Here is a 72,089-nt window from a genome sequence, read left to right on the forward strand (position 1 = left end):
GGTTAGCCATATGTTATTTAGCTTATGGCAGATTAAGTATGGTGTGCCTGCTCCATAATGATTGGTCACAGATTAGTTCAGCTGCTTAATTGTGTCATATTTGTCCAGCTCTGGCTAGTGGGGCATCAGATTGCCCCCTGTGGTTTTGCTTGGCTGTACCTTTATATGATACCATATAATAGTTTAGGTTTATTCTTATTCCATGTGCTAGTTTAGCAGAAATCTTATTGATACAATTGTATATGTTTATTTTGATGCCTAATAGTTTAATATAAAAGTGAATGTTGTTTCAGTTTGATGTCTCTTTCATATTAGCTTAGCATGAACATACGTACATTTTGTGCCTCTATAGTTGTTAGCTTGACTTGATCCTGGTTTTGTCCTTTGTGTCATGGTAACCTCACTTAGAATATGGCCATTTCCTTCCTTATTTTGCCAGAATATGTAGTTAAGGTCGCCTAGTAAATCTCTGTTTGGTTATTCAAAATCCTCTGTGCCTTCATATTGCATCCTGTTTTGAGCTGTCAGCTTGTTCTCAACCTTTGACTCTTTGTTTGTAAAACAAAATAAGTAGGTGAGCACTTATTCTTCATTTGGTTCTGTACTAAAGAATATAGCAGGTTATGACTGGAGTTTTCACTTTCCTGTCACAGTTGGAATTATATGAATCTTGCAAAAAAGTAAATGCTCTAGTTTGTATTAATGTGTGTTTGGGGCTGTTTTTTTTCCTATTCTTATAGGAAGTTTAAGTTTTTGTTTTATATGTGATCACAAGTATAGATTAAAGAAGCAAAGCATGCCTTTCCTTTGTGTTTACTCTCGATAATAATTTAGCAGTTCCGTAAATAAGTATATGTTTCTGGTTAAAAACGAGATTTAGATGTTGGAGAATAATGGAAATTAAGCTTCCTAAGTTGATTAAGTGAACAGTTGGTCTAAAATTACTCCTCTGTTGCTTTTAAATCAGTGAGTACATTTCACTTTCACTTCTAATTATGCTTTGGCCTTACGTTTTAGATAAAATATGGACAAATCTCTAGCTAACCGAATCAGCTGTTTCATGAGTTATGTTCAGTCACCTCTCTTTGGTCAGTGGTTACATGTTTCAAATAAACTCTCTTTGAGTATTTTGGTGTAAAATGTGTTGAAAGAATGACTTTGTTTTATTAGCTTGTTCTAAGGTTTAGTCTTTGAAGCTATGTGTTTGGTTTGAATATGTTAGGTGCCACTACATTATTAACCCGTTCTACGGTTTAGTCTGTGAAGACATGTGTTTGGTTTGAATATGTTAGGTGAAAGTACAATTTTTTCAGTTAATAAAGAGTCTTAACACCTGTCCTAACATGCCCATGTATTTTCTCCCTTTTATTAAGTGTTAGCATTTCGAGTCAAATTAAGTAAATACAGGTCGTGGAACATTTGAATCTTCACCGAAATCCTTAAAGTGGGTTTATTATGTCTAAAATATATTAAGTTCTGAGTAGCTACAGTTGTGTTATTTTGATCAAATATGTTTGTTAAATCTTGTCGAGTGTGATCCAGCGCATACTTGCCTTGTTTTGATTCAATGCAGCGTGATAGCATATCTTGTTATGATGGTTTAGTGTGTCACCAAAATCTTACAGTGGCATTCTATCCCGTCATTAGCATATTTCTATTTTGCTTAAAATGAGTTAGAAGATTTCTGAAATCAGTATCTACAGCATGAATGGATCTGTTTTGGTGATTCTGTGTCTATATAAATCTTACATGTTTGTGCCCTACAATGTGATATGTTGGATTTTGTATATTTAGGCATATTACTAGTATACTTTTATTGAAGCATGTTGATGGAGAGGTTAGATTGGTCATTATGGATCAAGCTTGAACCCTCCCCGGTGTTAGCCATGCCTGGATTCGTGAAATCCATTGGAACTTGTGCGACATCGGGAAAATGGGGGCAAAAGCTTTTCAATAGTAATCTTCTACCCACCCTCATGAATGTGTATACATGAAGTGTACTTAAATACATATGGTATACACATAGTCTATTGACATGTTTTGAATTTATATTCTACATGTTTAACCTTATTCATTGATTAGATACTAATTCTTTTCCTTTCGTTTTTATGCATGACCATCGCATACGAGTCCGAGTGACTCGTCTTCTTCCGCATTCGGTGTTGGGCTAAAAACCCGACGCAATCTCCTCTCGGGTCAATCTACGTCCGCAGCAGATAGAAAAAAATATTCTGGGCTAAGCCCATATAGCAGCAGGCCACATCAATACAATGAAATTACTGGGCTGAAGCCCAACAACAATCTGATCACAGCAGCCATGAAATGGGCTGAGCCCATTTAACTTATTTACTCCTCTATTTTTATACATTTAATTTGTATCGCATGACTAACACTTGTTAATTTAGATGAACCGTAGTGAAATTAGTGGGGTTTAGTCTTAGTAACGGGTAGTAAACCAATAATTAATTCCATAAGTTTTATTCTCTTCTTTTCATGTTAGAACTATTTATAATGTCTAATATCTATTTTATTTGAAACAATTGATTTGCAAAATGGCATGACTATATATTTCAAGTAAAGGGAGTCATATTTTTATCATAAACGTTTCAAAACGTCACTAATACGCAAGTAAAAGTATATTTTATAAGTAACTCTTCAAGTTTTGAATCAATCATGCATATTTTTTAGCTAAGCATAATTAATAAGAAATAATAAAAAAAAAAAGAGAAAGAAAACTCACTTCCTTTTGAATCCTATTTATAAGCCTAGATTTTCTACATTGCTACATTCATATAATATAATTTATTCAAAGTTCAAAATTTCTAAATCTTTTCTCAAAAGCTATTATTTATGGGCAAATTATCATATTTTATACAAATCTTATATTAAACAGCATTTTATTTTAAAGTTTAGCCACATTTATAAGTCTTCTTCAAATGACATTTTTTTTCTTAACAATGCTTAAGTTTTATTTCATACAAATTATCACATTTCCTATAAATCTTATTAAATATTATCTTTTATTTAAGGCTTCATCAATATTTTCAAGTCCCATTTAAATTTTTAGAATCTTCTTTTACACACGTTATTATGTTTTTCTACGAGTATTATTTTAAACAACACTATTATACTTTCGTCTAAAACCTTAACAACATTCATAAATCGTATTTTTTTTAAAAATGGCATTCAAAGTCTCTGTTATACAGATTATTATATTTTCTGTAAATCTTATTTTAACTAACATTATTTTCTTTTAAAACTTTAGCAATATCTAAAAAATCATTTTCTAAATTTTAAGCATTTTATTTACTCTCAATTAATTAACCTAAGTTTGGTCGGATAACCGTAAGTTAACGGATTCTAAAGGATGCCTAACCCCTTCTCTTTAGGATAATATAGAGCTCTTACCTAGAATCACACTGGTTAAGCAGACTATTAACGGAGGTTTAGTTTTAACTTTGCCTTAGTTAACATCTAGGTGTCCTAATTCACCGTCAAATTAATTAGGTGGCGACTCCTTAAAACGAAATAAATAGGAATCACCAATACGTCTTACCCTTAATTTCACTTCCGGGTTAAAATGGGGTGTGACAGTCTTTGCATATTCCTCTAACACCATTAGCTTAATCATCTATAGCAACATATTCATTCAAGGCATTAATATACATTCATATATACGTACCATAGCAAGCAAATCCACAAATATTTTTCATAAACCTAAAATAGATTAAAGTTATCCACATATCCTATACCTCACTTACAAATTCAATTGATTACCAAAATTCGATAAACAATTATAAGTTGGAATCTTGAGTGATAAGCAACAAATTAAATTATGATTCATTCGTGTGTATATATGTGTTAAATTCATTGTAAATAACAAATATTAATCAGTTTAGTATCTTCTCTTGTCCGAATTCGCTACGTCGGAATTGCAATCTCCAACATAGGGATATTCTTTATCTTTTTCAAAATCCGACATAGGGATATTCATAGAGAACTTTTTATCAACTACTTTTATGGTGCTTGATTAATTATATTCGGAAAATTAACAAAATAATTCGGTATTATTGCAGAGTGGGACATTCAACGTTGGATTTTTTTGCTAAATAAAGAAGATACCTGTGTTTGTTATTTTGGAATGTTGAAGTGGAGAATCTCATAAATCCCTTTCTTTTCTTTTAACAGTAACACGTATAGGATAATTCAGTGGAAGTCTATAAGTTAAAGTTCAAAGAAAAAAGAAAAAAATGATTGAAGTCCAAAAGAACATTTGTTTTCTCGTGGTATATAGTTGGTTCCAACCAAATTGAGCTTGAGAAAAGTCATGCTTTGGAACATCCAACCAGTTTTCATGCTTTAGCCCTTCTTTTTTTTTTCAATAAAAATAAGGAAGTGGATCGTACATATATGTTTCTTATTTATTGCTTTGGGTACGGATTTCGAAAATCCAGTAACTTTTGTTCATTATACCCTATATATGTATTAAAAAAATCTTAAAAATTGATAAATATTGAGATCTGAATGTATATTGTTCAGGTCTATTAGAATGCAAAAATAGCTAGACTTGATTGCGGAAAGTATTGAAAATGTTATGAGAAAACAATACGAATATAACCTGCATATTTAATTGAACTTTGAGCTAGAAGTTTTTTTACTTTCATTTAGGCGATAACGGCCGGTGCTCCTGAGATCGTAGGGAAAAAAAAAAATATATCTAGCTTCACGCTATGTTTGTATGAGCTCTTAGGAAAGAGATACTAATTCCATAGAAAGAAAGTTTAAGAATAGTCATTAAGAGGCAGTGTGATAGGGCATCATCTATAAGGGTCGGTGCCGGACTCCTTCGTGAATCAGTCCCTTTTTCCTTGTCTTAAAGAGTTCGGGTCGGAATGATTTGCGAGTTCTTCGATTATTTTACCGATCACACCCTTAAATATGCATGCATGTGTCTCACAAATATGTGTATTTCTCATTCATATGATCTAAATGAACTTTGATGAACTCTTAATCGATTGATTCTGGTATTTATCAAACCAGATAGCTAGTTGAGCATCACTTATTGACACCATTTATTCAGTTTTTGGATAACACGATCTTCCAACCCGGAACAAAACTTTCTAAGTGGGGGAATGGCAGTGTGCAATCATTAGTACGAGATGGAATTAATCTTCTTTGACTTTCTCTTTTATAAATTGCTCAAAAGTCAAAATTATAAAGTTCTTCGATCTATGTATTGATGAAATGGTAGCAAGTATTCAGTGACTAAATCGAGGTGTGTGCGAACTAAGTCGACTCCAAATTATTAAAAAGAAAAATTGCTTCAAGACATCCAACGTTTTTTCTAGGACCACGAACCAGTTCCTGTATTTGAATATGTAAACAGGATCAGCTTTGGCTGTACTTTTCGTCCAGTGTGGCTGAAGATAAAAAACAGTATTTCCTCCGGTTTATTTTACTTGTCGTCCTTATTAAAAATAAATGATTCAAAATAGTTGTCATTTTAGAAATTCAAGATAATTAATTACTACTCTTCTGTCCCAATTTATGTGGCTTCATTTTATTTTTGGTCTGTCCCAAAAAGAATGTCATCTTTCTATAGTTAGAAACAATTTAACTTTATGAAATGATTTACAGCCACACATTTATATAAGTCTTATTTTGGACCACACATTTCAAAAGTCTTTCTTTCTTTCTTAAACTCCGTGTCAAGTCAAATGGTGCCACATAAATTGGGACAGAGGTAAAATTAATTTTCCCCTTTACTCCTACGTAAGAAATATGGAGAGATATTAGTGTGGTGAAAAAAAGAATAACATTAAATTGAGATTAACGAATAAATAAGAATATTCTAAAATTATCGTTTTAGTTAATATTTTTCTAAAGGGCGTGCAAGAAAAAGCATGACAAGTAAAATGGATCGGAGGGAGTAGTTGCTTACGCTGGCCTTATGTATATATTTCTAAATTACTGCTCCTTCAGATCCAAAGAGCTGGAGCAAACTAGTTAAAAGGTCATTAAGCATGTTTTTATTAACGTAATGCAATTTAGTGTTTAGTCCGTACACCCTTAACTTTAAATAAGCTATCATCAGTAAACTGAACTATAATGGGACAGAAAAGGACTCGTAATTAACAGTCATGATGTATATATACTTAATCATCACTAGTGGATTATTTTGGTAAAATCTTATTCGTACCGGATATTTATAATAAATCAATACAATTTATCATAATTAAATAATTTAATGAAGTAAAAATATCTCTTAGTCATGAGTAATTAAGTAAAAGAACTTTATATTCAAACACATGACTTGCAGGGGTGGAGCCACATTGGCTCTAGGGGGTTCATCCGCACCCCCTCGGCGAAAAATTACAGTGTATTTTCAAAGTTAAAATTATTTTGTTATGTATATATAGTAGATGTTGAACCCCTGACTTCTTCGTGTATTTACCTTTTAGAATTTTTGAACCCCCGGATGAAAATTCTGGCTCCACCACTGATGACATGCACGTATTTTCTTAGTATAAGCACCGATACGGGTAAGTTTTTACTGATTATTATGGCGTGTGTTATTAATGATATATTGCTGATTTTGATATGTACCTTAGTTATTTGGCCTTTTGAGATTTGGCTCAATATTACTTTTCAATCTTCAAACATATGCTAACTCGTGCATGCCACAGTTCAAGAAAAATAACAAGAATCTCGCTAATCAACAAATTAAACAACAACAACTAATTAGCTAATAGGCAAATTAAACAACAATAACAACATCACTGGGGTCTCATCCTTCTTCTTCTTCTTCTTTCCCATCCTCTAATCGCCATAGCTGCTGTCATCTTCTGTTCTTCTTTTTCTAATTTTTTTCCTTTCTTTTTCTAGCAATCCCTAGGGTTCAAACGATTTGGTTTTTAAATGGGTCAAAGATTTTTGCGGCTGAGTATACCATCAACAGACCCGCCAACAGCAATTGAGAGAATTCTGAACTTTTTGTGTCAAAATTGTTGTTTTCGGCGAACGAAGCTGATAAAACGGTCTCTTTTCCAGTGACAAAGATTTTCGAGTCATGTTGATATTTTGCTAATTTTGGACTGAAATTCGAATTGGTATCAATAAAAAAATTGAAGATGGTATTTTTTGTTGATGATAATGGAGGTTTGAATGACAAGGATAAGGAGGAAGATGAAGATGACAAAGATGGGATTTTTCAGTTGGGTTGATTTAAGGAGGCGGTGGTTATGGTGGTGTGTGGTGAGGATGAGGAGAAGGAAGAAGAAAGAGAAAATATAATAAAATAAAAATAAATAATAATAATAATAATAATTTTTTTTTTTGCGGTGGTGGCGGCGGTGACAGCAGCAGCGGCGTAGTGGTTGCTACAAGTAGGGTGAGGATGAGGAGAAAGAAAAAGAAAGAGAAAAGGGAGAAGAAGAAGAAAGAGAAAGAGAAAAAATAATAAAAGGAAAATAAAAAATGAAGTGTTGGTAAATTTTGACATGGTAATGACGTGGCAACGACGTTGCAACGATGTGGTAATGACATGGCGCGAGTGTAATACACCTCACATTGTGAGAGTGGTATTATTTTTTTAGGGTGGAAAATAATTGAAATGAAAGTTGTTAAGGGGGTATATAAATATAACTTAAATTTAGTTGCTAAAGTGAGTTTTCATGCTAAGTTCAGGGGTTAAATGATGTCTTTTCTCTTAAGTAAAAGAACTTCATATTCAAACACATGACATGCATGTATTTACTTAGTATAAGCATCGGTACGGGTAAGTTTTTGCTGATTATTATGGCGTGTGTTATTAATGATATATTGCTGATTTTGATATGTACCTTAGTTATTTGGCCTTTTGAGATTTGGCTCAATATTACCTTTCAATCTACGTCATTCTTTGTGGAACAAATTAATTAAAATAAAAACATGTCACGTAAAATGATAAAAACCCGAAGTAGGAGAGTTTTTTCATGCTACTAGGGAGATGTACTTCAAATGTTGTTTTTATTCATTACAACCACTAAACAAGTAATAATAAGATTAAGAGTAATTAAAAAGGAATTCTTGGAATTAATGATGCTGGGGATCAGGACCACCAGGACTATTCCTCATGAGCTTGTACTTACTTTCTTGGCTCTTATCAACTTTCTTTCTCTCAAAAAGGACTCGAAAAGGTTCAGTTAACCTTTTTTTCTGCTCTAGAATTCGAGCTTGATCTGCACATTGCATCATAATCAACAGAATAATTACACAAAGAAATATTTTTCCTTGAGACATTTTCATAGATTATAATGCTTTACACTAGTTAATAGAGTATAACGCAGTGTAGCTATTTATGGACATTATACAAAACTGGAAGTGCCCAAGCACGTGTCTTTATTTCATTAATCAATTTGCATTACGTAGTACATTTTGGTTGTATTTGAAGATAATGACTTACAGCAAATATCTGACGACATATGAACTACAGCGAGGGTCACCTAAATTCATATCTTTTGACACAAAGCCAGAGGCGGATTAGGATTTTAACTTTATAGGTCAAATTTTAGAATGAAGATTTTAAGTGGAACTATAAATTTAATATTTACACTTATATAATAAATTGCTTAATACAAATTATACATAATTTGAGCAATAATTACTAGGCTTGGCCAAACCCATAACCAGGCTTTTAGTTCCGCCCTTGCACGGAGTATAAATCTATATATAAAAATATGCTAAAATCTCAACAAATATTAGATCTGATAAGAGGCGGTGCTAGAATGTTGAATTTATGGATAATATATTCTTAAACAAGAAAGTTAATGGGTTACGTTCTTGATAAATTATTCATACATATTAAGTGAATTTTTAAACACAAATACAGAGTCTACGCTAAAGTTACTGGTTCTGTCGAATCCGTAATTGGAATGCCAGCTCTGTCCCTGATTTAAACCATGATTTTATTATTACAACGAGTTTAATGCTAAAAATCTTTAAAATCAAACTTATTAAGTAGGCGTTTGGCCATAGAAACAAAAAAAAAATCACTTTTTTTGGAATTTTGGAGTTGGAGTTGTGTTTGGCCATAATTATTGAAATTATATATTTTGTTGAAATGTAGTTGTTTTGTGAAAAAAGTGATTTGTTTTTTAAAAACAAGTTTTTCTTATTTTTGAAATCCGGAATACAACTTCAAGTTATATTTGAAATTTTCATGGTCAAACGCTTATTCCGAAAAAGAGTGATTTTTTTTTTCAAAATAAAGTAAATAATTCTTATGGCCAAACGTGCACTAAATTTAAATTCTAAATATATATAACTTGAAGTTGTATAATTAATTCAACCTAGTACCTTCGAACATGTAAAGATTCTTGGACATTAGTTCCAAATCTGTACTATAATATTTTGATAATTATGAGTGAGCTTCGAGTCAGCTATTGGCCTTCGTCACGAGTACTTGTGATGCGGAAAATCCCCCAGTGAGACATCGAAGGGTCGCCATCTTCATTTGACCTTTAACGCATGATTGCCGCCGCCAGCGCACACACCAAATACCCCCTCCTATGCCCTACGCACCCCCCCCCCCCCCCCCAAAAAAAAAAAAAAAATCATCGTGGCCAGTGTAGCTCCTATATGGGTGTGTTTGGCATGATCAAAAATGTTTTTCTTACTTATTTTGGAGTAGAAAATATCATCTTTGTTGAGCTTAATCAGCCAAAAGATACTCTTAATATATGTTGTGGTATTGTCCGTTTTGGACCAAGCTTGCACAATTTTTTCAAAAAGTCCTCACACCTTATATGTAGTTTCCAATTTCTTTTCAACAACCAATGTGAAACTTTGTTCGCACGCCAACAATTTCCCCCTCGAACTAAGTTTCATGTGACCCATCACCACGATTAACGGATCTTCCCCTCAAACTAAATTTTATGTGGCTCATTACCAGAATCTCCACGAATCAACTTCCGAGATGCACTGTGTGCTACTCATATCACTACTAAAAACTAGCTATTTACCTACGTGGGCTTACCGAGGGACAAATTCTATGTAGCTATTCCGAGGGACTTTGCCATGGTGTACCTCGGAAAAGTCAAATATCTTAATTTTTAATTATTTCTTAAAAATACCGAGGGACGTCCCTCGGTAAATTATATGAATTTTTTACAGTCAACATTTATTTGACTATATCGAGGAACTCTCTCGGTACATAATAAAAACAATTAAAATTTCTGAGAGAGACCCTCGGTAATATAAATACAAATATTTTGAATTTCTTTTTTCCTGTACCGAGGGACACCATCAGTATATTAATAGAAAGTAAATGAAATTAAATAAAATGTACCGAGGGAGTCTCTCGATAAAATAGATATAATTATTTTGAGTTTTCTGTTTTAAAGTACCGAGGGACGTCTCTCGGTATATTTAATTATGTAAAATTGAGTATTTAATAAATAAATATTTTATATTTTTTAAACAAATAATAGCGAGGTGTCAATTGATAAGTCCCTCGGTAATTGTTTAAAGGTTTATTTTTTCCTTTTTCAGTTACATCACCGTTATAGACTTACCGTAAGAAAATTTAGTAGTACCACTTATTTATTGTACTAAGTTGGCATTTGGCCATGAAAACCAAATATTTTTCACATTATTTGAAATTTTGAAGTTGGAGTTAAAGATAGAGTTTTGTTTGGTTAGGGTTTTGCAAAGAATATTTGGTTGTTTGAATGTATTGAAAGTGGAAAAAGTGAAAAACATGTTTCTAGGTGTTTTTCAAATTCTAAATGCAACTTGGAATTTTCATGGCCAAACGTTGATTTTCAAATAAAGTGAAAACGTTTTCTGGGAAAAGGTAGAAGTATATTAGTGGTATTTTTAAGTAATATTATTGTAACTTATAAATTGATAAATACACTAAGTAACAGTCAATCATTGGTATCTTTTAAGAAATATTATTGATTGATTAGTCTTACGTCAATATTTACAGTAATTGAAATTGTATTTGTGATATTCTATCATGTTACAACCACTTAATGAGTCTGAATGATTATTAAAGATCTGTAACAGTCTTAAATCATTAACATGTCAATTAAAAAATTCTATAAAGATGACAGCTCAACCCTTCCTCCCTTTAATCATCGCTACCGCTACGGCATCCCCCATCATTATAAATTATCATCATCGCCCACCATTATTAACTATCTCTACTCACAACCACTGCCATTGTCAATTACTACAATCAACGTACGTTGTCACTAGTCACTATTTACAATCACCACCACTAACCACCGTTTCTACAATAAGCATCGTTCATGACTACCTACAGTCACCACCATCAGTCACCACTATATATTGTCAATCACCGTCACCATTCACCACTGTATATCGTCAATTACCGTCATTATTTACCACCACTATTAGCTATCACTATCAATCACCACCACCAATCACTACCATCAACTTCTACTACCGACATTCATTACCACTAGCTACTACCCACAATACCACCATTAGCCGACACCATCTTCAATTAACACCCACAACACCACAACTAGTCATTGCTACCACCAACCTTCATATAATATTTTTAATTTTATTTTAATAACACATTAGATTAACTTTGTATTGTATTAAATTTCATACTAATTTTTAAAAATAAAGAATACTTTACACATTCAGATGTCGGAAAACAAACAGTCTTAAGTCTTAACTCTTGATAATGTGGTATTGAGACCTTAATACAACATCTTAGTATTCATATGTGTATTTAGATTTAGACATATAATTCTTAATGCAAATCTTAATATTCAGACGTTCATTCAGATTTTGACGTCTTAATTTTAATAAAAACAAATGAGACCTTAGTGATTCTTTTGGTGTTTGGAGAGAACTTGATTTGACATTTTCAAAATAATAATTATTATTTTTCACTCTTTTAGGATAAATTCATCTTTTATTAAAAGAATCTCAATTTTATCTTAACAAATACTCCATCCGGATAAAAAAAAGAGTCCACTTATCAAATCAAAAAAAAACATTAACCATGTTTTTCTATATTTTCCCCTATTAAGTGTTGTATGATCAAATTCAATGCTTATTTAATTAGCGGTAATTTAATCAAATTACCTATTTTTGTCTAGGAGTTAGTGTTTTCTTAAGAGGTATGCAAATGGATAAGTGGACTCTTTTTTTGATCCGGAGGGAGTATAAAATATATTTTGTTAAGTTAAATTTTTATTCAACTGGTTGTTCCATCTAAAGCGGTTCTGATTTAAATTATAAATATTTAAATTGAGTTTTTCGTAACTTTTCTACATAATTTTACAGTTATTATCTAAATTTTAAAAAAATATTTACTTATTATCTCCAAGATTATACGAGGTTTTTTTAATGCTATATACTTAGAGCAAAAAAAAAACTGAGAGAAAACTTAAAAGGGAAAAGAACAAAAGCGGGAAAATCAAAACGCCAAAAATTTCAGCAAAAAGAAAGAGGGCATCTTTTCAACTTAGGTTTTTCCACTTCTTTTTCCGCAAAAACCTTTCCACTCTTCTTCACTGATCCATTCCATTTTCACAAAAAGAACTGAAAAAAGACAAGACTACGAACAGAGGGAAGCTAAGATTGAAGTTGCAACATATTCAATTGGTATCTAGGAGCTTTTCTTTGAGATCTTCCCCCAAACCCTTTTCTATCAATCCACACCAGGTATAATTTTCCTAATAGCGAAATATACCCTGAAATTCTATCTACTTTGTTCGGAATTGAAATTTATTTGATCTTAACTGTGTTAGATAATCCTTTTCTGCCTTTTTATTTTGAATATCTAATTCTCGTGTTTTTAGGGCATTTTTCTTATTAATGTAAATACGTGAAATTTCAGATGTTTGTGTCTTAAGTTTGCATCTTTTTGTGATTTATTTTTTGTTTGGGAGATTAAGGTTTCCAATCGCATAGTTCTTTTTTTGATTTTTTTCTGGGTTTGAAATGCAAACTGTTTTGTTCTTTAGGGCATTTTTTGTTATACTGAATGTATATAATCGAAATTTCTTGTTGTCTGTGTCTAAAGTTTTCATTTTTTTGGGACTTATCTTTGTTTGAGGAAATTAATATTTCCAATTTTTTGTCTATTCACGACTATGGCACTTTTCCCCCTCATTTGGATTATGAAAAATTGGTTGCAAATTATGGAGATCCTTCTAAGTTTCTGAAATTTTAGGAATTCACTTTACAACTAAACATAGTCAACATAATATTTAAGATATGTGACTATGTTATTAATTAACCCATAAACTATAAATTTTGTTGCAAATTGTAGTTGCTTAATTTGCAAATTGTGGTTGCTTAATTTTCAGCATCTTTCCGTTAGAGTTCTTGCCGTTGGAAAATTGGTATGTATTTCAGCATTTAGATGCTAGCAAATACAAATAATGACTTAAACAACATTAACTTTGTTTATTTCATTTGCAGGAAGTTTCTCTTGGTAGACCACCCACCCGTCATAAGGTATGGAAGAAGACCCATACGAAAATCGAAGACGGAAAAGAAGTTTGGGTCTCGCCATGGGCAGAGGATACCTATGTATGCTCTAAACTTACTTGGAATATATTTGGCTAGTAATATTATTTTATGGTTCCTGGTAAGAGTTAAGACTCTACTTCTATATTTTGCTATATCAAATTGAAAACAGATGCAAAACTGTGTATTTCAAGACGCTCACTTCTTATACTTACCTAACAGCATGCTTATACCACGAAATACTCATTGACTTACTTTTTTCGCCTGAGATGTATACGGGCCTTTTCTACTGACTTTGCAAATATATGTGGCAAGATAGCAAGAGATTACAGGTTAATCTGCATTGATTCCAACATATTGTAGGTATTTTAAGATAACTTCCGCATATGATCTTAAGTCTACCTTGTCTACTTTTAGCATCATAGAGTCGCAGGCATGGATCAAACTTAGAGGGTTTGGAGATCTACATAGGTTAGAGTTGGATGTTATTCACCAACCGATTTAGGTTGCTTCATATAGTATAACATCTGCGGCATTGTATCCAATCCTCTGTTTGTTTGGCATTAATCCATTAATGCCACATCAGTGCTAAATCTGGTGGTCTTGTTGCAACTTGCATGAAGTTGTGAAGTTTGGTCATATATCAGAGGAGGGAAAGTAGTGTGTTGTGATGGAAGAGTGGGAGATGCCATGAACTTGGAAGTTATTCAGAATTTCAGGTGCCCGTCTCTGGGGAGACTTTGGTTCTGCAATTTTTTAACTTGTTTGAGAAGCAGTCTCTGTCAATATCAGAGAATTAATGGGGAACATAAATAAAACTCTCCACCAGTGCTTGTTAGAGTGAAAATAGCAAAAAGGAGACAAGGGTATCAGGGCTTTAACCGAGAAGCGAATTGCACACTTATTGAAAGGAAGCACATATTTAATAATAAACATTAAATAAATTAAAATCTTATCAAAAATAACATTATAAGCAGATGTGTCAGATTAAGAAGTAAAAAAGCTAATAAGTTACTATAAAATATACTAACAATAGAGAAGCTGACATGAATCACGGAAAGCGAAATTGTTTGCATATCTCTGTCAAAAACCGAGCCTACTGGATAAGTGTTACACTACACGACAAAGCTGGACGTGTTTTTCACCAAGGCTAACAATGTTGAAAGGAAGCACCTATTTAGATCACATGGATAAAAGTTGTCTTAAGAGATTTAAACCTATTGGAATCCAGGCAAATATTTGATAATGCTAACTGGTGAACGTTGACGCTTAGATTTGTTGTTACAATTGCATGAAATCCAGTGCTTGTCAGGAGTCTTTTTAGTCTGATTAGAGACTTGTAAGTTAGTATAGGTATAAGTATAAGATTAAGAGAATTTCTAATTTATTACAAAATCTCTAGCATTGAATGAATTGGACCAAAATGGTAGGATGATTCACGCACCCCAGCAACAATAGTTTGAAAGTGAGGCATAATTAGTGGATTAATTCTCTTATATAATGACCATTGAGTATTGACATATATATCTAGTTGCTAGAAACGTCTTCCTTTAGCCCCATAATCATAATTGTTGGTTTCTCTACCATTCTGTTAATCATGGCTAATCTATGATGGTATCCTGTGTTGACTAAACGGATATGTATTGATCTAAAAGCTATGGTATATTAAAGGATAAGAAAAAGTTTCATGCTTTTTAGTGTTATGAGAGATTTGAGTGTAGCTGTAATTAGGATACTATTCATCTTTTTCAGTGTTATGAGAGATTTGGGTGTAGCTGTAATTAGGATACTATTCAAGGGGAAAGCTCTCTTTCCCAACCAAAAAGCTTAAGCAGTAGCATATTTTTGTAAACTTAGTTATCCCAGCACCTTAGTTAACCATTAACTTGTCATTTCTACCACTATCTAATCCATATAACGATGTTAGTGATTTTCTGGAACTTTTGGTTTATACTCCCTCCGGCTCATGATAAGTGTCCACTTTGCCTTCTTATTTTGGTCCAAAATAAGTGTCCATTTGCATAATCAAGAAAGAATTAACTTTATTTTTCCAGAGTTGCACTTATTTAAGTGTTAAGTGACTATATCCCAATGTGTCAAGTTAATAGTAAAATGCAAATTTCAATTAAGGGTAGTTTAGTCAAAACAATCTATTCTTTTCGGAGTTAGTATTTTCTTAAGGGGTGTGCTAAAGGTTAGGTGGATGCTTATTTTGAATCGGAGGGAGTAATAAATAGGGTTGATGAAGGTTTCTTATTAGAAATTGTTTTTAAGGAATTCAATTGAAGAAGTAAGCTTAAGAGCAAGGATTTGTTTCTTATGTCAGAATTGTTGAATTTATTATGCAGCTGTAAAACCTGAAATATTTGTTGATTGATGCATCACGCATCGTTAGCCATATATTTCTCTTCTGATTGTTAAGGCATGTTAGAATTTTATCAAACCGGTGATTTGGCTTTTGCTTATTTAGTTCCAATAGACAAGACTATTTGTGTCTAGTAAGGCGAGGGAATAGGAAAAGAAAAAGACTATGGGAAAACTTGAAAATGGACACGTTATGACAAGCCTTGTATGAACTGTAAGCTCTTCTAAAGAATAGAAGCTGCCATAGGCTATACATCCTCTACCCTCTGAACTTGTGGTTTATTTCGTGCAGTTATTCTTTCATTTATATAACGATGTTTATAGCAAATTAGGAAATGTTGAAATATTAATTGTCGTCATTGAATGTATTGTGCAGGAGGTACTTCCTAGATTATCTCCTCGTCTTGGTGTTGAGGCAAACTAGAGCAATGTTTGATTTTTGGTAATACTTTTCTGCCATTTATCGATGATTTTGGCTATCATTTCTTACCTCCCTGATCCATAAAAGTGAACCTTGTCTATTAATGTTTGCTGAAGGACAAATGTATTTGTTAACTGTCACTTAGTCTTACCTACTTTCTCAAATTGAAATCAAATGTAAAACTGCAATGGCATACATTTTCTGATTATCACTTCTCAGTTTCTTTTTGCACTATCAAATTGAAAACAGATGCAAAACTGTGTATTTCAAGACATTCACTTCTTATACCTACCTAATAACATGCTTATACCACGAAATACTCATAGACTTACTTTTTTCACCTGAGATGTATAAGGGCCTTTTCTATTGACTCTGCAAATATGTGTGGCAAGATAGAAAGAGATTGCAGGTTAATACCTTTGAAGCTTGGACATTTCATACTTATATTAGTCTTATTCACATTGACATAAATCTGCTTTGAAAATATATGTTGACAAGTGAAAACAAGATTTATCTTACATGACACCTTGGTTTAAGATTCAAATATTCTGAAACCTTGGAGATTCTGCCCATCCGAACATCGGCTGGGCAGCTTACTAAAAAGCTACTCAAGTAAAATGAAGTTATCTTGTATTGTTTTTTTCCCTTTTCAGAATTTCTTTTATACCGTTTGTTTATATTCTAAAGTTTACTTTTCGTGTAGAATCGATATAATCTGGAGAGGATGTAGAGGTGAGGTGACCAGAAGCATGGAGACGATGAGGATCAGGAGAATAGACAGCATCGAGAGGCAGAAATGGAGTATTAGGTGTCAATTGTTATTTTTTTCAAACTTCTGTTATTTTGGATCGTTTGAAGTCTAGTGGGATGCTTTTGATATATTTTGCATAACGTCGAAGTTGGTTGGATAATTACGATGTTTGTTGGCTTAATTTTAATGCTTGAATCATTTCAGAGTATTTTTATTATTGTTTTGATGGCTATTATTGGCTTTTTTTCTGTTTCTATTGAAATCTTTTATATAGCAGGTGGTGCGGTAAAAAATAGGTATTGCTTGCCAAAATAATATCAGAAATACTGAGGGACTTACCGATAGAGTCCCTCGGTAACAAGTGTAACTACAAATCTCAGATTTTCAAGTTACCGAGGGACATCCCTCATTAATTTTCAAATATCCAAGTACTTTGAATTTACCTTACCGATGGACATTCCTCAGTAAATGAAAAATATAATTGTTAAATATTTATATTGATCGAGGGTTGTCCCTCGGTGTATTTAAATTTTTTAATTTAATTAACATTAATATATCGATGGATGTCCCTCGGTAAATATATATCAATATTATATATATTTTTTAAGTACCGAGGGGCGTCCCTTGGTATATTTAATTTTGCATGAATATGAGGGAAGGGAAGTACCGAGGGATGTGTGAGGGTCTCCATCGGTATTATTTACCAAGGGTCAAAGTACCTACAAGCCTAGTATCGATGGCGTCTCTCGATAAATCCTGGTTATCGATGGATGTCCCTCGGTAAATTCCATAGGTAAATCAGGAATTTTTAGTAGTGTATCGTCTGAATATTTATGGCAATTGAAGCCTGTCACTAACTTCGTTTAGTATGTGTCCATCTCTAAATTCATAAGGGGAAGTAAACCGAGCCCTACGCCATCATTTGTCTTCGTGATACTCATGGCACAGAACCTGGCCTCTAATACCAGTTGTTAGGCTGAATCCGCTCAAAGATACTCTTAACATGGTGTGATATTATTTGTTTTAGGCCAAATCCGTACAGTTTTTCTCAAAAAGCCTCACACCTTTAAGAGATCCTACACCTTATATGTGGCTTCCCAATTTTTAAACTATTAATGTGAGACTTTGTTCACACACCCAACAATTTCAATAATATTTGTGTATAATTTAGGAAAATATAACTCTTTTGCGGTATATATTCATTTTTTATTTGGCTATTGAAATCACATTCCGCAGTGGTTGGAATAGCTCAAAAAATCCAACTCCTTTATTTACTTCATTGCCCCCAATCCTTTCTCATACCTCTAATGAAACATAATGATTTCATGTTATTTAATTGATTAACTGGTTATCCCTCTCCGTTCGTATCTACAGGTGATGAGGGCGAATGGAGCTAGGAGGGGGTAGGGATGGGCATGTGGCGTGGTGAGAAGATAATCACAATGGAATGTCACCTATGAAACTTATTTTTCCGATTAGGAAAGTGTTGCAAAGTACCACATCGGCGGTTTAACGGATGTCTGGTCTCCTTATATGGACATGGGCAATCATTCCCTCGTGGGCTAGCTTTTGGGGTTAAGTTAGGCTCAAGATACATTTCTTGAAGGAAAAATTACTTGTTGCAGCTTCTTCTAAGAGGTAATTATTAATATTAATTAATAACTACCTTTTTTAACAATTACATTTCGTAGCTACATTTTCATTTCATAGCTACATGATACATTAAGCGGTTGTAGCTGGAGTGGTTATTGAGTGTGGGCTCTGCCTCTGCCCCCTCGCAGGTTCGAACCTAGCTGACCACATTAAATTATTTTTCTTACATATTTTTCACAGCTTCTTCTCCTTGTATCTGAGTGTATTTGAGTGCATTTGGCTCATATGTCTTGTATCTCATATGTATTTGGCTTCTTGTCTTGTATCTGAATGTATTTGGCTAGCTTCTTCTTCTTCTTCTTGTATCTGAGTGTATTTTGTTATGTGTATTTGACTCATCTATCTTATATCTCATATGTATTTGACTCATATGTCTTGTATCTCATATGTATTGGCTTGTTGTCTTGTATACAGTGGATACAACTGAACAGTGTATTTAAATACACTGAAATACATCAAATACAATGAAAAGCCTAATGTAGCTACGAATTGTGAATATGAAAAAGGTAGTGATGGATGGTTAATTGCTCCTAAAAGGTAGTTATTAATGTAAGTTGCCCTTTCTTGAATTGCATGGTATCAAAGCAGAGCCCATCCAATGATTGTTTCATGATGTCGGGCTCCCAATATTAAATTGCCCACACACCAGATGTTTAGCCTTGGGCGTGAGTTGGGGTGTTGAAGAGTACCACGTCGGTGGTTTAAGGGATGAGTGGTCTTCTTATATGAACTTGGGCAATTCTACCCTCATGAGTTAGCTATTAGGATTGAGTTAGGCAAATTTTAATTAAAACAGTTTTTGTAGAATAATTTCCTCCTTTCCAAACACACCCTATATATGTCACTGTCTTTCTCTTTACACATAAAATTATATACAAGTGACTGGATATATGAGTCTGTTCAACTTTGAAGCAGCTTCAGGGGATTCATATCAGTGGCGGAGCAAGGAACTTGGGGAAGGGTGTGCAAATTTTGTTCTCACTTGTGTTAAGGGTGTGCAAAATTAAATATATACACATAATCGCTAATATTTAACCTATGTACACCGCGTAATTTTCCGGCAAAGGGTGTGCACTTGACCACCCTTCGCCTAAGGTGGCTCCGCCCATGATTCATATTCTATCTTCTACTAGTAACTTTGAAGAATAGTCTTACTTGTATTCTTACTTGTATTCGGACGCAGAGTTAGATTGTTGGGGTTTCAGTTCAATTGAAACCATATTCACTTTCAACATAGACCATATTGTGTGTGAAAAAAACTGAAAAGTAGTGTAGATATTAAACTTCGACTCCATTTTTCAAGAAACTTAAAACCTTATTAAACTCATTCAGTTTAAAGTTTTTAGGGCAATTTGCAGGATTGCCCTTCGCTGGAGGTGGTCTTTAATTTTTACCCCTCAAAATGGTGGTCTTTAAAATTTGCCCTTCTGGCAGAATTTGCATGGGCACAGGCAGAATTTCTGCCCATGCAAATTCTGCCTCAGGCAGGTGAAATTTTGGCTTGCGATTTTTTTTTTCTTTTTTAACTGAGCTGGAGTTCGAACTCACCACCTTAGGGTGTTAGGCGAAGAGCAATACTTAAAGACCACCAATTTAAAGGGCAAAAATTAAAGACGACCCCAAATGAAGGGCAATCCGTGCAAAAAAAAAGAAGTTTTTATCCGATTGTACAACATTTTGACTAACGGGTTAGCATACGCAGGAACAGGGAGCACATATACCATTTTGTAATGAAACTGAAATTATAATATGGTGCAAATCACTGTTTGGACTGAGGCAATTAAAACTAAAAGAATTTGAAAATTATGATATACTTCCTCTTAATTTATGTAACACTCTTTTCTTTTTATTTAATCCTAAAAGACGGCGTCTTTTTATATTTAGTAACAATTTGATTTAAAACGACTCATTACCCCTAATAAGATGATTTGTAACAAGGGTTGTGGTATAATGACTTGTATTATTCCATCCTTAATCAAGAGGTCTCAGGTTCAAGACCTCTTGGGTACGGAGTCACCCTAGGTAGGGAGTGTCTTGCCCCCCAATGTGAGACTCCTCGGCAATTTGAATTCAGTCGGGCCCCAATGCGGGTACGGGACACTGAATGGGAAAAAAAAAGATGATTTGGAACCATAGAAATTTCTTAGGCGTGTTTTTAAACTACAGGTTTCAATTTTTTTTCCTCTGAAATTCCGTGTCCAATATCTTCACATAAATGGGACGGCGGGCGTATAATCTATTATCTGTGCTGCCAACTTATGCTTACAGATGAACGAGAACAGTAAATTAAAAGAGTATTACCAGTTATGCATCACATACATTTACAGTTACATAAGTTGTAAACAATTTCTAGGTAATCCTGTTAATTTACGGAAGAAAAATGAAATGAAGATGAAATCTGAAGAGATTTGTAGGGTGGAAACCCTAGAAGTGAGAGAGAAATGAATTAGGGATCTTCGTTCATAAACTGATCCGAGAATTACATTTGCAAAATGTGTACAAAATACAATTCTAGTCCTATTTATACATCTTTAAAAATGTGGCTACAAATTAAATTAAATGAACAGGCCTTGTACTGAGTTGGGCCTCTGTCTTTGATGTTGTTGGACTTCAACACCCCCCTTCAAGCTGGAGGGTGGAGAGACACCCAGCTTGGACAAAATCGCTTGATGTTACACACCGGTGAGGGACTTAGTCAATATATCAGCAAGTTGAGAGTGAGTGGAGATGTAATGCAGGGAAATGAGACCAGCAACAAGTTTTTCCCGTACAAGGTGACAGTCGAGTTCAATATGTTTAGTCCTTTCATGAGCCACTGGATTCCTGGCAATGCTGATGGCTGCCTGATTGTCACAGTGAACAGGAACAGGAGAGGTAATAGAGATGCCAAAGTCATGGAACAAACGAACTAGCCAAGCAACTTCAGCCACAGTCATTCTTAAGGCTCGATATTCAGCTTCAGCAGAGGACAAGGAGACAGTGGGTTGTTTCTTAGACTTCCATGAGATAGGACTACCACCTAGTGTAATGAAATACCCAGTGACAGACCTCCTAGAGATGGGGCAAGCAGCCCAGTCAGAATCAGAGTAGGCCGAGAGAGAAAGATCAGAGGAGGCATTAAGGAAAATGTCTCTATCAGGGTCTTTGGCCAAGTACTTAAGAACATGTAGGGCAGCCAAGTAATGGGAAGATCTGGGAGCATTAAGGAACTGGCTGAGATGTTGTACGGAGAAGGACAGATCAGGTCTAGTGTGTTGTAAGAAATTAAGTTTCCCAATCAATCTACGATATGCCGTAGGGTCAGATAAGAGGTCACCAGAAGTAGGGGTGAGTTTGGTGGACAAATGAAGAGGGGAAACAGAGGAGCAATGATATTCATCAAGTAGTTCCCTGGTGAACTTGTGTTGGTTAATAAACAGGCCCTCGGGGCATTTGGTGACTTCAAGTCCCAGAAAATAGTGAACAGTGCCCAGGTCCTTAATCTTGAACTGCTCATCCAGAAATGATTTGAGAGAGTCCATCTAAATGGTGTCATTACCAACTAATAGAATATCATCCACATAAACAACAAGAATTACAATAGAATCTCCAGATTTCTTAGTGAAGAGAGAGTAGTCATTAAGACTGGGAACATAGCCCTTTGAGGTAAGGGCAGTGGACAGCTTTGCAAACCATTGTCGTGAGGCCTGTTTTAATCCATACAAGGACTTCTTAAGTCTGCATACTAGCTGACCAGAGGCATTAGAGGAAGGGGACACAGTGAGGCCAGGAGGGATTTTCATATAAACCTCTTCAGAGAGATCACCATGCAAGAAGGCATTATTGACATCCATTTGGTAGATAGTCCAAGAGAATTTTGCAGCAAGAGCCAGAAGACACTTGATGGTGGTAAATTTAACAACAGGAGAAAAGGTCTCAGAATAGTCAATTCCAGCTTTCTGAGTATCACCCCTAATGACTAACCGAGCTTTATATCTTTCAATGCTCCCATCTGATTTGTGCTTAATCTTGTAGACCCATTTGCATGGTATGGCCTTTTTGTGTGGTGGTAAGTTCACAATATCCCAAGTGTCATTGGCTTCTAAAGCCTGAAATTCCTTAAGCATGGCAGCCTGCCAAGCAGGGTTGGACACATCCTGTTGGTAGTACATAGGTTCAACTGGACAAGACTCAGAGGGTGTATATGGTTTGTTAATAGGGACAAAGTAGCAGATATAGTCCTTGAAATGTGCAGGGGTATTTCTGATAACCCTAGAGGACTGTCTAGTGGGTTGAGAGGTAGTGGAAGATGGAATAAATGGCTGTGGAGGTGAGGGAATGTTCAGTTGGGATGTTGAATGAGAAGGAGCAGTAGGAGCAGAAGAAGAAGGTGAGGGGTTGGGAATAGAAGATGAAGGAAAATCATGGTCATAGCAAGATGTTGAAGGAGGAGGAAAATAGCCAGAAGAGGGAGAGGTGGAAGGGAAGATATGTTCAAGAAAGGATACATCTCTGGAATAGATGATGGTGTGTTTGAGTAAGTTGTAGAGTTTATAGCCCTTTTTTCCTACCCCATAACCCATCATTAGACAAGGAATAACTCTAGATTGCAGTTTGTGTCTAAGTGGTGTGGGAACAGTAGCATAAGCCAAGCAGCCAAATGATCTAAGATGGGAATAGGAAGGGGGATTGCCATGAAGTATCTCATAAGGTGTTTTGTCAGATAAAATAGGTGAAGGAAATCTATTTATTAAGTAGGTAGCATGGAGAACACATTCCCCCCAGAACTTTGTGGGGAGTTTGGATTGGAAAAGTAAGGCTCTTGCAGTTTCAAGGAGGTGCTTGTGTTTTCTTTCCACAACCCCATTTTGTTGTGGTGTGTGTGGGCAGGAAGTTTGGTGGGAAATGCCAACAGAAGAAAGGAATTCAGCATTGACAGAGGAGGAACCAAGTTCAAATGCATTGTCAGTCCTTATGGTTTTGATAGAAGTGTTGAATTGATTGGAGACCATAGCTTCTGAAATTCTTTATTATCATCAAGCCCCATTAACGATGGTAGAATTTGCTCATACACTCCATCTTCTATAAGGTATATTGTAATACTATGTACGACATATACAGTCAAACCTCTCTATAATTGTCATTCATTATAACAACATTTCACTATAACGGCCTGATTTTCTCCGAAATCAATTTTTCATGTTATATTTTACTTCTCTATAACAACATTCTACCTACACTACCAAAAACGCGCGTTTTAGCCACGGTCTTTTAGCCACGGTTTCAAAAATCGTGGCAAAAGAGACTGAAAATTATAATGTTATCTACGATGTATAAAACTGTGGCTAATTTTTTGTGGGCAAAATGGGGCGGGTAAAAAATTCACTCCCTCCCTTTTCTTTTTCATTTCCCACCATTTATTTACTTTTTTGGTTTTTATGTTTTCTATTTTAACAAACCCAAATTAACCCAACAGCCAAACTTCACCAAAATTAACGATACCCAGCTCCAAAATTCACCGTTCCCAAATCGATTGCTCCCAATATTCGGCCATCGATTCGTACTCGAAATTTCGTTGATTAACTCATCATTATTTTTGTGGGATTTAGAGTTTTGAGAAGACATTTGAGTTTGGGTGATTTAATTTCTCTGTAATGGCTGCAAGAATCGTTCTTCAACAGCAAAACAGAGGTTTTTTTCTCATTTCTTTAATCATCATCTGTTTTTCATACCCAAATTTCAAATTTGTTTTAATGGGGGTTTAGATTTGATACGTTCTTGAGGGGTTCTTTGAATACTTGTCCATGGTATTTTTGTGTTTTGAAAGTAAATCTGGGCATGATAAAAGATGGGTTCTTGTTGCCATGAATGCTTGTGTGTGAATTTATGCATTTTTTTAAATACATAAATAGTTGGTGATTGCTACTATTTGTTAATGGAATTTGATGCATAAATGACGATACCCTTTTTGTTTGAAGGCCTAATTTAAGCGACTCTATGGCTGACCAGTTTAAGAACCTCCCTTTATCTTTTTTTCTTTTATTATTTAGTATAAAATTATACATGAAATTTGAGCCGCCCCTGCCCAGAACCCACCCGTGAGATTAAACTGGGTATGTTGTTGTTGTTGTTGTTACTGTTAGTATATTGTGGTATAACAATGACAATGATACCTTAATCCCAATTAGCTTGACGTTGGCTATATGAATCCTTACTTTTCATTTCGCTCCATTTAGTTCCAACATTCAGGTCGGTTATGGTAGCTCATATTTTCCCCTGGTATTTTGGGGTATATGGGCTACTTTTTATCCTTGTGTATAATTGGAACACATTTGTTGGACTTATAAAAATACATTGCTATTATAGCCGTCGCGTTCTTTCTCTGCTGGGAGATTGCCTTGTTGGCGAAGTTTTGAGCATATTGTTTAGGTAGACTGATAACGTTTGTTCTCGATCTTGCTAGACATTTGTGTAGCAGCAATACCAGATTTGTGAATATTTCCTTCAACACGCCGGGGAAGTTCGTAAGGATAATAACTTGCAAGGTATTCAAGGCATTCAATCATTGTGCCAGTAGTTATAGAAAATGGAGATTGGGTGGCCATTGTAGACAAATTCTTTTAAAAAAAAAATTCAAAAAAGTCATTCCAGGAGGAGCGTTACACTTTGACATTAGAGAAAATGGTTTTGAAGTATAAAAAATTCTACCTTTAATTTGATTACTACAAACACATTTTTAAAGTAGTTGGTTGTTGATAGAGTTTAGGAATGATACTTGCCCTATGAACTAAGTAGTTTTAGGAGTACTGCTACTTGAATTACTAGAAGCTAAGCTGAGTTGTTTTTGATAATGATATAGGTATGTGTATATATATCTCATTGAGCTCTTTACACCCTTTGTTAGTCAATGTACTGGGACTAGCAAGATTTACCCTTCTTTTCGCTAAGTAAGCCTGGTGTTGTTTAGTAGTAATAGCTGCGCAAGGTTTCACATGTAATCTTTTGTTGCTTGTGCTACTTTGAGAAATATAATACGTGCATTATTATTATGTGTAGGCTGAAGGATCTCCATCAGAGGTGTACAAAAGTGATGGATGCGTATGCTGGATGCATGTACTACAATACAAATGAATTTGAAATGTGTAGAAAAGAATTAAAGTAATTCGAGGAGGCATGTCCTTATTGACTGGTGCTGCAAATAATGTTTCCCACATATGGAAATAGTAACATGAGCAAATTGTTTTATTATGAACACTTTGACATCAATCTTGTTAAGTATTCCCCCCCTTTTTTTTGTTTTTCTTTTAAAACTGCTACTCCTAGATTGTAACTAACTGGCTGGTGAAGTGAAATCCAATTATTCCTATATCCGCATCAAATACTATAACTCCACAAAGACACTTCGACGTCACTTTCCACAACATCCCAACTGAAACAACTGCCTAAACGCGGAGTTGGAGAAAACAAAAGCCCCTCCGCAATCTTTTCTCGCCATCCTTCCATCTCCAACATCTCATTATTTTCTCCCCAATTACAACATAAAATGTTTCATAAAGTTTGTGTCTTTTAGTTGGTCTTTGAGCTAGCATTTGATGGTTTTAAATTGTTTTTGAATTTTTATGGACTGGATTTTTACTTGTACATTTGTGCTTCAACCCTCTTATTATGGTGAGCTTCTATACTCTTCTAATTCTTCCTGTTGCTTTGATCAGTCAGTACCAGTGGACTGTGAAGTTTCCTGAGTTAGATCGACAACTACTATTGAGCACTTGACGGGAGAAGTCAAACCTTTAGATAAGAAAGAAGGGGACAGTATTCCTGGAGGTGCACGAAACCTGGACGGTATGCCCTTCAATTTTCCATATTCGGATTGCATTCAATTGATTTAAATTGAAACAGCTTCATTCCAAAATGATTGACAAGAGTTGGATTAAGAAGCAAATTAGATCAAATGAATTCTCAGATGGTGTAGTCCAATTTTTGAACTTTGCCTTTTCGAATGCATCTGTAGATGGAAAAATTGTATGTCCTTGCATTACATGTGGATTTAAAGTTATGTGCAATAGTGCTGATGTGTTTGGTCATCTCGTTCAAAAGGGGTTTCCAGAAAAGTACATATGTTGGTATATGCATGGGGAAAAGCATGTTCAATCTATCGTAGAATCAATATCCCCGGTACAAGATGAGCCGGTTAGACAATATCCGATGCATGATATGTTGAATGATGCTTTTGGTGTCTTTGATAATGACTTTCAAGATTCTGGTCCATCAAATCTACCAAATAATGACCATCCTGGGGGTGCTGAAGATAATGGTCAAGAAGAGAGGGACAAAATTAAGGAGTTGTTAGAGGATGGGAATCAAGAACTTTATGATGGTTGTGCAAAATATAGTAAATTGTCATTCATGGTTCATTTTTATCATATTAAGGTCTTATGTAGTGCAACTGATAAAACATTTTCAATGATTCTTGACCTTTTAAAGGATGCTTTTCCCCATGCGAAACTACCATCATCATTTTATGAGTAAAAAAAGATGATTAAGAGGTTAGGTTTGGGCTATGATAAGATTGATGCATGTCCGAACCATTGCATGTTATATTGGGGATCATCCGAGGATAAGAAGAGAAATAAATGCAAGAAGTGCAATACATCCAGATATAATTCAAATGAAAATGATGTTGGTGAAAATATTGTGATTGATGACCAACAGAAAAAGAAACCAAAGCCAGCGAAAGTATTGCGGTACTTTCCACTTATACATAGGCTGAGAAGGTTATACATGTGCTCAAAAACTGCAGAACTCTTGAAGTGGCATGCTACAAAGGCTAACCCAGATGAGTTATTACGACATCCTAGAGATGGCAAAGCGTGGAAACATTTTGATTCATTCTATCCAGATTTTACTTCAGAGACCCGTAATGTGCGACTTGCTTTAGCTACAGACGATTTCAATCCTTTTGGAAATCTAAGTTCCAATGTTAGCATTTGGCCTCTGATGTTGTATATTTATAACTATCCTCCATGGTGTTTTATGAAGCAAACTTCTCTTGTCATGTCTATGATAATTCCTGGTCCTAAAATGCCTGGAAATAGCATTGACGTTTACTTGCAACCTCTAGTCGCTGAGTTAAAACAGTTGTGGAGCGGTGTACCTACTTATGATTCCTCAACTAAAGAAATGTTTCAATTGCGTGTTGCATTGATGTGGACCATAAGTGATTTTCCAGGTCTTGACAACTTGTCTGGGTGGAATACACATACATCGCTTGCTTGTCCATCATGTAATTGTAACATGGAATCTCTAAGGCTAAAGTTTGGTAGGAAAAATTGCTTTATGGGACATCGTCGTTATTTGCCACATGATCACAAGTATAGGTACAATAAGCAGTCCTTTAATGGTTTTGAAGAGCATAGACCTGCCCCTATCCCACCCTCAGGTTCAACCATGTTAAGGCAAATTGAGGAGAGTCGGAAGAGACCGCGTGATTGTTCTACAAGTGAGGTTGGCCTGGATCAATGGAAGAAAAAGAGTATTTTTTGGGATTTACCTTATTGGAAGAACAATCTTATTCGTCATTGCCTTGACATGATGCACATAGAGAAGAATGTTTGTGACAATATATTGTTCACCGTACTTGGTGACAAAAAAAGATCAAAAGACAATTTGCAAGCTCGTAAGGACTTGCAAGCGATGGGAATTAAAGAAAAGCTTCATCCATATCCTAATTCTTCCAAGTTTCCTCCATCATGATTTACCATGAAGAAAGAGCAGAAAGATATCTTCCTAAAAGTTTTAAAAAATGTGGTTTTTCCAGATAACTACGCATCAAACATTTCTAGATGTGTTGATCTTAAGAAACGCAAGATCTCTAATTTAAAGAGCCATGATTCCCACATTCTGATGGAGCATCTTTTGCCAATTGCTTTTAAAAGATCTCTTCCTAAAGAAGTTACTTCAGTGTTGATTGAGTTATGTAACTACTTTAGAGAAGTATCAAGCAAGGTTCTAGATGTAAAGTATATCGAGAAGCTCCAACAAAGAATTTGGTTGACTAATTCTAATCTGGAAGTCATATTCCCTCCATCATTTTTCACTATTATGGTTCATTTGGTCATTCATCTTGGAGAGGAAGCAATTCTTGTTGGTCCTGTACAAGGTCATTATATGTATCCTGTTGAAAGGTATATTCTTTGCTGAGTAAGTTGCTATATTTTTAAATTGTTTCTAATCTTACGATTCGTTTTAATATATTGCTAGGGAACTCGGCCATTTGAAGTCTTATGTTCGTAACAATTCCGCAGCAGAAGGCTGTATAGCTGAAGGGTATATTTTGGAGGAATGTCTCACTTTTTGTTCAAGATATTTGGAGGTTGGCGACATAGAGACAAGGTTTAATCGACCAAGGCGTAATGATGATGAAAATGAGATCAGTGCTAGTAGTGAATCTACTATCTTGTCAAACTTGTTTCCTGCATCAGGCAAGCCTGTTGGGGCTATTAAGACTCTACCGATACCTCCCTTGGAAATCATACAAGCTCACCGATATGTTTTAACCAATTGTGAAATAGTTGATGCATTTCGAGAGTAGGTTACATGGTCTTTTATATTGTTCATTTTCTTTTGTAATGTATTTTTATACCTTACTTTATGAGTTACTACTACTGCAGGAAGTGTCACGCCCCGAACCTAGGCCTGGACGTAACACGGCACCCGGTGCCTGACTGCATGTGACCGAGCGAACCAACTGGCTGACTGAATCAACATGTGATATCAAAACATAACTAAATGTGGAATAACTAAACACATGCTGATATACTAAAGGTCTGACTGAAATCATAATGCGGAAATACTTAGACAATCTGAAATATATCTAACAGTAACCAACATGGCTAAACCAAAACGATTGAACAACTGCCAACAAGGCTAACATAATAAATATCTGACTGTCTGAACTGTGTCTATGAAGCCTCTAAGAGTACTGAATGATAGATCTGTCTATAAACTGAAATAACCGGATAGCTGACAATGCCCCGAAGGAATGTGGGGCTCACCAGTAGCTGATATGTGCACTCCTAATTAGCTGAGTCGTCAACCTGTGTATCGTTACCTGCATCGCGAGATGCAGGCCTCTAAGCAATAAAAAGTGACATGAGTACATTTGAATTGTACTGGTATGTAAAGCAACTGAAGCAATAAAATACTGGAACTGAAACTGAAAACTGAAACTGAACTACACAGGAAAGCAAGAAGCTGATGTACTCCCTGTTCTGGATGAAGAATCACCTGTAAAACTGTATATATATATATATATATATATATATATATATATATATAACTGTGACCTAGGGCCCAAATAATGTGCACAAAACTGTGGCCTCTGGCCCAAGCAATACGTATGCATAAACTGTGGCCTAGGGCCCAAAAGTACAGATACAGGTGTTCAACATTGATATTTTACAAAACTGAGACTGGCTATAGCTGATAGCATGATAACTGTTTCTGATTCTGGGACTCTTGCAGTTAACTGGTTATACACTGACTGAGACTCATGTGATAATAATGCATAAGTCTATAAGAATTACGTGCTGGGTTCATGATGTTTAAAGTGACAACCATGAACGAATTCTGTAACTGCAACCCTAGAAGATAACAGTTCTATATCATTTCATGAAACTAGAGCTAACTATATTCTGAGTCAAATTTCTAACAAGTATGAAGAATGAGGCGTAGGGAGAATCATGAACATTCCCTAACGTAGATAGTTAGCCTCACATACCTCAATTCCAGCCTTTGTGCGTAATACAATGTTCGTCAACCCTCTCAACTTTGATCTATATCAATACAAGTCAAAGGGATTCTATATTAGCAATAATATTCATGCTTTGGTCATCTAAGCATTTTATCAAACACTTGGTGGGCATGCAGCTCCACAACCTTCATTAATGGTGTTTTCTTCACCCAATCCCATTCTATTACTTCTAGATGATTCTACAATCTCAATTAGATGTAATTAACATCATTCTTCATCACTCATATGAATACAACAAATCCCAAGTCAACAATCCAACAACTCTAGCATAGTTCATATAATTCCCTTCATCAAACCCAATTATTATTCTCCCAAGAATACATCAACACTTTAATCATCATGAGAAAGTCATGAAACTTACCTTAGATAGTGGTTGAACAAGTCTTGAGTGGAGTTACTCCTTTAGCACCAAAACCCTACTTCACTTCCCTTGGGTTTTCTTGAATTAGATGAACTTTGGCTAGGTTTCATACATTTGGGTTCATGGATTTGGTGTTATTGATCATGGATTTCCCTTGAATTTTCTTGTGGATGAATGTTAGAGAGTATTTTAGAGGTTTTCTTGACCAAGAATGATGAAAATATGATTTTGGACGAGTTGGGTCTTATTTAAAGTAGTCCAGAAAAGTCTGGACAAAATCTCTCTGGCACAACTTGCGACGGGGCTGCGGCGTCGCATGTAGTGTTTGCGAGTCGCATCCTGAGTCGCATCTTGTGACAGAGGGTGATATTCTGTCGAACAGTCTGTCGTAAAATGGCCATAACCTTTTGTGTATAGCTCCGTTCAAGACCCATAATATACCGTTGGAAAGCTATTTCAAAGGGCTACAACTTTCATCAAGGAAGTTTTCCCAAATTCTCAATTAATAAAGGGGTTATGGTCGTTGTAAGTAAGACCTTCTATAAACTCACTTGCAAACATGCCCCGTAGAGTGGTTTTCAACTTTGCTTTGCCTAAAGACATTTCTTATGACTTAATTGGTTTTCATAACACTTCCTATAACCCTCATATTGGTTCCATTATATTATCATCTTATGAGTCAAACTTACGTCCGAAGTTACGAGGTGTTACAGGAAGTTTAGGACTGAGGTCGCTAGGATGCTTCGTGGCAGAAGAAACCAATCAAAAACTGTGGAAGAACATGTGCACAAACATTTTCACGAGTGGTTTAAGGAATATGTAAGATTGAAAATATTTCGTTCTCTTTTAAATTCAAAAGCTCATAAAGTGTATATATATAATTGTCCTAACATTTAACAATAATAGGTTGCAAGAAATGATGGTGCGGATATTACACCCGAAATTGAATGGCTTGCAAATGGACCAAATAATGTTGTGAGGAGATTCAAGGAGTATAACGTTCATGGATTTAAGTTTCGTACTATGAGGAAGGAGCAGGGATTGACAACACAAAATAGTGGTATTGTTATATCTGTTGTTACCAAGAGATTTTCAAGTGGTAGAGAATCTATTGAACAGTCAAGTGATGATATGTACTATGGCAAATTGGTTGACATCATAGAGTTAAATTATTACGGTAAGTTAAAGGTTGTGTTATTCAAATGTATTTGGGTAGACACTACACTTAACAAGGGAATTAAGATAGATCAATTTGGGATAACAAGTGTAAACTTTTCACGTTTGATACACACTGGTGCAAAAGAAACAGATGAACCTTTTATACTTGCAACTGATGCTAGAATGGTGTACTATATTGATGATCCAGTTGATGAAGATTGGTGTTTTGTTTGTCATATGAAGCCTAGAGACGTATATGATATGGGAGATGTGAATTATGTGGATTTAGAGGAGCCATCAATGAAGGACATACCTTTTCGTGAGCAACATTTGGAGAATATCGAAGACCTACAATTAGTGCGGGATGATCGCTCTGAACAAGAACAAGATGAACCAACTCATGATGATTATGAAAGTGGCGGTGATGGAGATGGTGATGATGGAGATGGTGAAGGAATTTTGGACTAGTTTAGTACCCCTGTTATGGAATTGTTATATTTGGCTTGTTTCAGTTAATTTTAGTTGTAGTTATAGTGTTGCATTCTCCCTCTTTTCAGTGACTATAAGTAACTTATAAGTTTGGTCTTCCTGCAGATTTTACTGCAGAGGCAGCAACAGCAGCAGCAACATCAACTGGCGCAGCAGCAACAGCAGCAGGCGCAACAGCAACAGCAGCAGACACAGCAGCAACAACAGCAGGCACAGCAGCAACAGCAGCGCAGAGATGGTGCAGCAATGTTTAGAGCAGTTTAATACTACTGTTATGGAGCACTTCATATTGCAACGACAAAGGGACGGATATAGGTTTGTATTCTTAATCTATCTTTTCTATCGTAAAGCAAATGTGGTATGTGTTTGATGGTTTATAACCAAAGAGAAAAAAAAAAAGAAAAAAACTTACAGAAATAACAAAGGGCCAAACATCTTCTCATAAAGTGGGACAGAGGGAGTACATTGTATGATTTTTGGAAGAGTCTGTAGGAAGGATTTTCCTGCATGCTTGCTAAGTTCATTTTCTTGCCCTCAAATCTTTCATACATTTGCTTGTTATAATTCTCTAAAAATCACCTTTTGTCCATGCCTTTTCAAGTGATAATCCAGTTAAAATTACTTCTGAAAGTGTTGTTTTTGTCTATTTGCAGCATTAGGAACTCAATTTTTGGATTGACCGAGCACCAATACAAACAGGTACTGCTTTCACTATGCAAGGTCTTTTGTTTCCATGAAGTAGCTCTAGAATCACTTGCTTGTTAGAATTCTTTTCCTTTTATTTGTTCCAGCAAAATATATGCATTGAATGTTTCGTAGATATAGTTGAGATTTCATATCGGTATGAAATTGAAATGCCTCATAAGTTATCTCGCGGTTTTGTTTGGGCTTGTTGCTTGAGATTGTATGAATGCAGGAGGAAGACTGGTCACTTTAAGTCTCAACTAATTCATAACCATTACTTGCCAGAGAGCTAATATATCAAAAATGAAGTGACGAGAAATATTTTGGCTATGCAATCAACGGGGACTGTTTTGTTTAGATTTGTTGCGATATATATTATAGTACTTGCAGTAATAAAAAACAGTAAAAAAAATGATCGTAATCCTAGAGAATCAGATCTGCAACTAACTAATTACTACAAAAATAGGAATAGCTGGCTAAGAGACTATTAACTAGGATTTATTCAAAAAACTAAAGTAGTAGAATAATGTTACTGCAGCCCAAAAGCATAATTCTAACACTTACTGACAAGCTCCAGTTTCCTTTCTTAACAGTTATATTCTTGGAGAGAAGGAACATTTAGAAACACCTTAATCTTTTAGTACCATCTATCAAGTCCTCACGCATGAGATCTGATTTCATTCTATGATTTGAATAGACTTGGTTAATGTCCGTCACTTTAATTTTTATGGAATTTTAACACACATAGGCTGCATTTTTTGTAAATGCACCATATTTTTGGTCCAAACAGAGATCAGACGATGTTGAACTAATAAATGAAAGATCAACTTTTTGTGTTAGCATATTGGAATATTGTTGACTGCTGGACTTTGAATCTTTGATTGATCAAGGCAGTAGTACTGAAATATTTGTTTTATCATCTAGTGACTTCTCACATGAAATGGATCTGGCTCTATTTGTCTTGATAACCCTTTTATTTATCAAACAATAAGATAGTTGATTTATCCATCCCAACCTGAACAACATCGGGTTATTAAAGGAGTGAAAAAAACTAACTAGCATAATTTAAGTCATAAAAGACCTTTCATCGAGAAGTTTATTCTTTTCTTCTTTCGTCACATTTGACATTTGCATCAGCATACCAGTTCCATGATTCTTTCCAGTAGTTTGGTATGATATCAAATTTATACGTATGCCAATTCAAGATTTCAAGTAAACCAGTTGTAAATATGATCTTCGACATGTGCAGATTCTGAAATCAAAGAATGTAGAATTTGTTGTAGCACTGTATTTCTCTTTCTTGGCTGTTGCATTTCTTTTCTCTTTCTTGGTTGTTGCATTTCTTTTATTCTTCCTGTAAATTATTTGATGAATATGTATTCTTGACTTGGTTATGCTTGTAGACTTGGTCATTTCTTTCTGTTCATAGAATTTAAACGTTGTAAGTACTGATTTGAGAGAGTAGTTTTGAAATGTATATTTAACTCTACCCTTGTTTTTGTTCCGCACATACATTTATAGTGATATAGGGTCCGAGTCTGATGAACTTGTGAACTTATAGTTGAATCCGCTGCTAATGTTCATGTGCCTTTTATTTTTGCCAAAAAATGCAGAAAATAGATGCAGGATTACATCTACTCTTGGATGATACAAAAGTTTACGACTGCTGCTGCCAGTGGATTGGCTAGATACTTTCTTGATTTTCTTTTATGCCTTGATATTAAAACTTTGATCATTATAGCACTGGTTTGTGTATATGGTCAGTGTACTCATGAATGCTTATTGATTATGTATTGATACCAGGAAAATGACGAAAAAATTGTAATTTTTTTTTTTTTAATATATATTTTGCCACGGTTGAACCGTGGGTAATTTTTTAAAAAAATAACTGTATATTATTGCCACGGTTTAACCGTGGGTAAATTTTTTGATTAAAAAATTGAATATATTTGCCACGTCTAAACCGTGGCTAATTTTATATGATGAATGAATTTTGGGGTCAAATTACCCATGGAGTGACCGTGGCTAAATGTACATATAACCGTGGCTAACAAAATGTTACCACGGAGGATAAAACCGTGGCTAAATTACTCGCGACGCCCCTGATGGGCACGGCGGCGACTGTGGCTAATTTTTCGTTGCTAACCCTAATTAGCCACGGTTTTGGTACCATTTAGCCACGTTATTAACCGTGGCTAAAACGTGCTTTTTTGGTAGTGCTATAACAACAGTGGCATTCATTATAGCGGTACACTCTTTGCAAAATTATCTCTCTATAACAGCCATACTCAAATGTTATGTCATAATATTTTATAAGAATGTATTATGTATACGAGATATTAAAATATTTATGGTGATCATCATTAATTTCATGCACATAGTAAATTTCAAGTATGAATATCTAAAAGAAAAAAATTATAGCCCAAATCCCATCTCATAAAACCAATCAAGCAAAGGATGCTACCACTTATATGGAGTTTGACGCAACACTTCCAATCCTTGAAACTTACAGTGATGAAGAGATTATTGCACAAGTCATTGGAGTGAAAGAACAAGAGATACGGATGCAGAAGGTGACAATGAAAGTGTTGATGAAAAGCCTCAACCTACTGATACTTGGGGGTGAGATAGAAGAGTCAATGGTTAAGCTCTTAGACAAAAGCCAACACTATATGTATATTTTTGTTTCTGCTTTCAGAAAAATCTCAATTTGGCTATTTGGATATATTTTAGTACTATTATTGCTTGATAAATAAGAAGCTCTTAGAAAACCTTCAATGGAAAGCTATTGAATTCCCTTTTGCTGAAAGTTTGGACAAAAATCTAAGTCTGTTCAAGCATTATATTATCACAAAGAGACCGAAAATTACGAAACAACCTACAATTGTAGAATTCTTACATCAAACTTTAAATATTAAAACTTTTAATTAATTTCAAATGCATGTGTTCCTTAGATTATAATCTTTTATCGGTATGGTACAACTAGTTATGAATTTATGAGTAATTTATTAGTCTTTTTAATTTTATATAAATGAAATATGAAAATCAATTAAGATTTTAAAATTAACAAGATTTTCTTTTCATTTATAACATAAAGGATACAGAAAAATAATTTTTTTTGCGTATTTTTGTTTATAACAGCTAAATGAGATTTGAACATGAAATGTCAGTATACATACATAACAACACCTCACTATAGCAGCCATGAAATTCTCGGACAAACGTTGCCATTATAGAGAGGTTTGACTGTATATTGTACATAAGGTATTATTATGTCATATACTCTATATTATATACAAACTTAAATATATTAATTCCTACTATTATGTCCACAAATATTTTATTATCATCTTTTCAATTACACTTACCAATTTGAATATACTGTATACATGGTATTATTATATTATATACTATATATAATATAAAACTTAAATATACTGATTCTCATCTTTTCAATTACACTTACCAATTGAAATATATAATATACATTGTATTATTATATTATATTGTATACTATATATAATATAAGACTTAAATATACTGATTCTTACTATTATACCTACAAATATTTTCTTACCATCTTTTCAATTAGACTTAGCAATTTGAATATACCATATACATTTTTAGTATTTGCCCTTAGAAACTAAATTAGTGTGAAAAAGTGGTAACACATGCTTAGAAATTAAAAAAAAAAATAGAAAGCTTAAGTAAAAAACTACAAATAGTGCAGATCAGAAGACTTTGAATATGTATATAAAAGCAAAGCTTGAAAATTTGTATTTCTAGGAGCTTGAGAAATGAATATGGAAGGGAAAGAACATGAAATTGAAAATTAGAGCACCTTTTGATTGATAAGGAAAGTTTTTAGGTGAGAGAATAACATTTTATTGTGTATTTAATTAGGAGAGATATTATTGTGTATTTAATTAGGAGAGATATTTTAGGGATATGAAAGATTATATATAATATAATGAAAAGTTATAAGATCAGAATAAATTGTATTAATGTAATTTTTTGAAAGTAGTTGTAACTTTTAAAAATTCCTTTTTTAAAATCTTGTATTTATGTGACTTTCCCAACTTGTCTTTCCTTATTAGTGGATTGGGTTCGCAGAAGTGCTATTATATGTTTGAGTTTTGGGCCTAAACCGCAATTCATGAAAGCCATGTGGCAATTCAACTAGACAACTGAAGGGGTGATTTATGACTTTGAAAGTGTGTGGTCTTGAATTTTTTATTTCTCTTTTTTATGAATAAAATTTCAAGTCTAACAAATTTTACCTCATGAACAGCACTTCACTTTTGACTTTTGTGGTCAATGTACTGTGAATCGAAGAGATAAGAATTCGATTGATTTGAGCATTTCTATTTTTGACTTCTCTCAAAGTCTTGATGATGAACTGGTACTATAGAGGACAATTTGATGATGAACTGGTACTATAGAGGACAATACTAACTGGCACCTAAAGGAGAGTACTCAGATCAGTGTAGTTATGCAGCTATGTTGGGTGTCCTGACCAAGATGAAGGAAGCTGATCTAATTTGGAATTGTTAGTAAAAGAAGAGAACATAAAACTTTGAGGCGTGAATAAATCATTATTCTTAGATAAATATTCCCCGTATATTTTTTTAGGAGATACAGACAAGATTCCTCAAAACCAAAAAATGTTACTGCAAAATATTTAACTAAACCCGTAAAATAATTATGAAAATTAAAAATAGTCTTTTATTTAAGGGTCTGACCGGGTCCATGCCCAAGCCCCAAGTCCAAGTAAATTAGATTTAAATGTATAATATATATTTATTTATTTTATACACAAGCACACTTGGTTCAGCTCTCTCATTTAAGTACACATAAATCATAAAAAAACTTAAACCTTTTCATTTCCATCGATATGGGAAAGTTCCCTTTACAAGTACAAACTATTCAACAGAAATTCTATAATGTTGCCTAGGCAAAGGTGATACTGAGAGTGTGACTGGTATATCAGAACAGGCTACTAACAAAAGAAAGGCTGCATAGATTGAATATTCCAGTTGATGTGAGTTAATGTTGTCTCTGTGATGACCAGCTTAATGAGCCACACTACCATCTGTATGTTGATTGCAGGTGGATAACAAATGTTAGGAATGCTTTGATCAGTTGGAGAGGAGTACAGATTTAGAAGGCAAAGGCAGTACATGTGTTGCAGCGGAATAAGAGAAGGAAGTTGTAGCAAGCCTATGGGGAGATATTATATGCTACACATGACAGCTCAGGAACCGGAAGATGTTCAGAAAAAAGTGTAAATACTGATTTAGTAGTAGCTCAGATACAAAAGGAAATTAAAGAAAGAATAGAGTGACTTAGGAACTCTAGAAAAGCCTAGGAGATGTCGATACACAAACTTTGTAATTAGCTAAGAGTTGTTCTGGCTATTTTATTTAGGTATAGTAATTGGGGCACTCTTCCTAGCAGGTGGCTGAGGTTCTGGATACTCGTATTACTTTGTTGATTTATGGTAATAATTCACAATTTATCGCCGAAATATATAAATGTAACCATTCATACTTATCGAAAAAGAAAAAATTACTAAGATGATTTTGATCCAAAAAGCGAAGTTCAAGAGGCAGCAACGGAGGCCCAATAGTACTTTTCTTGGCCCAACACAACCGAAATTAATACACAGTGAATTGGCAATAATTGAAGTCCACAAGAGATTATTCATAATTTATGATCTAAGAATTGGTCTGTGGGCCCACAAAAAGAATTGTGGGCTTCCAAAAATTGGCGGGCAAGCCCACCAAAGTAGAGCGGGCTTACTCGCCTTAATAAAGTGTGTTCGTTGCGTTGGTGTTGGCACGATCCGCCGGTCTCTATACGATCATAAGCGAATCACCTCAGCACCCCCAACAGGACGAGATAGAAAATTATTGGTATTAGTTTTAACTTAAATAGAGGGAAGTCCAAAGTGACAATTTGGTTTTATCGATGTGGGACACTTAAAAGGAAATTTCCACTTTTGTAACAAAACTGTACACAAAAACCAAACTCTGTTGTCTTCTCTTCTTCCTCTTTAAAGGATGTATAACCAACGTAATCTTCTAATAGCTTGTTTGGATGGTTGTTATCTATTGTATTTTCTTGCGTTTTAGTTTAAATACAATTAGGGTGGAGCTAGCATATTACTCGGGGTTGGGCCGAACCTAGTAAATTTGGTCTAAACACTGTATTTGTCTTGAAAAATTCATTTAATATGTATAAATTGTTAATTTAGAACTCAGTAACTTAAACGAATTAGAATTCCGAACACACAAGTTTTGAATGCTGACTCCGCCTCTGAATACAATGTTTTTTAGATTGTTAAAGCACGGGTATTTGTGGGGGCATTATTCTTCGATGTTTAATGGATTAGCAAGGTCTTTTCCCTTGAAGAAAAGAAGGGAATAGATCAGGGGAATGGCAACATACGGTTCCAATCCATTCTGTCCATTGCCTTAATTTGCTCTTTCTCTGTTCTTATCTTTTTTTTTTTTCTTTTTTTTTTTTCTTTTGTTAATTGGGTTTCTCTTGCATTCATTTTTAAAACTAGCACTCAAATTTAATTTTTTATCGTTTTACCTATTGTAGATTGAATTTCATGTTTCATATGATTGAGCACACAAAAAAGAACTTTGAAGAAAAAAAAGGACTGAAACCTTGACGTAAAGTAGCGTTTAGATTAATCTTGAAATAAAAGAAAATTGAAACTATATGACAGAAACAAAGCCTTACTCTGAAGTGGTAATTTTATTACATCATGATAATCTCCAAAAGAGAAAAAAGAAAATACAGTCATAAAAAGAAGGGAAAAAAATTACGGTCTAGTTGAATCTTGATGAATTAAAGAATTCTTTTGAAATAATCAGCAGAGCAAGTAGGCACATACAATACCAAATCTTTTTTCTTATCTATTATTTGGATGTCTTTTTGGAATACGTCGAAGAAATACTCGTCGAAACATTGAGAAGACAAGTAGACTTTTGGGACCTCAAATTTCTTCAATTCCTCCTTTTCTTTGCCTACGTACACAAAAAAAGTTGGTTTCTTGCATGCCCTTTGTAACTTGAGTCCTATCTTTGGATTAATCATGTTCATCACCAACTGTTGAACCCTTTTGTTGAAACTACACACTTCCATTGATTCAAAACCTTTGAATGAATAGCAAATATCTAGGAGGGGAGTATATATATGAAGCTTTAACGTGAAGAGAAAGGTTATGTGAATAATTTTTGATACTTTTGACTGCATATAGGTACTATATATATGTGTGTTAGTGTGTTAAATCCTAATCCTAAGCGTAATGGGATTTCTTAGCCTTCCTTTCCCTATCCCATTTCGAGTCAGTTTAGTTACCTGAGGATATCTACTAACCAAATTAAATATTTTCCCAGGTTGGCTTGATTAGGAATTTAGGTATAGCTGCGTAAATTTAATATAATTAACGACCTTTCTACATGGCAAATAATTTGTCTAAATGTATGTCAATTTATTGGATTACTTCCAAGTTTGAGCTCTTACTTGTAATTCCGCCTCCTTTAAGGGCCAAAAACTGAATAATAAGTACAAGGTAAGTAACTTTTCCAAATTTGGCTCTCTAGAAGTCCCATAAAAACCCAAATTCGAATCCTTGTCAAATTGGAAATACTCTTCAATTCCAAAAAAAGCTTAAATACGTAAACATAGTACCCAAATTCGAATCCGTCTTTTGTATGAAAAAAGTTCCTTTTCACTACTAATATATACCACGTTGAAACCGAAAAACTTCAATCAATCATTAATCCAATAAAACATGTCAAGTCCTAATCAAGTTCAACACAACAACCTGAATAATCATTCTCAAAGTCATGATTTTTTACAAGTTTCCCCGAATCAAAACCTTGAAGAACTGCCACATAATCATAGGAATACACGATATGTCCCGAATGTACCAGTTCATCCTTTATACTCTCAAACATGGATTCGTAACTTGATGCAAGAGGCATTATCAGTGTATAAATTGATACAAATATCACAGTACCTAAAAATGAGAATGCATTATATTCCTGTAATGGATATAGATCTCGGCAAGCGTCCAGATCCAGGAGCAGCTAATGAGCCAGAAACATGTGCAATCTGCATAGTATGTAACCAGTGGCGGAGCCAGGATTTTCACTAAGGGGATTCAAAAATATAAAAGAGTAAGAAACGTAGAAACCAAGGGAGTTCAACATCTACAATTTATACATAAAAAATAATTTTAATCTTGTGTATACATGGTAATTTTTCGCCGAAGGGGGTTTGGGTGAACACCCTGGCCACCACTTGGCTCCGCCTCTGTAAACAGACAGTAAATATCACAATACCATTCAGCTCGCAAAGCATGCTACTTAATTGTCATAATGTTGTCATGCCTAACATAAACTACAAGCGTCACCTTTGGAATACTGGATTGTCTATTTGTGTGCTACATGAAACGAAACTAACAATATTTTCACAACACTCACAGGATCATTAACATGTTTAAAATTTAAGAATAGTAAATAAAAAGAGAAACAACTGACCTCTTGTCAAAGGATCAAAGTCCAACTCACACGAACAGGTCTCTGTAGCAAGTAAATACATAAAGGAAAACCTCAAACAAGCCATATTACAGACCAGCAATCAGATTCACATTGCATAACTTATGGACCACCATATAGTAAACAGACAACAGACATATTGATGAAAGGCACAAAAATTGAACCAAAAAAACATGAAATATGAGAATTTATCACAGAATCAATCTAGAAAGATTAATAGACAAAGTTAAGCAGAGTACCAAGAGAAAGTTGCAGAATCAGAGGAGAAAACTGGAAGTAAGAAGTTTCCATTATCAAAGGCAACTGGAAGGTGCCATATTACAAAAGCAAAAGCTTGGGAGCTTTTGAAGCAAAAACAAAAGCTAGTAAGCTTTTGGAGTGGAAACTAAGTTAGACTATGCAAGAACCATGGAGCTAGTAAGCTTTTGGAGTGGAAACTAAGTTAGACTATGCAAGAACCATAGAGCTTTACAATTGTACTCTACGAGGTTTCATTTCTTGAAATGTCTTAATAATAACATCATTAGAAATATTATCAAATAAATCTTTTTCTAGATAAGGCACCAAACAACCGCTAAAAAAATCATCACTCATTTGACTCCGCAAGTCATTCTTGATAAACTTCATTGCCGAAAAAGCTCTTTCAACGGATGCAGTGGCAACTGGCAGAAGCAAAGCAAGTTTCACTAAGCGGAATACAAGAGGATAATTTGAATGCTTCTTTGTATGAACTAATCTTTTCGAAAGATCACAAAGTTGATTCTCAAGAGCACTCATATTGAACTCATCAAAGTCATCAGGATATAACGCAGCCATTTTCATTATCTTTCTGATGTCGAAACTTGAAAAAGAGTCAATTGGATTCAAACAAGCAATTCCACGAAGCAAATTAGTCGTCGCTTCGCCAAAACGATCTTTAAGCTCTTGAAGTTTCCAATAAATAATATTGCAAAACACTTCAACACGATAATGATGTAAGACTGTATTGTCACCAAGTCTTCGTCGTGATCTTAAAGAGTTAACATATGGATCCTTAAAGTTAGGTACCAAAATTTCATGCCTGATACAATTACACTGTTTATATAGCGTCAAAATTTTATTTTATGTGTATATATGTAATAATGAACCCCCTTATTACAATCCAAATACTTGGTTGAGCGGCGAAGGGGGTTCAGTTTCGCGCATGGGACGCGGGTTCGAACCCCGCTTGCAACATATTCTCAATATTTTTCCTTCAGGCGTTTTCAATATTTTTTAAAACAAACAAAACGACCACGTTTAATAACTGGGCAGATCTAATTGGGATTTGAATAAAATCCCTAATCTAAAAGTCAAATAATAAAAATACCCTATTGCATAGTTCCTGCTCTTTCACTCTTTCACATTTCCCACGACCTCACTATTCATTTCTGCCTCTTACATTTTTTTTTTTTTTTTGCTCTATTGATACTTGATTGTCACTGAAGTTGTTGCGCTCGTTGTTTCTCTCCAGTCTCCATTCATGGCTTCCTCAGTAAGTTCTTAGTTCCCTTCTTTTTCTATTTTTTCTCAGGAGAATAGGCATTATTCAAACACAAAATCATTTTTGCAGAATGATATACAAATGGTCTACAAAGATAATTTCTTCTATAAATTTAGCATGTTCCTAAATCCTAATAGGACAAGCAATTAATATATCAGAATAGCAGAGATATTTTTTTTTTCAGAATTCTATATATTTGCTATGAAGATTAGATAGATTGCTTCAATTTGCTGGTAACTAGTCTATAGAACTCTTTAATTCTTTTATGTTCTAACAAAATTCTTACTTTTACGATTCAGTCTCAACATTCACTGAAAAAGTATTTTACCAAAGTACCAAAATCAAGTTTAGCGTCTCCTAGTCAACTTAACCAAGAAGCAAATGTCAACTGTTCAGAAGTAGCGTTACATTCTTCTCAAGAATTTGATTTGAGTACTTTAAACTATGATCCGGGTGAAAGAACCCCAATTTTGGACTATCACCCAAATCATCGTGATGTTATTAGAAGAGCATACCTTCAGAATGGCCCTTGTCAACCTCGATTGCTTCAGCGTGAGTATCCTCAAACGAATATTTCTGGATCAATGCGTCGTTTTAATTCCGAATGGTTTGATGATGTATATCATGATTGGTTGGAGTATAGTGTTAGTAAAGACGCAGTCTATTGTTTGTATTGTTATCTATTTAAAGGCCATAGCATTCATCAAGGTGGAGGTGAAGTATTTTCAACTACTGGGTTTAAGAGTTGGCACAAAAAGAGTAGTCTTGGGGGACATATTGGTCTACAGAACAACGTACATAATCAATCAAAAAAGAAATGTCAAGATTTAATGTGACAACAACAGTCTGTTGAATTTGCACTTGGGAGACAATTTAATCAATTTAAACATGCATATTGGGTTCGCTTAAGTGCTTCAGTTGATGTAGTAAGGCTTCTTGTAACTCAAGGATTTGCATTTCGAGGTCACGATGAATCTAAATCATCACTTAGTAGGGGTAATTTTCTTCATATTCTCTCATGGTATGGGAAAAAGTGTGATAATATTTGTGACTATGTACTGGAACATGCTCCTCAAAATGATCAAATGACTTCTCCAGGGATTCAGAAAGATATTGTGACATCATGTAAAATAGAAACAATTAAAGCTATTCTTGATGAATTAAATGGTGACTACTTTGCTTTACTAGTTGATGAGACTTTTGATGTGTCACGCAAGGAGCAAATGGCTATTGTCTTACGATATATTGATAGAAAAGGATTTGTGATGGAGCGACTTATTGACATTGTTCATGTTCAAGATACTAGTGCTTTATCTTTAAAGAGGGCGATCGTTAATTTACTTGCTCAACATTCCTTGAGTCTATCACATGTACGTGGACAATGTTATGATGGGGCAAGCAATATGCAAGGTGAGATCAATGGCCTTAAAATGTTGATTAGGCAAGAAAGTAGATCGGCTCATTCCATTCATTGTTTTGCTCACCAACTTCAACTAACTCTTGTTGCGGTCTCTAAAAAATGTATTGAAGTGGGAAAACTTGTGGTATTGGTTTCAAATATTTTGAATGTATTGGGATCTTCTTTTAAGCGTATGGATGAATTTCGAGATTCTCAAAAAGAAAGAATTCAAGAGGCATTAGATATGGGTGAGCTTATAACCGGTAGGGGCTTGAATCAAGAACTTGGTCTTTCAAGAGCTTGTGATACTCGTTGGGGATCTCATTATAAATCTTTTAACAATTTTATTCTTATGTATGGCTCTATTGTTAATGTTCTTGAATCACTTGTTCACGATGCACGATTAATGGATGAAAGAGCCAAGGCAATGGGATATCTCGACGCTTGTCGAACATATGAGGTTGCGTTCATGTTGCGTTTGATGAGTGAGGTTTTAGCAATCACAAATGAGCTTAACAAATGCTTACAAAAAAAGGAGCAAGATTTGGCAAATGCCATGATACTTCTTGAAGTAGCAAAAAAAAGGTTGCAAGCTTATAGGGATGATGAATGGGATTCTCTCATTGCTAAGGTATCTTTATTTTGTATCAAGCATGAAATTTTGGTACCTAACTTTAAGGATCCATATGTTAGCTCTTTAAGATCACGACGAAGACTTGGTGACAATACAGTCTTACATCATTATCGTGTTGAAGTGTTTTGCAATATTATTGATTGGCAACTTCAAAAGCTTAAAGATCGTTTTGGCGAAGCGACGACTAATTTGCTTCGTGGAATTGCTTGTTTGAATCCAATTGACTCTTTTTCAAGTTTCGACATCAGAAAGATAATGAAAATGGTTGCGTTATATCTTGATGACTTTGATGAGTTCAATATGAGTGCTCTTGAGAATCAACTTTGTGATCTTTCGAAAAGATTAGTTCATACAAAGAAGCATTCAAATTATCCTCTTGTATTCCGCTTAGTGAAACTTGCTTTGCTTCTGCCAGTTGCCACTGCATCCGTTGAAAGAGTTTTTTCGGCAATGAAGTTTATCAAGAGAATGACTTGCGGAGTCAAATGAGTGATGATTTTTTTAGCGGTTGTTTGGTGCCTTATCTAGAAAAAGATTTATTTGATAATATTTCTAATGATGCTATTATTAAGACATTTCAAGAAATGAAACCTCGTTGAGTACAATTGTAAAGCTCTATGGTTCTTGCATAGTCTAACTTAGTTTCCACTCCAAAAGCTTACTAGCTTTTGTTTTTGCTTCAAAAGCTCCCAAGCTTTTGTTTTTGTAATATGGCACCTTCCAGTTGCCTTTGATAATGGAAACTTCTTACTTCCCGTTTTCTACTCTGATTCTGCAACTTTCTCTTGGTACTCTGCTTAACTTTGTCTATTAATCTTTCTAGATTGATTCTGTGATAAATTCTCATATTTCATGTTTTTATAGTTCAATTTTTGTGCCTTTCATCAATATGTCTATTGTCTGTTTACTATATGGTGGTCCATAAGTTATGCAATGTGAATCTGATTGCTGGTCTGTAATATGGCTTGTTTGAGGTTTTCCTTTATGTATTTATTTGCCACAGAGACCTGTTCGTGTGAGTTGGACTTTGATCCTTTGACAAGAGGTCAGTTGTTTCTCTTTTTATTTACTATTCTTAAATTTTAAACATGTTAATGATCCCGTGAGTGTTGTGAAAATATTGTTAGTTTCGTTTCATGTAGCACACAAATAGACAATCCAGTATTCCAAAGGTGACGCTTGTAGTTTATGTTAGGCATGACAACATTATGACAATTAAGTAGCATGCTTTGCGAGCTGAATGGTATTGTGATATTTACTGTCTGTTTACAGAGGCGGAGCCAAGTGGTGGCCAGGGTGTTCACCCAAACCCCCTTCGGCGAAAAATTACCATGTATACACAAGGTTAAAATTATTTTTTATGTATAAATTGTAGATGTTGAACTCCCTTGGCTTCTTCGTTTCTTACTCTTTTATATTTTTGAACCCCCTTAGTGAAAATCCTGGCTCCGCCACTGCCAGTTATATTCAAAGCTTTTGCACCTTTAACATAACTGGTGAGCTAAAGACTAAAAAAAAGAATAATTCTGGGCTTTTCTTTTTCGTTGCATATTTCTTGGGGGAAAGGACACTATGTGTCCACTCTACCAAACTAATCCCATATTTAACCACTGTTTGGGCTTAATTCTACTAGGTGTCCGTTCGGTCCAAAATAATGCCAAAAAATGGCCGGTCGGCCCAAAATAATGCCAAGGCTGGCCAGCCCAACAGCCCAGGCGCTTAAAAAAAAAGACTTTTTGTAGCGACTAAGTCGCCACAAAAAGTCGCCACTAAAGGGCTGCTACGGCATATATACATATGTTGGAATTATATATACACTTTATATACAAGAATTATACATTTTATATACATATGCTGGTATTAATCATACATTTATTATAAATAAATTATACGTTAATTATACATTTATTATACACATATTATACAATAATGATATGATATTTATTTTTAACATATACAATAGTGATACATATTATATACCACAATGATACGGTTTCTATGATACATTTTTTATACGTATGACACACTTTCTATACAAGACTGATATAGTTTATATACACATGCTGGAATTATATATATACATTCTATACAAAAATGATACATATTATATAAAAAAATGATACAATTTTCTATTCTATAATACACATTATATACATAAATGATACATATTATATACAAAAATGATACATACCTTAGTGATTCATATTTTATACAATTTCTATACATTACAGATAAGTACTGATACATATTTTTATACACAAACGATACATATTATATACAAAAATCGCTTCATGTGGACTGCATCAAGAAGTGGTTGCTGAGGAAAAAGATTTGTCCATTGTGTAGGGGTTCAGTTGTGCCCGCACCATGACCACAGAAGCGCCGAGTCAAAATTTTTAGTTTATGAGTTTTGAATCAAGTATAATATTATTTAGTTTACTGTATTCAAAATAAATTATTTGTACATACTAGATGAACTTTTTAATACAAATACAAGGTTTGAACAAACCTGTAACTATTACAGTGGCTCCGCCAATGCATGACCATGCTATAGTCTTAGTTGTTAGATTTCAATGACATACTAATTTATTAGTACTATTTCTTTCCTTTATTGATCAATTTAGTTTTTCCCATTAACTTGTTATAGGGAAGTGCTGAATCCAACTTTAAATATGAGAAACGTTCTCTTCATGTCACATGTTAAGGCCCAGTCATTGTTCTTGCTGCTAACATTCTTTGCTCCTTACGGAAAGCAGGTAAATTAAAAGAAATTGAGAAAATTACATCATAAGTCAAGCTTTTAGAGTTAAGCACATAAATAGATAACTTTTAAAGTTCTTCAAAAATAACAAATTTTATACCTCTATGATATATTTAGGAAAATATTATACCAAAAAGAATTCCCCTAAATTAGGGATTCAATAATATTTACTCATTTTTTATTATCATTTATCTCCCTTCTTTAAGGGATAAACCCATGTCTATTATATCATTTATCTCTCTTCTTCAACAGATAAATATCTATCTTTATCAATTCTCTTTCTTATACACAATCTTTAAAAAATCATAGTTATTAAAAAATAATATATCCAGCAAATTCACAACAGATTCGAAAGAGAATTATTATATAATGTATAATGCATATATAAATATTATTTGGAGCACATCAAATTATACGATGTACAAAGATTTATCACACAAGATATAATAAATGTATACGTGGTATATAAAATGTATACAAGGTTTAATAAAATGTATAACAAAATTATATGAGGTATATAAAATTTATTATACAAGGTATAATGAAAGTATATGAATTGTATACAAATTTCAAGCCCAGTTATATTCGAAGCTTTTGACAACTTTAACATACTGGTGAGCTAGTGTGTCCCTTGGGGCTTTAAGTGCAAATAAAGTATGGGCTTTAATGTTGAAAGCCACAAATGGATCGGAAAATACAAATGTGTGTGTATAGTCCAAAACTAATAGTATAATCATGATAACAAATATATGGACTAGGAAATTGAACAAAAATTATGATAAAGCAAAATATCAATTGTTTAATGCCGCTTCTTCAATATTATGCTCATCAGCAAGGAAAAGTATGCCTTGTAGCCTCGCTGACGACACTGAAGAGCCCCCTAAGCGAGGCGAGGTGCTCAACATTATTTGCGCCTTGCTCAAGGCTTAAGCGTCCCTTTGACAACAATAGCCTAATTGATATGCGGCTATTATTAACACTTGATTAAAAAGGGCCACCTTGAACTCAAGCCCATGTTCTATCTCTAATAAATGGGGATAAGCAGGCAGCAGGTCAACATGACTGCCTGTTATCCCAGGGTATTATTGTCTTTTCAGTTCATTTTGTGTTTATTTTTTGAATTTTAACAAATTATCATCAATTTTACAAGTTATTCTGATTGGTTTGATATGTGCAATTATAATAGCTGCTTTGTTATATTTGGCTGTGAAGACACTTTTGTCCTTTGTGGGCCCAAATCATCTTTTTAAGGACAGTAAGCCCAGTATTTGGACACCAATACATCACTGCTTGAGTGCATATGTATGTGAATGTGATTGCCACGTTTTGCTATATTTATAATGTGGTTTATATTTGTTAATAACCAATATATATACCATGTAATAGAAAACATATTGAAATAAAAAAAAGAATAATTCTGGGCTTTTCTTTTTCGTTGCATATTTCTTGTGCGAGGTAAGTATATAGTTTAGTAGAAACCTAACCTAACTAAACTATAAGGATAGCATATCACATCAAATGTCATTTGTTATTTTGCATGTTCATTTCTTTAAGAAAATTAAATTTAGGCTATGCATGAAAACTTGTCAAATTTATACGATTATAAATTATCTCATTAAGAATAAAATAAAAATTTTGAAGATAAATTATTTCTACATATGAACGAGTAAGCATATTTCTTTTGGGATAGAAAAAGTATTTCTTGAAATAAAAATATTTTGAGTTCATCAAAATTTTATTCATTTTAGAAATGAGTCGTCGGGCCCGTGCCTAGCACGGGCGCTTCTCCACTAGTATACAGATAGAAACTAAAAGGCCCACTAACAAACAGAGATTCACATTTCAGAAAATATTTAACATAGGGAAAATAAAAATTCCAACTTTTGGATTACATACTTATTAATCTGAGGGATGTTTGATCACAATACTGGTACTAATTAATGAGCCTGGAGAGGTCGTGGAACAACATCAATCAGCTGGATCTTTTGAACTTCTCTACCAGAAAACTTGTTATATTCTACAACTACAAACAATGGAATCAAAACTATTGATATTTTACTTAAAAAGTCAACTCAACTTTGTTTTCTAATCCAAAAGTCACTCAACTAAGGGTAGTTTACTCAGAAAAGTCATTCAAATTTGTTTTTTAATCCAAAAGTCATTCAACTATTGATATTTCACTTAGAAAGTCAACTCAAGCTATTTAAGTGTCACTAAATTTTGCTAACATGAAATTTATATTTAAAGTCAATTTTTTAAGAAATAAAAAGGTAACAATTTTAATCATTTAATTGACCACCCCACTTGACCCGACCTGCTAAAAATATGTTGACCAAGAGCCAACGGATACAACTTACATAAATTAACAAAAAAACATATTGAAAAATCAATATCATAATTCACAGAAAAAAAATATTGGAAAAAATATTGAAAAATAATATCTTCATTCACACAAAATTGGTAGAGGGTTTCTTAGCAATAAAAAAGATGCACACTTATATAAGTTGGTAATTGTCTTTTTTTCAGAAATCCATTCTTGCATTACAAGTATCAGTTTTAAAACAAAAATATCGAGGTGAATTGTAATATAGGAGATTTAAGAGCGGCAAATTAAAATAAGCATCGAATTATGCTTTTGACTGGCCAACTCTTGCAATCACAAGAAGAGTCTCCTCAAATGATTCTTTCCCCCAAAATGTGCAATTTTGGCTGGAAATTTTCACTGGTATGTAATTCTTGTGAGTTCCAAAATATGTAATTAGCCTCTATTATTCTTTCTTGCGTGCTTCTTTTCTCTGTTTTTATTATCTTCGTCCCAATTTATATGAGGGTTCGGGGAGTCAAACAGTTTTTCAAGTATTTTATAATAAAATATACATATTAAAAAACTACATAAAAAGGTCTATAAGTCTGCATAATTAATAATATTACAATATATGAAAATAGTAGGAGAAAATCGTAGTTAAAAAAAAAAAAGAGTGACTCGCCAAATAGGTTCATAATCATATAAATTGAGACGGATGGAGTATCAGTTATAAAAAAAAAATCAGGGGAATGGCAATTGTAGGAATCAAGAAGACAACTTTGCTCGGTCGCCGGCTCCGGTTCCAATCCATTCTGTCAATTGCCTTAATTTGCTCTTCTCTGTTCTTATCTTTTTTTTTTTTTTTTTTTTTTTTTTTTTAAATTAGGTTTCTCTTGCATTGAGTTTCTAAACTAGTACTCGTGTTTATTTTTTTTTATCGTTTTACCTATAGTAGATTCAATTTCATGTTTCATATGATTGAGCACAAAAAAGAACTTTGAAGAAAAAAAGGACCGAAACCTTGACGTAAAGTATCGTTTAGATTAATCTTGAAATAAATAAAAAATTGAAACTATATGATAGAAACAAACCCTTACTCTAAAGTGGTAATTTTATTACATCATGATAATCTTCAAAAGAGGAAAAAGAAAAATACAGTCATAAAAAGAAAAAAAAAATTACGGTCTAATTGAATCTTGGTGACTTAAAGAATCCTCTTAAAATAATCGGCAGAGCAAGTAGGCGCATACAATACCAAATCTTTTTTCTTGTCTATTATTTGGATGTCTTTTTGGAATACGTCGAAGAAATACTCGTTGAAACATTGTGAAGACAAGTATACTTTTGGGACCTCAAATTTCTTCAATTCCTCCTTTTCTTTGCCTACGTACACAAAAAAAGTTGGTTTCTTGCATGCCCTTTGCAACTTGAGTCCTATCTTTGGATTTATCATGTTCATCACTAATTGTTGAACCCTTTTGTTGAAACCAAACACTTCCATTGATTCAAACCTTTGAAAGAATAGCAAATATCTAGGAGGTGGCGGATCCAGGATTTTCATTCAGGGTGTTCGGAAAAAAAAAGAAGCTAAATATACACTGTAATTTGTTGCCGAGGGTGTTCAAAAGTTAATATATGCACATAAACACAGAAAATTTACCCTATATATACACTATAATTTTTTGCCGAGGGTGTTCGGGTGAACACCCTCGCCCCCAAGTGGATCCGCCCCTGGAGGGGAGTATATATATGAAACTTTAACGTGAAGAGAAAGGTTATGTGAATGTTTTTTTGATACTTTTGACTGCATATAGGTACTATATATATGTATGTGTGTTAGTGTTTTATATCCTAATCTTAAGCATAATGGGATTTTTTAACCTTCCTTTCCCTATCCTAATTCGAGTCAGTTTAGTTACCTGAGGGTATCTACTTACCAAATTAAATATTTTCCCAGGTTGGTTTGATTAGGAATTTAGGTATAGCTGCGAAAATTTAATATAATTAACGACCTTTCTATGGCAAATAATTTGTCTAAATGTATGTCAATTTATTGGATTACTTCCAAGTTCAAGCTCTTACTTGTAATTCCGACTCCTTTGAGGGCCAAAAACTGAATAATAAGTACAAGGTAAGTAACTTTTCCAAATTTGGCTCTCTGGACGTCCCATAAAAACCTAAATTCGAATCCTTGTCAAATTGGGCATATTCTTCAATTCCAAAAAAAAGCTTAAATACATAAACATAGTACCCTCAGTCCTAAATCCTATGTTCACTGTATTGTATGATTTTCGACCTGCTGTTTCTTTTTCTCTCTGTTTCCCAGTTTTTTGTGTCTAACCAAATTCCTTTTTTCACTAATACCACATTGAAACTAAGAAACTTCAATCAATCATTAATCCAATAAAACATGTCATGCCCTAATCAAGTTCCACACAACAACCTGAATAATCATTCTCAAAGTCATGATTTTTTACAAGTTTCCCCGAATCAAAACCTTGAAGAACTGCCAGATAATCATAGGAATACACGATATGTCCCGAACGTACCAGTTCTTCCTTTATACTCTCAAACATGGATTCGTAACTTGATGCAAGAGGCATTATCAGTGTATGAATTGATACAAATATCACAGTACCTAAAAATGAGAATGCATTATATTCCTGTAATGGATATAGATCTCGGCAAGCGTCTAGGTCCAGGAGCTGCTAATGAGCCAGAAACCTGTGCAATCTGCATAGTATGTAACAAAGCAAAAAACAATCATAATTTTGGTTCCTTTTTCTTACCAAATAAGCAGTTGATTATATAGAGTTTGCTTTTCTTTTTTCTTTTGTATGCTAATTACTAAGTTTATTGGTTTTGCCAGCTTGAGTATCAAAATGGAGATACTATAGGATGACTTGAATGTGAACACGAGTTTCATGTGGACTGCATCAAGAAGTGATTGCTGAGGAAAAAGATTTGTCCATTGTGTAGAGGTTCAGTTGTGCCCGCTCCATGACCACAGAAGCGGAGTCAAGATTTTTAGTTTATGAAGTTTTGAATTACTTATAATTTTATTTTGTTTACTGTGTTCTAATGAACTTTTTAATACAAATACAAGGTTTGAACAAACCCGTAACTATTAAATTGGCTCCGCCTCCGCCCCTGCATGACCATGTTATAGTCTTATTTGTTAGATTTTAATGACATACTAATTGATTATTTGTACTATTTCTTTCTTTTATTGATCAATTTAGTTTTTCCCATGAACGTTTTCTAGGGAAGTGCTGAGTCCAACTTTAAATATGAGAAACGTTCTCTTCATGTCACATATTAAGGCCCAGTCATTGTTCTTGCTGTTAACATTCTTTGCTCCTTACAGAAAGCAGGTAAATTAAAGAAATTCCCTTACTGCATTTTCAAATTTCAAGCCCAATTATATTAGAAGATTTTGACATCTTTAACATAACTCTCGAGCTAGTGTGTCCCTTAGGGCTTTAAGCGCAAATAAAGCATGGGCTTTGATGTTGAAAGGTACAAATGGATCGGAAAATACAAATGTGTGTCTGTAGTCCAAAACTAATAGTATAATCACGATAACAAATATATGGACTAGGAAATTGAAAAAAAATTATGATAAGCAAAATATCAATTGTTTAAGCATCTTCTTCAACATTATGCTCATCAGCAAGGAAAAGTATGCCTTGGAGCCTTGATGACGACATTGATGAGCCTCCTAAGCAAGGCGAAGTGCTCAACATGATTTGCGCCTTGCTTCAGGGCTTAAGCGTGCCTTTGACAACACTGGCCTAATTGATATGCGGCTATTAGTAACTCTTGATTAAAAAGGGCCACCTTGAACTCAAGCAGATATATACAGATAGAAACTAAAAGGCACACTAACAAACAGAGATTCACATTTCACAAAATATTTAACATAAGAAAAATCAAAATTCCAACTTTTGGATTACATACTTATTAATCTGAGGGGTGTTTGATCACAATACTGGTACTAATTAATGAGGCTGGAGAGGCCGTGGAACAACATCAATTAGCTGGATCTTTTGAACTTCGCTACCAGAGAACTTGTTATATTCTACAACTACAAACAACGGAATCGAAATTCTTATGTCCTCACATAGCAGAGTTACAGACAGTAGATTAATAGGCATCGAGACAAAAATCCAACCGCTGAATGGAGAAGTCACTCAACTTTATTTTCTAACCAAAAGTCACTCAACTGAGGATAGTTCTCTCAGAAAGTCAATCAAATTTATTTTCTAACTCAAAAGTCACTCAACTATTTATATTTCACTTAGAAAGTCAACTCAAGCTATTTAAGTGTCACTAAATTTTGCTAACATGGAATTTATATTTGAAGTCAAATTTATAAGAAATAAAAAGGTAACAATTTTAATCATTTAATTGACCCCCCACTTGACCCGACCTGCTAAAAATATGTTGACCAAGAGCCAACGGATACAACTTACATAAATTGACAAAAATTATATTGAAAAATCAATATCACAATTCACTAAAAAAAATATTGGAAAATATATTGAAAAATAATATCTTCATTCACACAAAATTGGTAGAGGGTTTCTTAGCAATAAAAAAGATGCACACTTATATAAGTTGGTAATTATCCTTTTTTCAGAAATCCATTCTTGCATCACATAAGTATCAGTTTTAAAACAAAACTATCGAGGTGAATTGTAAATAGGAGATTTAAGAGCGGCAAATTAAAATAAGCATCGAATTATGCTTTTGACAGGTCAACTCTTGCAACCACAAGAAGAGTCTCCTCAAATGATTCTTTCCCCCAAAATGTGCAATTTTGGCTGGAAATTTTCACTGGTATGTAATTCTTGCGAGTTCCAAAATATGTAATTAGCCTCTAGTATTCTTTGTTGTGTGCTTCTTTTCTCTGTTTTATTATCTTCGTCCCAATTTATATGATGGTTCGGGGAGTCAAACAGTTTTCGAGTATTTTATAATAAAATATACATATTAAAAAACTACATAAAAAGGTCTATAAGTCTGCATAATTAATAATATCACAATATATGAAAATAGTAGGAGAAAATCGTAGTAAAGAAAAAAAAAAGAGTGACTCCCTAAATAGGTCCATCATCGTATAAATTGGGACGGATGGAGTATCAGTTATAAAAAAATATCAGGGGAATGGCAATTGTAGGAATCAAGAAGACAACTTTGCTCGGTCGCCGGCTCCGGTTCCAATCCATTCTGTCAATTGCCTTAATTTGCTCTTCTCTGTTCTTATCTTTTTTTTTTTTAATTAGGTTTCTCTTGCATTAAGTTTTTAAACTAGTACTCGTATTTAATTTTTTATCATTTTACCTATTGTAGATTCAATTTCATGTTTCATATGATCGAGCACAAAAAAGAACTTTGAAGAAAAAAAGGACCGAAACCTTGACGTAAGGTAGCGTTTAGATTAATCTGAAATAAAAGAAAATTAAAACTATATGACAGAAACAAACCCTTACTCTAAAGTGGTAATTTTATTACATCATGATAATCTTCAAAAGAGAAAAAAGAAAAATACAATCATAAAAAGAAAAAAAAATTAACCGTCTAGTTGAATCCTGGTGAATTAAAGAATCCTCTTGAAATAATCGGCAGAGCAAGTAGGCACATACAATACCAAATCTTTTTTCTTATGTATTATTTGGATGTCTTTTTGGAATACGTCGAAGAAATACTCGTCAAAACATTGAGAAGACAAGTATACTTTTGGGACTTCAAATGTCTTCAATTCCTCCTTTTCTTTGCCTACGTACACAAAAAAAGTTGGTTTCTTGCATGCCCTTTGCAACTTGAGTCCTATCTTTGGATTAATCATGTTCATCACCAACTGTTGAACCCTTTTGCTTAAACCAAACACTTCCATTGATTCAAAACCTTTGAATGAATAGCAAATATTTAGGAGAGGAGTATATATATGAAGCTTTAACGTGAAGAGAAGTTATGTGAATGATTTTTTGATACTTTTGACTGCATATAGGTACTATATATATATATATGTATGGGTGTTAGTGTGTTAAATCCTAATCCTAAGCGTAATGGGATTTCTTAGCCTTCCTTTCCCTATCCCATTTCGAGTCAGTTTAGTTACCTGAGGATATCTACTAACTAAATTAAATATTTTCCCAGGTTGGCTTGATTAGGAATTTAGGTATAGCTGCGTAAATTTAATATAATTAACGACCTTTCTACATGGCAAATAATTTGTCTAAATGTATGTCAATTTATTGGATTACTTCCAAGTTCGAGCACTTACTTGTAATTCCGCCTCCTTTAATTTAAGGGCCAAAAACTGAATAATAAGTACAAGGTAAGTAACTTTTTCAAATTTGGCTCGGTGGAAGTCTCATAAAAACCCAAATCCCAATCCTTGTCAAATTGGGCATATTCTTCAATTCCGAAAAAAAGCTTAAATACATAAACATAGTACCCAAAAACATAGTACCCAAAATTCGAATCCGTCTTTTGTATGAAAAAAGTTCCTTTTCACTACTAATATATACCACGTTGAAACCGAGAAACTTCAATCAATCATTAATCCAATAAAACATGTCAAGTCCTAATCAAGTTCAACACAACAACCTGAATAATCATTCTCAAAGTCATGATTTTTTACAAGTTTCCCCGAATCAAAACCTTCAAGAACTGCCACATAATCATAGGAATATACGATATGTCCCGAACGTACCAGTTCATCCTTTAGACTCTCAAACATGGATTCATAACTTGATGCAAGAGGCATTACCAGTGTATGAATTAATACAAATAACACAGTACCTAAAAATGAGAATGCATTATGTATACGGTAAAAATCGGATATGCGCAAGACCGGTGACACCAGGGCCGGGGGTAAGATCAAATGAACACGAGTATGATCAGTCTTTTCTTCGGAACGGGGATTGCACCAGATGTAGCTGATGAAGAAAAGAGAAGTAAATCTGTTGGTCCGGTGTCTCTGGACCAAACTCTGCGTTGTCGTTAGCTCGATTTCTCTGTGTCCAGATTGAACGTGGTCGTTAGTCCGGTTTATCAGTTGCAGAGCAGCCACGCGTCAAGACCGTTCTGCCATTTTGTACTGACAACCGTACGGGTGTCAGACCGTACGGTCTTATCTACTCCTTTTAGGGTTTCTTTATTCCAAAAAAGGCTTTGTGTAGTAGAAAAGGCCCGTGAGGCAAAAACTAGAAATAGAGGACATTTCCCTACTTTTAGGGGTTGATTTTTTGAGATCTAGAACATTGTAATAACAAAGATATATTAAAGCATTATCTCTCTCTCTTTAGTCCGAATCAGTGGATCTTTGTGGTTTTTGCTTATTCCTCTAACACCATTAGCTTAATCATCTATAGCAACATATTCTTCCAAGGCATTAATATATATTCATATATACGTATCATAGCACGCAAATCTATAAATATTTCTCATAAACCCAAAATAGATTAAAGTTATCCACATATCCTATACCTTACTTACAAATTCAATTCTTACCTAAATTCGGGTAAACAGTTTGGCGCCCACCGTGGGGCTAGGATAATAGTGATTTTTAAATCTTAGCTTCTACCCCCCTTTACCGTTTGACTAAGGAATCATCTACTAATTTCCACCAAAAAACGGACTATGGCAAGCAGCGGATAATCTAGTCATGTCAATAATAACGAGATTGTGGCCGAAAACGAGAACAGTGGGTTACCGAATCTACCAGCAGATCCAATCGACCCAAACTCTGTTGATTCGAGGGAAACCCTCAACCGGCAGAACACCGTGAACCAGGAGAATTCCACCCTACCGGCCACTAATACTCACTACTCAATTACTTTATCCCGAGCACAAGGCCGGAAAGCCCCGGATACTCCGGATGAGATTAACTTACGTTTAATTTTTGAAATGTTGCACGAACAGGGAACCGCCATAGCCGAACAAGGGGTTACAATAGCTCAGCTACAAAGCAAAAATGATAAGGCCGCCCCGAAAGGGTCAAAAAGCATCACTGAACCAAGAAGGGATGAAACACGGAGATTCGAAAGTAATGGATCGGGAGCCGGTTCATCTACCGAAGTTCTGAAGATGCTCGAGACCTTGGCAAAACGGGTAGATTCAACAGAGAAGAGGGTGGAAACATATAACTCTCGGGTGGATCAGATCCCGGGGGCTCTGCTTATTCTAAAAGGACCGGATTCAAAAAGGTACATTCAAAGGCCTTTTTCTCTAAGTGCGGCTCTGAAATTGATCCCGAAGAGGTTCAAAATGCCGGATATCCAGAAATATGACGGTACAACGGACCCATAGGAGCACGTGACTTTTATACACCTGTGCCATAAAAGGCAATGACGTCGAAGAGGATGAAATTGAGTCCGTATTGTTGAAAAAGTCTGGGGAAACCCTATCGAAGGGAGCATTAACTTGGCGACCATCTGTCCGAGCATTCAATCACTTCTTTCAAAATGCTCGTGAATTCCTTCATAAAAGCCCATGCCGGAGTTAAAAAGGCGTAGGCCCGGAAGGCAGATATTTTTCGTATAGCCCAAAGGGACGATGAGTTATTACGTGAATTTGTCAACCGGTTCCAAAAGGAACGGATGGAGCTCCCTCCGGTCCCGAAGGAATGGGCTGGACAAGATTTTACCAAAGGGCTTAATCCTCGGAGCTCAACGGTCTCGTTCAAGCTAAAAGAAAACTTGCTGGAATACGAGGCTGTGACCTGGGCAGATGTCCATAACAGATATGAATCAAAGATTCGGGTCGAGGATGACCAACTCGAACTTCCCCCGGGGCCCGTAAATATGAGCAAAAGCTCTAAGAGATCGAGGAAAAATTACGAGCCGGAGTCAAGACCATCGAGGGAAAGGTATCAGCCACACTATCATTCGGAAAAGCCAAGCTTCAGGTAAGAAAAATCTAGGGTTGGCCCCAGTCAATTCTCCGGTCGGGGTGATAAACGGACCGAGCGCCCGTCGAACAGTCAAGGTCTATCATTTAGAAGTGATGCTGGGAGTTCGGCTAGCAACAAAGACCTACCGAGGATATCGGAGTACAACTTCAGCATCAATACCTCGGAGCTCGTCTCGGCCATTGGCCGTATCACAGAAGCAAGATGGCCGAGACCACTGAGATCAGATCCGGGCCAACGGGACTCGAACGTGATGTGTGAGTACTACAGAACTCATGGGTACAGAATTGAAGACTGTCGCTAATTAAGGGAGGAGGTGGCTCGGTTACTGAAAAATGGCCACCTTCGAGAATTCCTGAGTGAACGAGCTAAAACCACTACAAGGAAAGAGAGTCCCACAAACAGGTCGAACCGGTGGAACCTCAGCATATAATCAACATGATAATCGGAGGCACAGATGCTCCTCGAGGGCCGGTGATCAAACGGACAAAGGTGTTACACCTCGGAAAATTTTTCGTTGGTACGTAAGTGAACGAACTAGTGATAAGTATGAGTGCATGATGTCCATGAGCAAGAAACGATGTTTGATGACCCTAGGCGAGATTTCGAAGGTATCCGATATGAGATGAGAAAGTGGGCTAAGTTAAGATGAGATATAAGGTGAGCAATGCATGTGCATGGACGTGGGTGATTAAAATGAGAAGTCTAAGAAATATGAGAAGTTGCAGAATTGCAACTGCCCAGTGGTCGTAAAGTGGTAGGATGGACCGTAAACTGGTATACGGTCCGTAAACTAGCAGGTCGTAAACTGCCATGCAAGGTTCTAACTTTCTGCCAGTCGAGAAATGGTAAAATACGACCTGGAGGACGGACCGTAAAGTGATTTATGGCCCGTAAACCATGGTCGTAAATCACCATGCAAGCAGCCAAAGCTTCTGGTTCTGGAAATGGTTAAAGACGATCGCGAGGGACGGTCCATAAACTGCAATACGGGCCGTAAACCATGATGGACGACCACTGTTCACCTCAGCACAGATTTTGCAAGTCATTAAATAAAGGGACCAACACTTATTTTGTTTCATTACAACATTACACCACTTGTCTCTAGAACCTCTCTCTACATTTATTATACAAGTTTTCAAGGATATTTGAGGATCAACAACATAAAACGAGGTGAATCATGAGTAAGAACATCATCAAAGATCATCTAGGTCAAGAAATCCAAATGGAGAAAAACTAGGGTTTTGCTCAAAGTGGAGTATTATCAACCAAAGCTTGTCCCTACAACTTATAAGGTAAGATTCATGATTTTTACATGATGTTTAAGGTATTGAAGAGTTGAAATACATGGATTGTAGAAAATATGGTCAAGTAGGTCATGAATGATGAATAGTGTCATTTTGAGGAATAGTTTGAATTGAATCATGAATGTTGTTATGTTGTGATATGAATGTATTATAAATGGTACTAAGGTCATGAACTAGACACTTTAGACGAATGGACGAAGTTGGACGTTATGACCATAAATATCGGTGAATTAGAGGCAAATTAAGGAATCTAGATAATGTGGATAATGTGAATGACTAATGGCCATTGTTATGATATTAATGAAGGTATAGATGCTAGCATTGGAAGGAAACGTGCAAGTGTAAAATAGTCCGACGAAAAGGTATGTAAGGCTAACCCTTCTTTCATAAGGCATGGTTCCTTGGCCAAACTCTTGAATCCTCTATATGAGTATGTTGTATTCAAATGATTGACATCCTCTGCAGATGGTACAGATAACCCTGAAGCCTTGGTTGGGCCAGGTATGAGTAACCTTGAGCCTTAGTTGGCCAAGTATGTATGAAACACCGATCCTATGAGGTCGGGTATGCTATGTAAATGCTATGTATATGAAATGACTATGAATATAATATGAAAATGAATGTGATAAGACTATGTATAAGAATACGAATAAGGACATGTATACGAATATGAGCACAAGTATGGTACGAGTACTATTATGGAATACGGATGATGACGTAGGTGTACAAATACATATGAAAAAAATGGAAAGTCCCACGAAAGGCAGGTAAGTGCTATGACGATGATATTATTGTCCCCCGTCCCATGCTATTTCATATGTTGTTCATTATGCTTATATATCGATGTTGATCATGCTTTACATACTCAGTACATTCTTCGTACTGACGTCCTTTTGTTTGTGGACGCTGCGTCATGCCCGCAGGTGCACAGGGAGGCAGACTTGATCCATAGCTTCTTATTCAGAGATTTCATAGCAGAGCTCCATTTCTTTCGGAGCCGTAACTTTTGGGTACTTATTCTTTTGTGTATATAAGTATGGGCATAGCGGGGTCCTGTCCCGCTCATGTGATATGTTATACTCTTAGAGGCTCGTAGTCACGTGTATATGGTTAGATATGTCCGGCCTTGTCGGCCTATATTTTGTATGTCATTTTGGTGGCCTCGTCGGCCCATGTACATTGTTGTGGCACAGATGCCTATGATAATTAAAGAGGTTGTCGTCCAATGGGACTAGTATGATTGATGCTTAGAGATGTATGATTAATGATGTGGCTCACTTAGATGCAAGCATAAGTGTAAGTTAAGAGAGTGCCCGGGTGGGCTAGCACCGGGTGCTCGTCGCGGCCCCCTAGTCTGGTCGTGACAAAAGGTTACCGTTGTGCGTGAGAAGCGCAGCCGGGATTACGTACCCGAGGGTTCTATCTCCTTCAGCAACGAGGATGTAGAAGGCATCATTCAACCACACAATGATGCATTGGTAATTTCTATCCTTATTTTTAAATCACAAGTTAAATGTATTTTGATTGACCCAGCTAGCTCGGCCAATATCATCCGGTGGAAAGTGGTTGAACAGCTAAAGCTACTCGATCAGATTGTACCGATAGCTCGAGTGCTTAGTGGGTTCAATATGGCGAGTGAAACCACGAAGGGGGAGATTTCTTTGCCGGTCAACATTGACGGCACCATTCAGCAGACGGTGTTCTATGTCATCGAAGGGGATATGAAGTATAATGCTTTGCTTGGCAGATCGTGGATACATAGCATGAGGGCTGTGCCATCAACATTACATCAGCTGTTGAAATTCCCAACACCGGAGGGGATAAAAACCATCCGAGGTGAACAGCTGGCTGTAAGGGAGATGTTCGCGGTCGAGGAAGCGCCACTCTTTTCCAGAAAACTGGATCCAAAATATGATGAGTCAGTCGGTGGAAAGGACTTTAAATAGCAACTAAAGCATACGGGTTCGACAGCGGAGCAGAAGGGGTCGGACTCGGGGAACGAAGAGGATGATTTCAGTGTACCCAGATCATTCGTCTTGCCGGATGACTCGGATGCAACCAAGTCTACAGTAGAAGAGTTGGAGCAAGTCATCTTGTTTGAATATCTACCACAAAGAAAGGTATACCTGGGCACGGGGTTAACCTCAGAGCTTAGGAACGAGTTAATTAAATTTCTTCAAGCTAATGCCGATTGTTTAGCATGGTCCCATATAGATATGACAGGTGTGCCACTGGAGGTGACAACTCACAAGCTCAACCTTGACGGGAGATTTCCCCCGGTGAAGCAGAAGATGAGGCCCATGGCAGAGCCAAAACACGCCTTCGTAAAGGATGAGGTAACAAAGATTTTGAAAATAGGCTCTATCCGGGAGGTAAAATATCCGGACTGTCTAGCTAATGTAGTGGTGGTACCGAAAAAAGGTAATAAATTTTGAATGTGCGTTGATTATAAGGATCTAAACAAAGCATGCCCGAAGGATTCATTTCCGATGCCTCACATCGATAGAATGATCGATGCGACGGCCGGGCATGAGATGTTGAGTTTTCTTGATGCTTACTCCGGGTACAACTAAATCCGGATGCACTCGGAGGATCAAGAGAAAACATCCTTTATTACCCGGTACGGGACATATTGTTACAATGTCATGCCCTTCGGATTAAAAAATGCCGGTGCAACGTAGCAACGCCTAGTTAATGGGATGTTCGAAGAACAGATAGGGAAAACAATGGAAGTTTATATTGATGACATGGTAGTCAAGTCCCTGGAAACAGAGGACCATTTAAAACATTTGCAGGAAACCTTTGATGTACTCCGTAAATACAACATGAAGCTTAACCTGGAGAAATGTGCCTTCGGTGTCTGATCGGGAAAGTTCTTAGGTTTCATGGTATCCAACCGGGGAATTGAAATTAACCCGGCTAAGATCAAAGCCATCGACGATATTGAGGTGGTAAATAACGTCAAAGGAGTGCAGAGGCTCATCGGAAGGATAGCAGCGCTGACGGTTCATATCGAGATCTTCGAATAAAAGTCATCGTTTCTTCTCTTTATTAAGGAAGAAGAATGACTTCGTTTGGACACCGGAATGCCAAAGAGCCTTGCAGGAATTGAAAAGGTACTTGTTCAGCCCACCTCTGCTGCACACACCGAAGGCGGATGAGCAGTTGTTTCTCTACCTTGCCGTATCCGAGGTAGCGGTAATTGGTGTTTTGGTCCAAGAAGAATCAGGTACGCCATTCCCTATATATTATTTGAGTAGAACTTTAGGGGATGCGGAGACCCGTTATCTCCGCCTTGAAAAGTTGGCTTTGGCATTGGTAAGTGCTTCAAGAAAGCTCAAACCTTACTTTCAAGGCCATCCGATATGCGTAGTAACTACTTATCCTCTAAAGAACGTCATGCATAAACCGAAATTGTCCGGTGGACTGACTAAATGGGCCGTAGAGATTAGCGGATATGATATCGAATATAAACCCCAGACGGCAATTAAGTCCCAAGTCTTGGCCGATTTTGTGACAGAATTTACCCCGGCTATGATCCCCGAGGTTGAGAAAGAACTCCTTCTAACCTCAGGAAAGGCTTCGTGTATTTGGTCTTTGCACACGGACGGGGCCTCGAACCTCTAAGGTTCCAGGCTAGGCATCGTCCTTACAGCCCCCGCCGGGGATGCCATTAGACAGTCGATTAGAACTATTAAATTGACTAACAATGAAGCCGAGTATGAGGCTATGATAGCAGGTTTAGAGTTAGCTCGGAGTATGGGGGCCGAAATAATCGAAGAAAAATGCGACTCTCTCTTGGTCGTTAACCAAGTAAATAGCGTCTTCGAGGTTAAGGATGAACAAATGCAAAGGTATTTGGAGAAAATCCAGGTGATACTACACCGGTTTAAAAAATGGACCGTGCAGCATGTACCCAGGGAGCAGAACAGCGAAGCCGACGCATTGGCCAATTTGGGCTCTCCAGTCGAAGGGGAAGAAAATAACCCTAGCACTATAGTGCAGTTGATGAATTCGGCGGTAGAAAACAGACATGCTGAAATAAATACGATGGGCCTAAATTGGGATTGGCGCAACAAATACATCAACTACTTGTAAGATGGAAAGCTCCCGAGTGACCCAAAAGAATCACGGTCACTAAGGACAAAAGCAACACGGTTCTGCTTAATAGACGGACCAATTGTATCAACGGTCTTTCTTTAGGCCCCTGGCCAAGTGTTTGGGTCCCGAAGAAACCGATTATGTGATAAGAGAGGTCCACGATGGGACCTGCGATAATCACTCCGGTGCAGAAGCCTTAGTTCGAAAAATTATCAGAGCCGGTTATTACTGGAACCGGATGGAGGAGGATTCGAAGAATATTGTCCGGAAATGTGATGGATGTCAAAGACATGCCCCGATGATTCATTAGCCCGGGGAGTTGCTACACTCAGTGATATCACTTTGGCCCTTCATGAAGTGGGCAATGCACATTGTTGGTCCTCTGTCATGGGCACCAGGTAAGACTCGTTTTATTTTGTTTATGACTGACTATTTCTCCAAATGGGTTGAAGCGCAGGCCTTCGAAAAGATTAGAGAAAATGAGGTTATTGACTTCATATGAGACCACATTATTTGTCGTTTCGGCATTCCGGCCGAGATAACTTGTGATAACGGTCCTCAGTTCATTGGCAGCAAGGTCAATGATTTCCTCGAAGGGTTGAAGATCACGAAAATTGTATCAACTTCGTATCACCCAAGTGCAAACGGACAGGTAGAATCCACAAATAAAACAATAATTCAAAATCTAAGGAAAAGACTTGAAACATCGAAGCATCACTGGAGGGAAGTGCTACCGGAGGTATTGTGGGCTTACAGAACCACATCAAAATCAAGCACGGGAGAAACGTCTTTCTCGTTGGTCTACGGGGCCGAAGCCCTTATCTCCATAGAAGTTGGTCAACCGAGTCTCCGATTCAGATACACCACCGGTGAATCAAGCGAGGAGGCCGTGGCCATAAAACTCAACCTCACGAATGAACTTCGCGAAAACGCGTTGGTCCGTATTGTAGCCCAAAAACAGAGAATGGAAAGGCACTACAACCGGAGGGCCAATTTTCAACATTTCCAAGTTGGGGACTTGGTGCTTCGGAAAGTTACTTTGAACACTAAGAATCCCAACGATGGAAAGTTGGGTCCGAACTGGGAAGGGCCGTATAAGATAAGCGGAATAACGGGTAAAGGGTCGTATCAGCTGGAATCCATGGACGGATAACGGTTGCGTAATAACTGGAATGTGGCTCATTTGAAGAGATACTACTGCTAAGGTATGGATACCTATCCTTATGTTTATTTTTTGTTAATCTTTCTTTTTTGCAGGAAGTCGAGTACCGGAGAAAATTAGGTGCTAGGTCTGAAAACGTGTGTTGCACTCTTTTCCTTAGTAAGGTTTTGTCCCAAAATGGGTTTTCCGACAAGGTTTTTAATGAGGCAACAAGTACAACGTGTTACTTGATAAAAACGAGGACAGGTGTCCGGAAACTCGGGGCTATACCCTACGAGTGGGGACATGATAGTGCTTACCCGATCATGCAGCTCAGATAAGCACTAGGGGACTACTATACCCACATCGAGGCTTACCCCGTTAATAGAAAACGAAGCAGCTCAACAAAGAAAGTGAACACGGTTAGATACTACCTCGGAGAAGTCCTCGAAATTTTGTATTTCTCACATTCGTCCAAAATCAGACCTTCTGTATTAGGTTTCGATGTAAGGACCAAACGATCAGAACGAATCGTGTCCACTTAGTACTTGCTACGGCAAAAACAGAAGGAAATGGACGAAGTCTTCATATTATGTACATGCAAATACTTGCAATATAAAGATTATTAAAAATTCATTTCGGATGTGTCTTCTTGTTAAAAACCCTACACCGGTGATTACCGCCGAAATTAGGCATCATTTTATCTAAATACCCTACACCGGGGACTATAGTCGAAACTCGACAAAGGCATCAAGGTCGCATTGAACCAAGCCAAAATCTTTTAACACCCTCGAATGAGGACTGCTATATCGAAATTTGATAAGGCTGGGATTCAGGTATCCGAACCTAATCTATGACAAGTAAGCGGTCGAAAAACATCGGCCCTAAAATGCCTAACGTGATTCGGAGACGTATGAATTCACAAAGCATAAATAAGACCCACGGGCAAATCATTCAATCAAATCCTCGGATAAAAATGTACCGAACGAAGGGAAAAGCCAACACATAGGCACAGATCGAAAAAAATAACTCCGAGCCTTTGATTTGCTCTTTAACGAATAAGCGATAAGGCAAAAGTCATAACAAGTATCCGGATAAAAGAATAAAGAGACAGTCAGAAGGAAAAATGCACATTCCATATACGAAGGGTTTTTACATCCGAAACTTCTACAAAGTTAAAAAACAAAAACAAGCCAAAAAGGAAAAATCAAAATAAAGGCTAAGTGCAGGCCCTGGTCTACCCGGTGCAGCTGGAGCCGGAGTGCTCGGATACCGTTCTCTCAGAATCCTCAGAATCGGTATTGAGGGCTCTCTTGGCTTCCTCCTCGATCGTTCTGGCTTCAAGTATCAGGGCCAGGAGGTCCCCAAATCCTTGTTGGGATTGCTCGAGGGTGGCCCTCCGGGACTTCCACCGTTCATATGCAACTGCAATCGTGGTATGAGCCTCGGCAGCCTCCACATTCTTGAGAGACTCCTACAAGTCGGCCTCAGCTTTGGCCAATTTAGCCACTAATTTTGACCTCTTTTTGTCGAGTATTCTTTGAGCTTGAGTAGCTGACTCAAGCTTGGCCTTAAGAATGTCATTGGCCTCTGATGCCTCCTCGAATTTGCTTTTAAGCTTGTCGCTAATCCGGGCCCTATCCTCGACTTTCTGTTCCATTACCCTCAACTTCTCCTTGGCCGTAGCATTCTCAGATTCAAGCAGCCTATGCCTCTCAGCCATCTTCACCGCATCATCCTGGACCGAGTCAAGCTCACTTCGAAGTTGAGAGATTGTGGCCTCGAGTTCACCGAGCCTCGAAGAAAAACGGGCATTGTCTTGGCTAAGGCCGACCTTGTCCGTCTCCAGGGACCGGTTCTTTTCAACCATTCCAGCCAACTCAGCCTTCAAGCGAACATTTTCGGCCTTCACCGCTTCGACCTCGGGTTGAAGGTTGGAAAGGGCAGCAGCTCAGTTTAATTGATCTTTTTTTTCTTGCAAAAGATGCTGGTACTTCTCTGTTTCACGACCTTGGGCATCCAACTGGCCCTTTAAATCGTCAATCTCTTGCTGGGCACGGATAAAGGCCTCGTTGACAAGCACACCACTCTGTAAAAGAAACAAGAGGTTAAATTTGGATAAAACTAGAGCGGAGGATCACATCGAACTATGGAAAGGTTGGATGATAAGCTTACCCAATTGCCCGCGTGCATGCCCTCATTAATGAGACCCTGCCAGGGGACTCCGGTCATTTTTCTCTTGTTTGAGTCCGAAACGAGGGGCCTCAGATAGCTTGCTACTCCCACAGGACGGGACAAGAAACTGCAGTCCTCAGGGACGGTAACCACGGCTGACCTTGTCCTCCTCGGTTCTACGCTCGGGGCTGGGAAGACGCGCACTAGGCTATCCCTTGAACCAGTTTCGGTGGCCCGGCTAGTTGCCCTTGTGACCCGAGGGATGGGGAGATGTCCGAAACCGACAGCTTCCCCAGTTACAGGTGGTGTGCCTGAGAACATGTCATTGAGGTTATCCGACCTCGGCGCCGAAGATGCTGAAGCAACCCCCGCGGTCTCGGCAGAAGTGGGTGCCTCGGATGTAGCAATTGGATCACCACCGGGCAGTGAGCTGGTATCCATTAGAGCCTCGGTATCAGGGACCAACTTTGCTCTTGGTTTGACTTCAACAGCCGAAGCTAGCTCGGATCTTCTAGTCCTTTGCGGGGGGGGGGGGGGGGGGGGGTCTCTTCAAATAAAGCGTCACCTGAAATATCAACATATTCAACCGACCTTAGAGGAGTCGGATAAAGAATTTCTTCCCCACCTGTGTGCAGTGCCGGAGCGGAAGGTCCTTCCTCGGTTGTAGGAAACGACGGAATGGTGGCTTTCTCCTCCAAAACAGAGGCGACGGAGGGGGCCACACCGACCCTTCGAACAATAAAATCGGGCTCTGATTCATCCCTCAGAGTCCGAACCACGCTCCTTGCCCTTTTCTTTGGTTTCTGCCATTTTTCTGAGCGCTTTCTCCGCCTCTTATTGGCAGCAACAATAAGCCGAGATGTCCCCGCTGAATCGAATTCAGGGACCGGTGCAGCAGGCTCGACAGTTGGTTCCGGCCTTGGTTCTACGGAGCCCTTGGGCAAACCTAAATACCAAAGAGGTTATGAAAAGGGAAAGGAAAAAGTAGAAGATACAATATATTCCAACTCGAGCAGAGTGTTACTATGGTTTTGGGCAACCCATCGGCCATGCGACAGGTTCCCCCATGTCCGTTCTTCATGGGTGTGTTGACCGAGAAGTGCTCCAACCCATTCATTCATGTTCCGGACGGCCGGAGGTATCCGTGCCATGGCTAATATAAAGAGAGAAGGTGAGAAATCGTGTGAATACAAAAGAGCAAGTGTTTGACAAAGCATTCAAGATTAATTATCGAAGGGAGAACTGAGAAACTTACGTTTATCGTTCCACTCCTTCGGAAAGGGCATATAATCAGCCGGAATAATGTCCGCGGTCCTCACCCGGACGTAGCGCTCTAACCAACCTCGGTCTCTATCTTCATCCATCTTCGAAAAGATCGGGTTCCGACCTCGCTTGGCGAGCTTTATCACGCCCCCTCGGAATAGCCTCGGGGAATATAAATGGATGAAATGTGTCATCATAAATTCCCTTTTTACATTGTTGGCCAACAACCGGATGTAGGCCACGGTCCTCCAGATTATCGGACCAATTTGGGCCAAGGTCACGTTGCATGTCCGGTACATATCCAAAATAACCAAGTCGATTAGGGGGTTTAGCTTGAGAGTAAAGGGATAGGTGTAAACATACAAGAAGCCCTCCTTATGATCGGTGATGGATTTATCGGGGCCGGGGGCGAACACTTGCACCGGACCGTTATCCCATCCGCAATCAGCCCGGACTTGGTCAAGTTTATCCTCGGTAATGGACGAAGGATATCGCCTTACATCAAACCCTCTATCCGCAACCAGAGAAGGCTTCTCGACTTCAAATTCTTTGTTATAGTTGGGTTTGGACAGTACTATGTCCAAAGCGGTGGGCTCAACGACGGTTTTTCCCTTGGGTTGTGAGGTTGGCTCGGCTCCTTGAGAAGAAACCGAGGGAACATCCTGAGAGGCAGTTTCGGTGTTGGTAGACATTTAGAAGATATGGTAAAGGAGATTGATGAATTCGAAGTAGAATACGAAACAAATTGAAAGTGTAAGAAGGATTAAGGAGGCAGTTGAAAAAGTCCAAAGTGACGAGATGAAAGAACAAACACAACAACATTTTCGATCAAAGAACAGCAATGGAAAAGTCGGCAAAGTTGGTCTATTTTTATGATCAAAACAAGCGAGAAAAAGAGATGATCACGATTGAAACAAGTAAGAAAATGGGAGAGGAAAACGATCAGAAGTGGAGAAGTAAGAAGGTGAAGTGAAAGTGGTAAAATGAAGGGGTTAAAAGCCTTATATAGGCATGGGGGACTGAAACGGTTACAGAGGCCAGCCAACCGGGAGGTGCCACGTGTCCCATAATTAATGAGACGTGATTTGAAGAGACATGCATTACGGCGGTTACCGAAGTCGGCCACTCGGGATGAGACACGTGGCTGATGGCAGAGGGACGGGACACAACTGTTCCCGCCAAAATTTAAAGATAAGAGCGAGCTTGCGAAACCACCGGTTTTGTGACTTATCCACTTCCCATTACTCCGGTAAAACTCCGGTCCGGAAAGTGTGGGGACTATCTGTATATGGTAAAAATCAGATATGCGCAAGACCGGTGACACCAGGGTCGGGGGTAAGATCAAATGAGCACGAGTATGATCAGTCTTTTCTTCGGAAGGGGGATTGCACCAGATGTGGCTGATGAAGAAAAGAGAAGTAAATCTGTTGGTCCGGTGTCTCCGGACCAAACTCTGCGTTGTCGTTAGCTCGGTTTCTCCGTGTCCAGATTGAACGTGGCCGTTAGTCCGGTTTATCAGTTGCAGAGCAGCCACGCGTCAAGACCGTTCTGCCATTTTGTAATGACAACCGTACGGGTGTCAGACCGTACCGTCTTATCTACTCCTTTTAGGGTTTCTTTATTCCAAAAAAGGCTTTGTGTGAAAAGGCCCGTGAGGCAAAAACTAGAAATAGAGGACATTTCCCTACTTTTAGGGGTTGGTTTTTTGAGATCTAGAACATTGTAATAGCAAAGATATATTAAAGCATTATCTCTCTCTCTTTAGTCCGAATCAGTGGATCTTTGTGGTTTTTGCTTATTCCTCTAACACCATTAGCTTAATCATCTATAGCAACATATTCTTCCAAGGCATTAATGTATATTCATATATACGTATCATAGCACGCAAATCCATAAATATTTCTCATAAACCCAAAATAGATTAAAGTTATCCACATATCCTATACCTCACTTACAAATTCAATTCTTACCTAAATTCGGGGTAAACACATTATATTCCTGTAATGGATATAGATCTCGGCAAGCGTCCAGATCCAGGAGCTGCTAATGAGCCAGAAACATGTGCAATCTGCATAGTATGTAACAAAAAACAAAAAAAATCATAATTTTGCTTCCTTTTTCTTACAAAATAAGCAGTTGATTATATAGAGTTTGATTTTCTTTTTTTCTTTTGTGTGCTAACTGAGTTTATTGGTTTTGCCAGCTTGAGTATCAAAATGGAGATACTATAGGAAGACTTCAATGTGAACACGAGTTTCATGTGGACTGCATCAAGAAGTGGTTGCTGAGGAAAAAGATTTGTCCATTGTGTAGAGGTTCAGTTGTGCCCGCTCCATGACCAGTTATAGTCTTAGTTGTTGAATTTCAGTAACATAATTTGTAATCTTTATTCATCATCTTAGTTTTTCCCAAGATTTTTTTATAGGGAAAGTGCTGAATCCAACTTAAAAATATGAGAAACCTTGCCTCCAGGTAACCCGGTCATATGTGATGTCTTGTTAAGGCACAATCATTGATCTTAGGGGTCGTTTGGTTGCAGGTAATAAGAGTTACGTAGGTATTAGTAATGCACAGATTAGTTATGCAAGTATTTAATGCAGGTATTTAATGTAGGATTAGTTATGCAGGGTTTATTTATTCATGTATTAGTTATTCCATCTTCTGCCCTGCATAAAATAGTACATAAATTTCCTCATAACTTATAGTACATGCATTAGTCATGCAAAAAAGAAAAACATGAGCCAAACATTGTATTAGCAATGCTATATTTTATGGGGAAAAAGAAAAACCAACCACACATTGAATCACTC

The 72,089-nt window shown here is 36.2% G+C and overlaps 3 protein-coding genes and 1 long non-coding RNA gene across 9 annotated transcripts; all 4 read left to right on the plus strand.

Moving 5' to 3' along the window:
* Positions 1-12,424: 12,424 nt before the first annotated feature.
* Positions 12,425-17,288, plus strand: LOC132638630 (uncharacterized). 2 transcript variants are annotated; one of them, XR_009581834.1, is made up of 4 exons: positions 12,425-12,690; positions 13,453-13,621; positions 16,241-16,306; positions 16,989-17,288. It is a non-coding gene; the product is annotated as an uncharacterized LOC132638630 (long non-coding RNA). The 2 variants fall into 2 exon arrangements; XR_009581835.1 differs by having other exon boundaries at positions 13,453-13,563.
* A 6,796-nt stretch (positions 17,289-24,084) lies between these two features.
* On the plus strand, positions 24,085-35,072 carry LOC132638633 (uncharacterized). Of its 5 annotated transcripts, none has more exons than XM_060355444.1 (6): positions 24,086-24,359; positions 31,555-31,660; positions 31,748-32,018; positions 32,594-32,803; positions 33,142-33,187; positions 34,786-35,029. In XM_060355444.1, the coding sequence occupies exons 2-4, from the start codon at positions 31,580-31,582 to the stop codon at positions 32,740-32,742; spliced, it is 501 nt and encodes a 166-aa protein (XP_060211427.1). In that variant the 5' UTR covers positions 24,086-24,359; positions 31,555-31,579; the 3' UTR covers positions 32,743-32,803; positions 33,142-33,187; positions 34,786-35,029. The 5 variants fall into 5 exon arrangements, 2 of the variants coding, with proteins under 2 accessions (XP_060211428.1, XP_060211427.1); XR_009581837.1 differs by lacking the exons at positions 31,555-31,660; positions 31,748-32,018 and adding exons at positions 25,132-25,213; positions 25,725-25,857 and having other exon boundaries at positions 24,090-24,359; XM_060355445.1 differs by lacking the exon at positions 33,142-33,187 and having other exon boundaries at positions 24,085-24,359; positions 34,786-35,072.
* On the plus strand, positions 27,983-29,305 carry LOC132638632 (uncharacterized). Its single transcript, XM_060355443.1, has 2 exons — positions 27,983-28,852; positions 28,929-29,305. Exons 1-2 carry the CDS (start codon positions 28,428-28,430, stop codon positions 29,257-29,259), a joined length of 756 nt encoding a protein of 251 aa, XP_060211426.1. The 5' UTR covers positions 27,983-28,427; the 3' UTR covers positions 29,260-29,305.
* Positions 35,073-44,109: 9,037 nt separating the features above from the next.
* LOC132637825 (uncharacterized) lies at positions 44,110-45,795 on the plus strand (the record flags this gene model as incomplete). The annotated part of the gene is made up of 1 exon (XM_060354855.1): positions 44,110-45,795. A coding segment is annotated over one exon (1,686 nt), but the record flags the coding sequence as incomplete, so codon positions are not given.
* Between the last annotated feature and the right edge of the window lie 26,294 nt (positions 45,796-72,089).

The sequence above is a fragment of the Lycium barbarum genome, chromosome 4 (genome assembly GCF_019175385.1).
Source record: "Lycium barbarum isolate Lr01 chromosome 4, ASM1917538v2, whole genome shotgun sequence".
Taxonomy (NCBI): Eukaryota; Viridiplantae; Streptophyta; class Magnoliopsida; order Solanales; family Solanaceae; genus Lycium; species Lycium barbarum.

What these genes read in the sequence shown, in the direction of transcription:
- LOC132638632 (XM_060355443.1), top strand. Translation starts at nt 28,428, where the DNA reads ATGAAGAAAGAGCAGAAAGATATCTTCCTAAAAGTTTTAAAAAATGTG. An exon ending in TATATGTATCCTGTTGAAAG is followed by an intron (nt 28,853 to 28,928) that starts GTATATTCTTTG and finishes ATATATTGCTAG; the next exon opens with GGAACTCGGCCATTTGAAGT.
- LOC132638633 (XM_060355445.1), top strand. Translation starts at nt 31,580, where the DNA reads ATGCTTCGTGGCAGAAGAAACCAATCAAAAACTGTGGAAGAACATGTG. An exon ending in ACGAGTGGTTTAAGGAATAT is followed by an intron (nt 31,661 to 31,747) that starts GTAAGATTGAAA and finishes TAACAATAATAG; the next exon opens with GTTGCAAGAAATGATGGTGC. An exon ending in CATAGAGTTAAATTATTACG is followed by an intron (nt 32,019 to 32,593) that starts GTAAGTTAAAGG and finishes GTCTTCCTGCAG; the next exon opens with ATTTTACTGCAGAGGCAGCA.